Genomic DNA, 68,310 nt, shown 5'->3' on the forward strand with positions numbered 1-68,310 from the left:
CTCATCCCCAGGTCTCTATTCCTGCCCTCTGAGCACATGATTCCCTCAGGGTTCCCAGGGTGGGGGCAGCTGCACCCTGCTCTTCAGGAGAATGGTTACAGGAGCACCTCTGTGCTCTGCCTGTCCACATGCGCCTGGGAGGTGGCTTCTGTTGTCATTCCACCTTACAGATGAGGAAACTGAGGGTCAAAGAGGCAAGGGAATTTAGCCAAAGATACACAGCTCTCCTGGACCTCCACCCAGGCCTATTGGACGCCAGGCTCTAAAGCCTGCCACACAGGGACAGGGCCTGTCACAGGCAGGCCTGTGGGAGAGGATGCTGTCATCAGCTGGGGTCCAGGACATGCAGTTACACATGCTTAGGCCAGCCAGTAGAAACACGCCAGCTCCTAGCACTTGCCCTGAGCAGGCAGTAGTAGTATTCCTATTTAAAACAAGATAACAGGCATAGAGAGGGTAAGGAAGTGCCCCGGTTGCACAGCCAGCAGTGAGAAGGCGAGCACCCCTGCAGCCCCCTTCACAGGCAGACGCTCCTGTGAGGTGAGCACCGTTGTCATCAGTCTCCTAATTCCACAGGTGGGGAAATGTGCAGGCTCACACTCCCAATGCGGGGAAGCTGGGGTTCTAATCCACACAGGAGGACTTGGAAACGAAAGCCCATCCTGAGACAGCTGGGCTGAGCTGAGAGGGGTCCCCACGAGCTTGAAGGTGAAGTCAAGAGGGAGCGTTACTGCCTCTTCCATCTTCTCACTGCTGGCCTCACCACCCACTGACCCCAGGTACAGAAAGCTGTAGGGTCAGCCCACTGAGCCAAGCCTGCCTCCACCCCACCTGATTTAGCTCTTGACTCATGGAAGTCACTCACTCCAGAACTGTTTACAACCAACCCTTCCTTGCTGAGGACTAGGCCTGAGGTGGTGTGGGGAGACGCATGTTCAAAGCTGCCTGTTCAGGGAGGTCACCACTCAGGCTGGGCCTGAGGCCGCATCCCTCACGGTGTCACGTGGCCGCTGTCTTGTGGAGCACAGAGTAGAAAGCAGCTCCAGGCTGAGACTCCCCAAGTTTCCCTTCACAGGCAAGGCAAGGAGCCTGCATAAATTGGTCACACCACTTGACCAGGGGTGACACAACATCTATTTAACAACAAGCCTGCCCCTCAACAATCAGAATGGACAGGAGTGGGGTGTCCTGGAGGTCCCGCCTGTGCTGTGCTGAGCATAACCCTTTAGTAGCTGGATTGTGGAAGGGGCTGTTCTAGGGAACTCTCCAGGGGGGTGGGGGGAGCGGGACATGTGGGGGCCTTGAGACAGCCGGTATGTGCCATTCAGTGTGAAGTGCTTCAAGATCCTAGTGACCAGTACAGGCTGACAGACCAGCCACGCACACATGTACACACACGCTCCCTCCCTCTCTCTCTCTCTCCCCTCAACTCCCAACCTAAGTGAGGAACACTCAGACTTATGAGGGGGAGGGCTGGGGTGGAGCTCAGGGGTCAGAGGAGAGGGATCCCAGAGGCCATGACCCACCCTGTCCCTGCCTCCTCTTCTCAGTCCTTGCCAGTGGCCTTCCTCATCTGAACTCTGCAACCACAGACCAGAATGCAAATCCATATCCTACCTGGGCCAGTTACTTTCCGAGTTCTAGTTTACTTACCTGTAAAAGGGGGAACACCTATAGTACCTCCCAGCAGTGCCTGGCCTGGCTCCACAGTGAGAGCCATCCCCACACCCGAGGTTGCCCCCTCTTCTCTCTGTCACCGTGGGAGGGACCTTCACGCCACAACATCTTGCTCTTGCATTTGGACCTCTGCAGTGAAGGGGTCTCAACCCTGCCTGCACATTTTAATCCCCTGGAGAGCTTTTAAGAAATATCAATGTCGGACCCCACCTCGGAATTTCTATGGGTCGGTCCTTCATCTTTTTTGCAAAACTCTCCCTAGGAGGTTAGGACGCACAGTAAGTCACGGTGGCGAGCCTCCGCCTTACACCACGGATTCCCATACTAGATGTACGGGAGAATCACCTGGGGCGTGTTAATGACAATAAAAAGCAAACTCCCAGGACGGTCCTTTAAGATTCAGTTCCAGTCTATCCTGGGCAGGCGGTCGTCCAGAAATCCGCGGTTCTGGGGAGCTCCTCGGTTTGGATGCGCTCACTTCTAATAAGGAAGGACCCGTCCTGCCTGCAGCCGCTGGGGCAGGCTGAAAGCAGTCCAGGGTCCCTTGAGGCCCCCCCAGGTCTCAGTTGTCACCTGCGCGCTGCCACCCGGGACGCCTCGCAGCAGCGCACCCACCTGCGCGCACCCCTCCTCACGCGGCCCCACCTGCGTGTCCCTCCCGCCCCACGGCGCGCACTCGGAGAACAAGGTCTGAGCCCGCTGTGGGTGGCTCGGAGCCTGCGCAGGCCGCGCCGCGTCCCAGCTCATCCTCAGTCGCCAGCACGCCTCCAGAAGACCGGGAGACACCCTCCGCGAGGAGGCGCCCAACTCGCGCGAGAACTCGCCCCGACGAGCCCTCACCTTCTCTGACGCGACTGGTGACAGGAAGTTCCGGAAAGCCACAGCGCGCAGACGCGACACGCCAGACTCGCGCCAGCGCGCCGTAAGTGCGCAGGCGCGCCGGCCGTCTCTTTGCTGCTCTTCCTTCTCCTGTCTCCAGACGTCAGTGGCCGTTGGGCCCTATGTCGCGCCGGGCCCTCCGGAGGCTGCGGGGGGAACAGCGCGGCCAGGAGCCCCTCGGGCCGGGCGCCCTGCAGTTTGCCCTCCGTGATGACGATGATGTGGAAGAAGAAGGCCCAAAGCGGGAGCCCGGTGGCCAGCGCCCCCGGGGCGCAGGGAAGGAGGGCGTCCGAGTTAACAACCGGTTCGAGCTGGTGAGGAGCAGGGCTGCTGGGGTAGGGGCGGCGGGGGGTCGGTGTGCGGGGCGGGGCTTCGCGGGGCGGGACCGTGACGTCACGAGGCGGGGCGAGCGCAGTGGGCGGTGGCATGAGGCGGGGGCGGGGTCAGGTTGGGTTGGGGCCCGCGGTGAGGAGGGCGGGGCCATACGTCCAGGGGCGGGGCGGGGCGGGGCGGGGAGGGGGTACAGGCTGCAACAGAGTGGGCGTGGTCGTGCCGTTGAGGGGCGGGCCCGCAGCGCGGTGGGCGGGGCTTCACTCCCAGGGTCTGGGGGGACCCTTCTCTTGGTTTCAGGGTTGAGCATTCAGGGCCTTGGCAAACATTCCCGTTTACTCCTCACAGCCCAGGAGTTAGTGTCCCCCCATGCAGGTATCTGGCGCAGAGAAATAACAGTAGATGCAAATTGAAGGAATAAATGCCCACTGGGCCTCAGTCTGCAATTTTGCATGCGCGTGCCTTATCTTATGCTCCCTTCTATGACCTCCCTGTGCAGGCAGGTAACGTGTCTGTTTTGCTCATCTTGTGTCCCCAGCACCGTATACCCGACGCATAGTAGGGACTCAGTGGCTGTGTGCCAAATGGTTGAAAGAATAGTAGTAGGACTGAAGATCAGGGAGAAACCAGCCACGCTTTGTAAGCCTTCTCTTGATCCCGCAGTTGCTCCCAACTTTATATGAAGTTGGCAAGTGAAGGAGCCTATTATAGGACGGTGGGGAGTGTGGGCCGCCAGCCTGGGAGTTTGTTTAGAGACTGTTGACCTTCCCTGGTGAGGTAAGAGACAGCCAGCATCACTGTGGTCTCTGGTGGGGATGGGACCCACGTTCATTCTTGGAATTCTCCATACTCTCCGCCGCCTCCTCTGATCCTCAGACAGAAAGTAACCCCCTTTCCTCTACTCCGTTTATTATCATTTATTTCTTTTTAACCTTTTTTATTAAGGAAAATGTCAAACATATACAAAAATAGAGAGAGTAGTGTGGGGGATGTGCCTGTCACCCAATTCCCACAATTACCCACATGCAGCCAGTGGTGTCTCCCCAATTCTTCGGCCACGTCTTTCTTTCTTTCTTTCTTTCTTTTTGAGGAAGATTAGCCCTGAGCTAACTACTGCCAATCCTCCTCTTTTTTGCTGAGGAAGACTAGCCCTGAGCTAATATCCATGCCCATCTCCCTCTACTTTATATGTGGGACGCCTACCACGGCATGGCTTGCCAAGCGGTGCCGTGTCCACACCCAGGATCTGAACCTGCGAACCCTGGGCCGCTGAGAAGCAGAACATGCGAACTTAACCACTGCGCCACCAGACCAGCCCCCTGCCACATCTTTTATCCTTAGATTTGCCAGTCGTTTTTCTCACTTCTCTCAAAACACCCAAGTCTTCTTTCCAATCCTCCTTGTTAACAGTCTGAAATCAGTTTGTGCTGAAATGGGCCATTTTCCTGGACTTTTTATCAGGTAGTGCTTTCTCCACCTTCCCACATCTCCCAGGTTTAGTCTTGAACGACAGGAACTGTTATTTGGAGGACATGTACACATTCTGGATACTGCTGCCATGTCAGGTGATTCTCACAGTCTGGGAAGGAGGTCCTATTGTGCCCTTTGTACAAATGAGCTAGTACATGACACCTACACTGTGAGTCGTGGCTTTCTGACTTAAAACATGTACTCTTAACCCTGCCATGATACTTGTCTCTGAGGCGAACTTGATGTTTCTGCTGAGGAAGATGGGAGGATAGTGGACAGGGGCAGGGTGTTTGGGAGGGATGGAAAAATGGCAGGTGCTTGTGTGTGTGGATGGAGAACAAGGGTGCTGCTGTGAGCCTCTCCGTGACGTCAGTCAGGTCAGAGGGCCCCGAGGGCTGCAGGGCCCAGAGCGTTGCTGTCGGTGTATTCCTTCTGCTTTCTGACAGGATGTTGATATCGCCAGCTCAGACCTCCTTCCTGCTCTCTGGTTCATACCGCCAGCTCAGCGTCTGTCTCCCCTTAGATGTCTCACAGACATCTCGAACTCAGTGTGTCCAAACATTAACTGCCCTTCCGCTCCTTCAGCCTTCCTTGTCTCTGCTGAGGGCTCTCCATCCTTCCCGCAGCCTGGAAGGCGTCTCCGATTTTCTCTCACACACCACGTGCAAACCATTGGGAAGGCCGGTGGTGGCTCCAGGTGCAGCCCCTTGAGCGTGACCGTTGCCTTTGGTCTGGATAGTCACCGTCCTCCTACCCAGTCCCACTTTTGCCCCAGTTGCTCTGCAGTCTGTCTGAGCTCAGGGGCTGCAGTGGTCCTGTTAGGCACACGTCTGATCTCAGCCCTGCTTGCCTCACCACCCCCAGTCAGCCCTGTCAGCTCCCCCACCTCATCTCTTTCTCGTCTTGCTCTCTCTGCTTCAGCCACACTGATCTCCCTGTGCCATCCCCTCTGCCTGGAACACCTTGTATTCAGATGTCACGTGGTTCCCTCTCCTCCCTCAGGCTTTGCTCGTGTGTCACCTTCTCAGTCTTGCCTACACTTCTCACTTGATTTAAAATTACAGTCACTCTTGTATTCCCATCCCCTTTCTTCTGCTCTTTCTCCTTTTCCCTAGTAATTATCACAAAAGATACCGTACACATTACCTGTGTGTTCCTTTTGTTTTGTGTTGCTTGTCTCCTACTGTTGGAGTGTAAGTTTTGTGAGGACAGAGACTTTGCTGTTCCCTGACGTGTGCTCATCACCCAGAGCAAGTCTGGCATGCAGTAGGTATGCAGAACAGTGACTGCAGGAGTCAGCATTTCCTCTAAGACCGGCAGTTACTGTCTCCAGCCAGAGTGTGTGTCCACAGGCTTTGGAGTCAGAATGACCTGGGTTTGAATCCTGGCTCCACTTCTTTGTAGCTGTGAGAACCTGGACAAGATACCTAACATAAACTTCAGTTTCCCTGTTTCTTGGGGATGATCCTATTTACCTCATGGAGTTGTCATGAGGAGTAAATGAACTAACTTGTGCAACCTTTAGTCCATGCTGAGCACATGATCCGCACCCAGTAAACGTCGATGTTAACAATGTTGAAAACCAAGGGAAGGGTGCAGTGGCACTTACGTGGAGACACGTCACCCTAAGCGGTTTAGTTAGAAAGGTTGCTGGGGCCAGCGATGCTCTCCTGGGAAGGGGGAAGCCGAGCAAGAAGACACCCTCCTCTGTCACTCTGTGGCTTTGGCTGTCCTTGTTGCTGGCTCTTGGGTGAGTTTCTTTGGCCTTAGATTAGAAAACATCATTCCTCTTTCATTCAGAGTGGATTTAAAAATCAACTTTATGGAAGTATAATTTGCGTATAAATGCACCTGTTATAAGTATATAGTCTGAGTTTTGCAGCATAACATACTGCGCAGCCATTAAAGATGATGTTGTAGAGTAGAACTTCTTAGTATTTCTTGGGCCAAAGACCACTTTGACAATCTGATAAAAATCACATAAACACACTTTTAAAAGCTATCAGGATTTATTCTATAGCATTAAAAAGTTTTGCCTCTGAGTAAGGAAGATCAGTCTTTTACAGAGAATTATGTGTGTATGTCTCTCTGCTTTTATGTACAGTATAGTGGCCATTCCCTGAAAGTAACTGAAATAAATCTAAATTGTGCAATCAAATAAAAAACAAACTTCTTCCAAAATAAGTTTCAGTGATGAGGCTGCTGTTGTTTGACTGAAATAAGGACTTGAAATTGTTCAGTGATCTTTGACTTGCCAACACATGTGTCATCATTATCTTTGATATCCCGTTGATTTTGATCCTTAGTTTTAATGACAGCAAGAGCAAAACCCCAGATTCACATTCACAAACACGTTTAATAACAGATGGTATTAGAACTATGTATTTTGTTTACTGGTCAAGGATTACCATAATTTTCTAAAATTCTTCAGGTCAAAAATCAAATTACAGGGGCCTGGCCCAGTGGCACAGCGGTTAAGTTCACACGTCTGCTTCTCGGTGGCCCGGAGTTCACTGGTTCAGATCCTGGGTGCAGACATTGCACCGCTTGGCAACAGGCATGCTATGTAGGTGTCCCATGTATAAAGTAGAGGAAGATGGGCATGGATGTTAGCTCAGGGCCAGTCTTCCTCAACAAAAAGAGGAGGATTGGCAGTAGTTAGCTCAGGGCTAATTTTCCTCAAAAAAAAAAAAAAATTCACATTGCTTCATTTCTTTTGTCCTCAAGTCTGTGAGATTATCTTCAGCAAAGTTGCCATCATTAATGCTTCTTTGATCAAGGAAAGAATTATAAATCCATATTCTAATTGTGATGTTAAATGAACAGTGAAAAAAAAAAGTCTGCTGTGTTTCCAGACATCTGCCGGTTTCTGCTTACAAATAGGTGAAGTTTTGTCATTCTTGACTGCAGACTGGAGAAGCACTTCCTTCAGTGATGTGAAGTTTTAATGGCTTCCCTCTTTCAATGGGAAAAATAACTCCTTTTTTCTCCTTTTTTCAGCAGCACTTTTAGTGGTGCCCATGGGGCCCTAAACTGAAAAGCTTATTTTTGGAGAGCTAAAAACAATCTCTAAATAAACCAAGCAGTGGATGAATAAAAGCAAAAGTAAGATTTCTACTTCTAGCCATGGTAGAATAATTGGTACTAGAATAGCCTTCTGGCCATGAACAATATAAAACTGAGCTAGAGATATAAAGTAACAGTTTTCAGATATTAGGCAAGAGGTGCTGAGGTCTGTGACCCTGAGGGAAGAGGAACATGGTGAGCCCGCTGACCTGGCCTTCTCCCTGGAGGCACTTTTCAGAGAGCAGCACAGGGAGGACAGCACAAGAGAACATGGTGGTGGCACTGAACTGAGGAGGCAGATTCGACTTTGGGTCCACTGAGGAGCTGGAGTTCCCGGGCTGGGGTGCTGCGGAGAACGAGTTCCAGAAATCTGCTTCCAGTCTTCAGCTCAGTACTCAGCTGTGTTGGGCAAAAAACAACCAGAGGGGAAAGGACAGCTCCCAAGACCATGAGATTAACTGGGACGGGAGCTCACAGGGTCTGGGAGACTCCTGACCAGCCAGAATGAAAGGGCCTCACTGGGAAGCCTGGGGTCCAGTAGAGGCTCCAGAAAGGCCGCTCCTTAGGAGAGGACGAAAGTCACTCTGCAATAAAGAATGCTCTAGACCTGTATTAAGAAAGCTTAGAAATAAAGTTTGAAGGGATGGTGCTAATATGTAAATAAATTGACTGCCTGCCTGAATGAATTTTAGCATTCTATTAAGGAAAGGGACACAGTCCAGTCACTCAGCAGTGTAGCACACGGTGAGAAATCACCAGGCACTCGAAGGACCAGGAAAATGTGACTCATAACCACCTGGAAATGACAGATGGTAAATTAGATGCAAACCTAAGATAGCATATAGATATATTCAAGGACTTAAAGAAAATTGTGAACGTAATGAGGGAAAACAAGGAATTCCAATAGAGAAATGGAAGCTATAAAAAGAGCAAATTCTGGAACTAAAAAATACAATATCTGAAATGAATAATTGACTTGATTGTCTTAATAGCAGATTAGACACTAGAGAAGAAAAGATCAGTGGTCTTGAAGTTAGGGCAAAGAAACGATCACAACTAACCAGAAACGGGAAAAGATTGTCTCAGTACCTGTAGGACAGTATCAAACAGTCTAATGCGTCTGTAATTGGAGTAGCAGAACAAGAGAAGAGAGACAGGGGCTGGCCCCGTGGCCGAGTGGTTAAGTTCACATGCTCCACTGCAGGCGGCCCAGTGTTTCGTTGCTTCAAATCCTGGGCGCGGACATGGCACTGCTCATCAAACCACGCTGAGGCAGCATCCCACATGCCACAACTAGAAGGACCCACAACGAAGAATATATAACTGTGTACCAGGGGGCTTTGGGGAGAAAAAAGGAAAAAATAAAATCTTTAAAAAAAAAAAGAGAGAAGAGAGACAAGTGAAGAAGAAATAATTGATGAAATGGTAGAAAAATTCCCAAACATCATATAAAATAAAACCCCAAGGATTCAAGAAGTTTAATAAACCCCAAGCAGGATAAACATAAAGGAAACCATGACAAAGTAAATCATAAATTGCTGAAAACCAGTGGTGAAGAAAAATTATAAAAGTAGCTGGAGAAAAGAGGCACATTATCTACAGGAAAACAGTAAGAATAGTTGCTGACTTCTCATCAGATACAGGGCAAGGCAGAAGACAGAGCAGCATCTTTAAAGTGCTAGAAGGAAAACTTAATTTGGCATTCTATATCCAGTGAAACATTTTCCAAAAACTGAATCAAGAAGAAATAGAGGGGCTGGCCCCATGGCCAAGTGGTTAAGTTCGTGCACTCCACTGTGGCGGCCCAGGGTTTCGCTAGTTTGGATCCTGGGCGCGGACATGGCATTGCTTGTCAGGCCACGTTAAGGCAGCATCACACATGCCACAACTAGAAGGACCTGTAACTAAGATATACAACTATGTACTGGGGGGATTTGGGGAAATAAAGCAGAAAAAAAAAAAAAAAAGAAGAAATAGAGAATCTGAATAGACCATTCACCAGTAAAGAGATTGAAACAGTAATCAAAAACCTCCCAAAAAACAAAATTTCAGGATCAAGTGGCTTCTCTGGAGAATTCTACCGAACATTCAAAGAAGATTTGATATGTATGCTTCCCAAACTATTCCAAAAAGCTGAAGAAGACAAAATGCTTCCAAACTCATTCTATGAGGCCAACATTATCTTGATACCAAAACCAGACGTGGACAACACAAAGAAGGAAAATTATAGGTCAATATCGCTGATGAACATAGATGCAAAAATCCTCAACAAAATATTGGCAAATCAAATACAGCAATACATTAAAAAGATCATACGCCATGATCAAGTGGGATTTATACCAGGGATGCAGGGCGTGGTTCAACATCCACAAATCAATTAATGTGATACACCACGTTAACAAAATGAGGAATAAAAATGTCATGATCATCTCAATAGATGCAGAGAAAGCATCTGACAAGAGCCAACATCCATTTTTATGATAAAAATTCTCAATTGAATGGGTATAGAAGGAAAGTACCTCAACATAAAAAGGCCATATATGACACACCCACAGCCAGCATCATACTTAAGGGTGAAAAACTGAAAGCCATCCCTCTGAGAGGAGGAAGAAGACAAGGGTGCCCACTCTTGCCACTCTTATTCAAAATAGTACTGGTATTTTTTTATTTCTCCTTTGATATCTTCATTGATCCAATGGTTGTCCAGTAGCATGTTGTTTGGTCTCCACATATATGTGACTTTCCCAGCCTTTTTCTTGTAGTTGATTTCTAGTTTCATAGCATTGTGATCTGAAAAGATCCTTGATATGATTTCAGTCATCATAAATTTATTGAGGCTTACCTTGTTTCTCAGCATATGATCTATCTTTGCAAATGTTCCATGTGCACTTGAGAAGAATGTGTATTCTGCTGTTTTTGGATGGAATGTTCTATATGTTAAGTCCATCTGGTCTAGTATGTCACTTAAGGCCACTGTTTCCTTGTACTTTGTGTCTGGATGATCTATCCATTGATGTGAGTCGGGTGTTAAGGTCCCCTACTATTCTTGTGTTGCTGTCACTTTCTTCCTTTAGGTATGTTAATAGTTGCTTTATATCCTCTGGTGCTCCTGTGTTAGGTGCATATATACTCATAAGTGTTATGTCCTCTTGGTGGAATGTCCCTTTTATCATTATATACTGCTCCTCTTTGTCTCTGATTGTCTTTTTTCTCTTGAAGTCTGCTTTGTCTGATGTAAGTATGACAACACCTGCTTTTGTTTGTTTGCCTTTTGCTTGGAGTATCATCTTCCATCTCTTCCCTCTGATCTTCTGTTTGTCTTTAGAACTGAGATGTGTTTCCTGGAGGCAGCATATTGTTTAGTCTTGTTTTTTAATCTATCCAGCCACTATTTGTCTTTTGATTGGAGAATTCCGTCTGTTTACATTTAGAGTGATTATTGACAGATGGGAGCTTAATGTTTCCATTTTATATTTTGTTTTCCAGTTGTTCTGTGTTTCCATTGTTTCTTCTCCTTTGTATTTTTTTTTTTTTTTTTGGAAGATTAGCCTGAGCTAACATCTGCCACCAATGCTCATCTTTGGGCTGAGGAAGACTGGCCCTGAGCTAACATCCGTGCCCATCTTCCTCCACTTTATATGTGGGACGCCTGCTACAGCATGGCTTGCCAAGCAGTGCCATGTCTGCACCCAGGATCTGAACTGGCAAACCCCGGGCTGCCGAAGCGGAATGTGCGCACTTAACCACTGCGCCACTGGGCCGGCCCCCTCCCTTGTATTTCTGACTGCCATTTCAGTTTGCTGGTTTTCTGTCAGGGTTTTCTCAGTTTTCTCTTTATTTAGGATTTGTGACTCTGCTCTGATTTTTTTTTTTTAAGATTGGCACCTGAGCTAACAAGGGTTGTCATTTTTTTTTTCCTGCTTTTTCCTCTCCAAATGCCCCCAGTACGTAGTCGTATATTTCAGTTGTGGGTCCTTCTCGTTGTAGCATGTGGGATGCCACCTCAGTGTGGCCTGATGAGCAGGGCCATGTCTGCACCCAGGATCCGAACCAGCGAAACCCCGCACTGCTGAAATGGAGCGTGTGAACTTAACCACTTGGCCACCGGGCCAGCTCCCTCTGACTTTTTGTTTAGTGGTTAACATGAAGTATGTATAAAAGATCTCATGGGGTTGGTCTGGTGGTGTAGTGGTCAAGTTCACTTGATCAGCTGCAGTGGTCCAGGGTTTGCAGGTTCAGATCCCAGCCACTGACCTATACACCACTCATCAGGCCATGCTGTGGCCGTGTTCCACATATAAAATGGAGGAAGATTGGCATGGATGTTAGCTCAGGGCCAATATTCTTCAGCAAAAAGAGGAAGATTGGCAACAGATGTTAGCTCAAGGCCAGTCTTCCTCATACACACACAAAAAACTCTCAAAGATGAGATAGTTCATTTTCTGATAGCCTCTTATCTCTCTTAGCCTAAGCAGGTTCCATCCCATTCCTCTTCCCTTTCTGAGTTATCATTGTTACAGATTGTTCTTTTCTGTGTTGTGAGTTTGTGACTAAATTAACGTGTTTATAGTTATTTTTGATGCTTTCCCTCCCTTTGTCTTTTATGTTATAAATAAGTGTTTACTAACCTATTCTGATATAAAGCTGCAATTTTCTGATTCTACTTATTTCATTGCTAAAGGTTTTTTAAACCTTTGCTTTTTAGATTCAGATGGGAGGGCTCCTTTCAATGTTTCTTGTAAGGCAGACCTAGTGGTGATGAAGTCCCTCAGCTTTTGTTTATCTGAGAAAGCTTTTACTTCCCCGTCATATCTGAAGTATAGTTCCCCTTGATAGAGTATTCTTGGCTGAAAGTTTCGGTCTTTCAGTATTTTGAATATATCATTCTGCTCTCTTCTAGCCTGCAAGGTTTCTGCTGAGAAATCTGCTGCAAGCCTGATGGGGGTTCCCCTGTAGGTTATTATCTTCTGCCTTGCTGCCTTTAATATCTGTCATTGACTTTTGGCAGTTTTAATGGTATACGCCTTGGAGAAGGTCTTTTTGCATTGATGTAATTAGGGGTTCTACTGGCCCCTGTACTTGTAAGTCCAGTTCCTTCCCCAGTTTGGGAAGTTCTCAGCTATTATTTGTTTGAACAAGCTCTCTGCTCCTTTCTCCCTTTCTTCTCCCTCTGGAAAACTTATAATCCTTATGTTGCTTTTCCTAAGTAAGTCGAATATTTCTGGAAGAATTTCTTCATTTTTTAAAAATCTTAGTTCTCCTTCATTCTCCACCTGAAGCATTTCTATATTTCTTTCCTCTAAATCACTAATTCTATCCTGCATAACATCAGGTCTATATTTCATGGATTCTAGATTGCTTTTTATCTCATTAATTGTGTTCTTCATCTCCACCATTTGTTTTTTTTTAGAGTTTCAATCTCTTTGGTGAAGAATTCCTTCTGCTAATTAATTTTACTCCTGAGCTCATTGAACTGTCTTTCTGAGTCTTCTTGTAACTCGCTGAGTTTCTTTATGGCAAGTACTTTGAATTCTCTGTCATTTACACTGTGAATTTCTGTGATGTCAGGATTGGTTTCTGGAGACTTGTCATTTTCCTTCTGCTCTGAAGTGTTAATACAGTTCTTCATGGTGTTTGGTTAAAGTGATCCTTTGCTGGGGCATTTCTGGTAGTGTTAGGTCACATATTCCACCTGCCACTGCTCGGGGGGCAGGAGCTGTTTTCTGATCCTGTCCCGTCTGCTGGAAGTTGTGCTGGTAGGCATTCTCTGTGTTTGTGCACTGGCCACAGCTGCTTAGCAGGTCATGCACACACATGCAGGTGGGGCCTCTGTGCTCTGCCACTGGGTCACTCTGGTGCGGGACCAGTGCACTCAGCAGGAGACCAGCTGAGCTAGTGCACTAGGTGGGCGGGTGGGGGGGGTGCTTTCTGTCATGCATGGGCCAGCTCTGTGCTTGAGGGAGGCTCAGCAGAGCTGCTGTGCTTGGTGGGGGCAGCTTCATGGGGCTGAGCCGCACCACTCGGTGGGGAGCGTTCCCATGGCCAGGGCTGCTGCAACACTGAGTGCTCTTGCAGGCTGGGCTACAACTCCAAAAGTGTTCAAGTGGGCCGGGCTGCCCCCACCTCCTCTTATAGTCCCACTGGCCGCTGTTTGAGGACTCAGGACCTAGATCATTATCACTGGGGAAGGGGAGGGGTGCACTCACCTAGTTTCACTGAGTCTTGGGGATCCAGCCCACCTATCTTCAGATGCACGGCTGCAAGGATCTCTTGGACGTCCTGTTGTGCTGTGCATCGAATCCTCTGCTGGTTAATGAATGGTCCATGCAGTTGTAACTTAGAGGGGAGAGACAAGGGAACAATTTACTCTGCCAAGATGCCTATGTCTGACCATGTAGCTTTGTTTATTTATTTTTGGAAGTCTATTTGTTTACTTATTTTGGATCTTTATTTATTTTTGTACCATGTTGGGTCCATCAAGTCTGGTTTATGAAGCATGGTTGTTATTGTTCCATGTTGGTCTCTTTTATTTGTTTATGCACTTATGAGCTGAAGGGCCAGCTGGTACCCACCTCTGCTCCTCCCTACCCCCCTGCCCCCATGTCTCCTCCAGGTGTGAGCATGTGCAAGTCTGTGTTTAGTGTGTATGAGCATCTTTAGTGTGTGAATGAGCATGTACAAGTCTGTGAGTGTTTAGTGTGAGTTTAGTGTGTGAGTCTTCTGGGACTCTCCCTTCAGCACTGTGTTCCTAAGATTCATCTGTGTTGTGTGTATGAATGTGGTTCATTCCTTTTCACTACTATATAAGGTTCCGTTGTGTGGGTTATTTTTATTATTACCTTTATTATGAGGAACCTGTTTGTAGATAGGTTTGTTCTCAGGTGCCTTCTTTTCCTCCAGTTTCTTCTCCTGTCTGCTACCATAGAGCTGAGCCAGAGTCCACAGTAGGGGGAAAGAACATTAATGCACTGGCTGAACATGTGTGTTTACAAATCTTTTCCCTAAGGGGGTACTCGGTAACTGGGGATAAGTTGTAGTGTTCGGAGATTCTTCATTATGTCGCTCAAAGACAGAGATGCCATATGGCCACATGGCGCCCATCACCCTCTGAAGTGCATTGACTGAAGTCGCCCTGAAGATGAGCACTGTGACACTGCTAGCACCACAGACCTTTGTGCTCCTTCCCTCTGTGACCTCGGAGTGACCTTGAGCATGCCCATCGCCTCCATTCTGCTCTCCATTCTCACACGCATTTCGGTGTTGCCACTTAATCAGTGACTAGGATGCACATGAATGACCCTGTGCTCTCCCATCTGTTTTTCCAGATCAACATCGAGGACCTCGAGGAGGGACCTGTGGTGAACGGGGAGAGGTCTGATTGTCTGCTCACAGACGCTGTGGTGTCGAGGAACAAAAGGAGGTCCCCGAGTGGAAGCACAGAAACCAAGAGAGATGGAGAAGCAGCTGACAGAGCAGCGCTCCCCGAGCAGGTGTGGGGCTGTGTGGTGACAAGGAGGGGCCAAGCCACACACACTCTCTCCTGTCATTTTCTGGGTTCCATTTTGCCAGTTGCCCAGTTTCTCCCAAATTTTCTTGGAGGCCCACATCAGATTTGCATGAAATCCTCAAGACTCACGGTGGCCATGGAGGGAGCCACATTCGGGGTCCCCCAGACAAGCTTCCCTGGCTCGAGAGGTGGTTCCCAAGTCTTGAGAGAGTCTGCTCTGGCTCAGCGGGGTGTGTGTTCCCTGTGATGGTGCATCTGAGCTCGGGTGGGTGGACCGAGGCCCTGGGGGACAAGCTTCCAGGAAACATATGGGTCAGGTTGGTGTTGGGGTGTGGCCGCAGTGCACCACGGCACAGGAGAGGGCCCCTCAGGACTCACTTATTCAACAAGTCCTTATTGTGAGCCTCCTGGGCTCTGGAGACGAGTCTTCGCCCTCCAGGGATCTCTGGTCGAGGGGGTGACACAGGCGTGGAGACCTGACTGGGCTTGGGGTGGTGGGGGCTTCCCTGAGGAGCCTCCACACTGATGGAAGGAGGTGGCCTGGTAAAGGCACGAGAGGGGTGAAGGCAGAGGGCCTGCAGGGGCGGGGGACTGTGGTGCAGAGCCCTGTCTGTGGGGTGGCTGTGTGGCGGGGAGGGTGATTGCTGAGGTGGAGGATGAAAGCAGAGGGCAGACGGGCAAGTGGTCAGAACCCTGGGAGCCATGTCGTGAGGTCGGGGGAGCCCTGAGGTAGTCAGGAGGGGGTGAGAGAGGCTGCCTGGACAGCAGACCTGAGCACGACAGGGCGGAGCAGAGGGGAGGAGCCGCAGGAGGGGCATGTTGTTGGAGAGAAGTGGGTGCATTCACAGGAGGTCCAGAAAGGGAAGACGGACGCCAGGCCACGTCCTCATGCCCGTCTGCAGCTTGCTGCTCTAGTTCTCAGGGTTTCAGAGTGTATCATCTCTTTCCATTGATTAAAATGTGCTTCTTTTGTTAGTCTAATATAAGTGGCAAACTCCGAAAGAAGAAAAAGAAACAGAAAAGTAAGAAAAACGCTACGGGAGAAACTTCGGTACGTGGGTCTGGCTGATTTCCTCTCAGTTCTCTTCCGGCTGTTTTTCGAAGGCAGTTCATTTTTATTTGATATCTTGATTCCTTCCCTTAGGAGGATAACTAACTCAGGGGTCAGGGAAAACAAAAACGAAAAATTACTAAACCAAATTTTGCCCCTGTGTCTGTTCCCTTCTTCCTGGAGGGTCAGAGCCCCTCTGGGCTTGCCGTTTCCCAGCAAACTGTCGGAAATGACGCTCTTTGGACGGCGCGGTCCCTCCTCGTTCCGCTGCCCCTGTGCGCTGACCTTTTAGTGCTGACGGCCTCATTTGGGAGTGAGATGTAAAGCTCTCTCAGGTGCAGCCTGTCATCAGAAAACATACTTCCATTATTGCCCCGGTCCTCTGCAGGAGAGTCTCTTCTCCTGAAAAGAGGTTGTAACTTGGTTGCCGTTCACATTTCGCAGCTCAGTTACCTGAGGAGGCGAGCACACCTGTAAGATGAGGTGTGTGGGCTTGTGATTCAGTAGTTCAAGGGTCCCTCTGGCTCTGTGATTCTGTCTGTTGTAGCCTTCCTCTATGAAGCATCTTCCTTTTTACTAATGGTAGGTGCAGTCCACGGTGTTTGGATTATACTGTCTTTCAGGAACTAAACATAATATAATACTTGTTCATCGTAAAAATAATCCATTTGTTATTTTTATAACATTTAAAATAAAGTCAGTGTGGTGATTAATGTGTTGTTTTTGGGCTTTTAGGAGAATGGGCTGGAAGATATCGACCGGATCTTAGAGAGGATTGAGGACAGCAGTGGTTTGAACCGCCCGGGCCCGCCTCCCCTGAGCTCGAAGAAGCACGTCCTGTATGTGGAGCACAGGTACCTCTGTCCCCGCCTGCCTGTCACTGCGGAGACTCCGTGGCAAGGGAGAACGTTATTATAAAGAAGAAGAAGAAAGAAACGCACTATCTTTATTTAAAAGTGCCAGGAATTTCTTATCAAACATATAGGAAATAGAAGAGAGGAGAAAGAAAGCAGGGAAATTCCTCCCTATTTCTAGGACCTTACGCTAAGCTTTATATATCTGGGAATGCTCTTAAACTGTGTTAAAGTAAGATGCCGTCCGAGGATAAACTCCATCTCTTGTTCTTGTAGATGCTTAATGAAACCCTGTCCCTACCACAGAGATTGTTGCCAGCATTAAGAAAGAAAAGGCCCTCTTTTTCCTAAGTCAGTGAAGACGTCTTGATCTAGTCTCTGGCCTTTGGCTGCTCAGCCTCAGCCTGGAGAGCGTTGGCGCCTCAGCCCCGGGTCGGGGGGTTTGAAAGAAAGCAGGCCTGCAAGCTGTCTTTCAGGCCACCATAGCTGTTCTCCCTGCTGGGTTTTTATGTCACTTTCTAACATTTCCAGAATCTTTGGAAAAGAACTCAATTTCATTTTTCCTTGTAAAATTTTCACTTCTCTAGACACTTGAATCCAGACACAGAACTGAAAAGGTATTTTGGTGCTCGAGCTGTCCTGGGGGAACAGAGGTAAGGTCAACTCCAGCTTTTCTCAGTTGAAGGGGGCGGGGCGTTCTCCGAGTCAGCTGAGAGCCCTGGGGAGGACACAGGAGACGCTGAGGAGGCCGGTTCTGAGGGCTCCGGAAGGGGCCCCGGGGACAAGTGGCTGATTAACCTTGTCCCTGGCCATCGGGCTCCGTCCCTTACACTGCCTTCCCTAGTATGTGTGTCGTAGTTTTACTAAGATTCTGAAAGCCCTTGAATTTTTAGTTTTTAGCCCTGAAATCTTAATTTTTGCTCCTCAGTCAGCAGCAAGACTAACATGGAGTTTAGGTTCTGAGAGAAGTTTGATCTCTGTTAATTAATAGTCCCTAGTGCTTGGCACCTGCTAGACATGATGGGAAATGCTGAGTGTGAGGGTCTGTTTCTGGGACTTTCTGTGGGAGCTTTCGCACCAGCCAAAGATTTGTCTTTTCAAGTACATGTTCGTTGTGATTACAGAACTAAATGCTTATACAATTCCGACAGTTCAGAACTGTCTCCTTTGGCCCCCAAAGAGGATGTTACAGGCAGTTTGCTGTGTCTGCCCAGGGCCTCTGCGCACACGTCCTGTGTGCTGGTCTCACGGCCTGGTTTGCACAGCTGAGTTCTGAGCAGTGTTTTCCACAGCCTGGTGTCCCGGGGAGGGCCCTCCCTGGAGCCAGTGTAGCTTGTGTGTGGGCTGCAGTCCTCTGCCTCTGCACAGGCATTTCTAGTGAAATCTCCCAGGAATGGGTGTTCCCATGATGAGTTAGTGGTGTTCACTACCTTACACCCACCCACCGTCGCCGCCCTTCTTCCTCCTGTGAGCTACACAAGGTATGGGAGGTTTGAAAGTCGGTCATGATGTGTAGATGGGAAGTCCTGATGCTTGACCCCTGTCTGATTGTGAAGAAGGCTGGGGAAATTTCACCAGTTATTGGCTCACTTCCCTTGTATTTCTTGTTTGCTCTTATTTTGCTTTTATTTTTGTGTTTTGCCAATTCTTGATATTTTTGCCTGTTCTTATTTCTGTGCAAATTATGGTTATTAATAGTAATTAGTTAATAGTAATTACATTTATTGTTTTTATGGTGCTGCTGTACTGATGTGTTTCTTTAAAAGTTTGTCTTACCAAAGGGCCTCCTTGAGCAGCTGTGGTTCCCTCCCTCCTCATTCTGCTCCTCGGAGACTGACTCACCTGCCTCTGATTGTCATCTTCTCTGGTCTCAGAATCTCCAGATCACACGTGCACTACTCTTTCTTGGGTTCTCACATCTGGACCCTCTCTGCTAGCATCCTCCTCTGACGGGCCTGGCTTGCTCACCTCCCTCTGTCCCACTTCCACTGCTCTGCTGGTGTCTGCTCAGCCCTCGGTGCTGGCCCCCCTGGGCAGTTCAGGCACCTCAGTCCAGTCTGTTCTGTACGGACAGCACACTGCAGGGCTGGGCCAGGGGATGCCATAGACAGGGACGGTTCCAAGCATCCAATGACTTCTCCTTTTTCGCTCTACCAATTGACCAGAATCACCCCACATTTTAGTTTCCTTCAGATTTTGACTGTGCTCTCCTTATACAGTTGGTTTTTCTCCTGCAGTTTTGACTTTCTTTTTTTAAAGATTGTATTTTTCCTTTTTCTACCCAAAGCCCCCCAGTAGTTGTATATATTTGTTTTAGTTGTGGGTCCTTCTAGTTGTGGCATGTGGGATGCCACCTCAGCATGGCTTGATGAGCGGTGCCATGTCTGTGCCCAGGATCTGAACCAGTGAAACCCTGGGCCGCCAAAGCAGAGCACGTGAACGTAACCAGTCGGCCATGGGCCTGGCCCCAGTTTTGACTTTCTTTTTGGGAGAGAAACATGCTTTTTATCCTGTTATGACACAATCCAGTTTCTTGCTCTTTTTTTTTCTTAATGAAATAGTTCGGATTATGGAGAAATTATAGAGAGTAATATACACAGCTCTACATGCCCATCACTCACGTAGGAAGCAGAGTGTCACTGATAGAGCAGGACCCTCCGTATGACCACGACTTGGGGTGGGCCTGGCTCCTGCAGCAGTGACCCCCAGACAGCAGAGCCTTGGGCCCGGGGTGGGGGTGCATCCATGCCGCTGTCTGCAGGGACCCAGGCTCCCTCCCCTGCCTGCTTGTGCCCCTCTGTCCAGCTGCCCTTCTTCCAGCAGTGTGTCGACGTTGGTGCACTGAGGCCCTCCCCCAGTTCTCTCCATTGTCACCACTTTTCCCTTTTCACACCCTGTTGATGTGTTGGTGCAGCCTCAGGAGAGGGGAGGAGGTGAGAACCCACCTCAAGGCAGAGACGGCCCCTGTCCTCTGTGCTCAGCCGGTGCTGTGTGGTCCAGCCTGGGCCCCCACAGGAAGCCTGCTTGTTTGCTCTCATTCTTGTCTTTATTTTAGGTTTTCAACTTGTTTCTTTTACCTTTCCTGCCACTTTGCTGGACTGTGAGCATGCTGGCTTCCTTTTCTCTTTCTCTGGTTTTTCGGTTGTCTGGATTACAGTTTGCGGTTCTGTCTGGCAGTGCCTACGTTCCATTGTTAGCACTGCGTTCTGTCCTTGTCATGCCTGTGGACGTGCTGCTGCTCGACCCCTCTCCCTGCGCCGCGGTTTTGCTTCCACAGGCCTTGCAGAGGTCAGGCAGCGAAGGTAAAGCTGTGCCCGTGTCCTGTTCTCCCCAGGCCGCGGCAGAGACAACGTGTGTATCCCAAGTGTACGTGGCTGACGACCCCTAAGAGCACCTGGCCCCGGTACAGCAAGCCAGGTGAGGGGCTGCTGGGGCTGAAGGGGTTTGCGTGGTGGCCAAGGCCGGGCACTGTTGGGGTCCGTGTGTGTCAGGCCTGGCGCTTCTCTGTCTGTGCGAAGCGAGTGTGCAGGGCTGTGATTGAGTGCGCTGGCATGGGGCTGGCGGAGAGACCCAGGTCTGGGCACACACCGCCAACACCAGCTCATGTTTCCGACCACTGTGTTTTAATGCTGTGGGTACTGTACCATTGGAACCAATCAAGTTCGTTTTTAAAGTGTGATATTTTATACTTTGTTGCAAACTGGTAAGTACACATAATTTAAAGAAAAACATTAACATTGCAGAAAGGCCTGGGGTGTGGAGTCAATGTCCTGTTGGGGTGATTGGCAGCATGGCGTGGAGGAGCATCTGAGAGCCCTCGGATCTGGGGCCCAGGGGTCCTGGGGGGCAGAGGGTGGGGGCAGGGATACTCACTGTGAGAGGCGCCATGAGCCCTTAGCCTCTGCCCACCACTGTGCCTGTGGGTTCTGCAGGAGCCTCGTGTACTCAGTAAGGACACAGAGGGCAAGCTCTGGTTCCTGGTGGGCATCTTTTGTCCCCGTTTTCCTTTGCCCACCTTCCTAGCAGAAGGCCCTGAGCACGAGCAGAGATGGGGGCTCACTGGCCGTGTGGTCCTGCGGGGCTTGGCTCTGGCGGGCCATCCGGAGGGTGAGTCAGGGCTGCCCAGCACACATACCTGTTTCACGAAGGCACTGCAGGGAGGCGAGTTTGTGAGGTCATCAGAAGAAACTGGACTCCATACACCCAAAGTCAGGCATGAGGAGCAGAGAGACGGTGCCTAGTCATGGGTTATAAGTCACTGTCACCTCGGAGGCCTGGCTGTGGCTCCTGCGCTGTCTCCATGCCCACCTAGATAAGCTAGCAGGGGGCTGTGCCTGTCCTCGTCTCTGTTGTCCTGGGGCATCTGTGCTCCATCCACGCTCCTCGGGTGAGAAACATCTATAAAGGACAAGACTAGACAGGATGCAGTGCCGGTGCAGACTGAGCCATGGGCAGTCAGCCCGGGGTGTCCTGGGACCACTCTCCAAGGGCTGGAGCAAAGGCTCTGACGTGGTGACTCGAGTTACGTGTGCACAGAGGGTCCTCGCCAAGAACGCTGCGAGCTAGGGCCTGACAGGCACTCCCCCTAGGTCTGTCGATGCGGCTGCTGGAGTCCAGGAAAGGCCTCTCCTCCTTTGCATTTGAGCACAGCGAGGAGTACCAGCAGACACAGCACAAGTTCCTGGCTGCTGTGGAGTCCATGGAGCCCAACAACATCGTGGTGCGTGTGTCCCCACGGGAGGGGCTCGCCCAGCCTGCGTCCTCTTTACTAGCCGGGCTCCCCAGGCCTGGGTCCCAACCTTTGCTCACTCTGGCCAAAAGCAGCTTATCCTCTTGGCTCCTCTGACCCCCAGTGTACACTGGGTCACAAGGGTCATGGTCCAGGGCAAGGTGATTCTGAGTGCTCCCCATTGTCTTCCGTGTGGGGAACGGGGTTTGTTTCCTGGGTGAGAGTGCGAGTCAAGGTGGAGATGCCTGGGCATGCAGAGTCCCGAGCTCCACTTCACATCAGGCCAGCACCCTGTGAGCTGGGGGTGTCGTGAATGTTACCTCTAGTGGTAGTTTCCCCACCCGAGGTTTGAATGCCTGAAGGGGATGCCCAGGGCCTGCCGCCTTCCCTGATGTGTCCCAGGGAGGTCCTGCCGACAGCCCTCTCGGCTCTCTTCCTCACCTGTAGGTTCTGCTCCAGACGAGCCCCTATCATGTCGATTCGCTCCTGCAGCTCAGTGACGCTTGCCGGTTTCAGGAGGACCAGGAGATGGCTCGAGACCTTGTAGGTAAGAGACTGAGAGACACCCTGCCCTGCTGTTTCCACAAGCCAGTTGTCCCTTCAGTCAAAGAGCATCTCAGAAGCTGACATCACAGGTGCTGTTTTATAAGGTAACAGGGCTGCAAATGGGTTTGCCAGGATATTTTTTCAATAACAGCTTTATTGAGATATAATTTACATACCATAAAATTCTCCTGTTTAAAGTGTACAATTCATTGAGTTTTAGTATGTGCCAGACTTCTACAGCCTCCTCACCCCTGATTCTAGATCATCACTTACGAAAGAAACCCTGACCCCATCAGCTGTCATCTCCCTACCCCAAACCCTGGCAACCGCCAGTCTGCCTCTCTCTCTGGATGCTTCTGTTCTGGACATTTCCTGTAACTGGAGTCATGTACACCTGTCTCTGGCTTCTTCCATTTACCATAATGTCTTCAAGGTCCCATGTGTGACAAGGATGTCATCACTTCATTCATTTAACAGTTGTGTGAATGGACCACGTTCTCTTCATCCACCGGCATTTGAGGGACGCTTGGGTTCTTTCCATGTTTCTGCTTTTGTGAATTAACTGCTGTTGGCGTGCGCATTTGGGTTTTGTGAGGACGTGTGTTTGCATTTCTTTGGCTCAGACCCTGGTGTTGCCAGGTTGTATCTCTGTGGTTGAAGTAAGCGCACAGTGGTGCCACTGATCCCAAGGTCACGTCCGTGCCCTGCCACTTTCCAAAAATCCTAGTTCCATGACTCCTTCCTTCCAGAGCTTCCCTTGTTGCGAGGCGCGGGGGCAGGGCTGCCGTCACTGCGCAGTGGTGACACCTGCCCTGGTGTCTGCCGCAGAGAGAGCACTGTACAGCATGGAGTGCGCATTCCACCCCTTGTTCAGCCTCACCAGTGGGACCTGCCGGCTGGACTACCGCAGACCCGAGAACAGGTGAGCCAACAGCCCCGGGGGTTCACGGACACTCATACTCACTGCTCTTTCTCTTGTAAGTCTGCCGAAGCTGTCATGAGTGACATGAGTGCTAGTGGGTGCAGTGGGGGCAAGTGGCACGGGATGTCCACAAGGGGTCCCACTGGCAGCTCGGACCATAGTGTCTTGCTTTGTTGAAAGCTTGAATGCAGGAATGCTGGGCTGAAGGACAGATGGACAGATTGGGCTGGTCTGGTGTTGGCGCGTCCACGTCAGACGTGAGCCTGATAGGCCACGTCACCATGGTGGGGTCTAACAGTGTGTTTCCTGACCCTCTTCACCTGCACTGAGCAGGTGTACATGTGACACGCTCTTCTCGCAGATCTTCTTCCACCTTGAAGCCCCTGCTCTGGCCTTGGCCCTCATCAGCTCAGGCCTGCACGGCGCAGCAGCCTCCCTGCTGACGGCACCCACTGGCCTCCTGCCCTTGATGTGGTCTTTAGGGCCCTGGTGGGGTGGCTGTGCCCTCTGTCCCAGCTACCCTGTGTCCTCCTGTGTCTCCAGCTGTCCTAGGTCTTCTCCACTGTGGGATATTTCCCCTGCCCTGGAGGCCATCCTGGGTCCCAGGGCACGCCAGCCCCCACTGCCCAGTGTCCTGGGTCTGCACAGTGTCCTGGGTCTGCACTGTGTCATGGGTCTGCACAGTGTCCTGGGTCTGCACTGTGTCATGGGTCTGAATTTTCTCTACTGGTTGTGTTTGTGTTAGTTTTGTCTCCCTAATTCTTAGTTCTTGAGACGGGTTATAAAATATTACTGTTTCCAGGCATTAATAGGGCAGTTGGCTGTTGATAAAAATAACAGTCCACCAGGACGATTTAAGTCACAAGACTTTATGCATCCAGCCACAGTGCTGCTGGCAGCTGTTGAAATTTGTGGATAAAGAGAGATCATAATTACAGCAAGTGATTTTAACTCTTTTTGCTTAAATGGTAAATAGTAAAAAACAAGAAGATAAAGGTTTCAATTAACAAATTAGGTTGGTTTTCTATACGTGGACACACATGTAACTGCAAACAACAAGCAGAGCGTCGCCTTCTCTGCAGACACAGGCACATTCACAGTGATTGGAGGGTGGACACCATGCTGGATGGGCTCCCGGGCGGCGTGGCCTTACCGCCGTGCTGTTGCTCTGACTCATGAGGAACTGTCTTGGATCTAGGAGCTTCTACCTGGCCCTCTACAAGCAGATGAGCTTCCTGGAGAAGCGCGGCTGCCCACGCACCGCGCTGGAGTACTGCAAGCTCATCCTGAGGTGAGTGTCCTGGCCACTGCACCGCTCACTCAGGGGCTGCGGCCTGCGGACATCTGCCCCGGCCCACTCTGGGTTTTTTCTCCCTCTGCCCTCCTTGGTCACCATGCTGCCTCTGGAAGCCTTGAACCCGACGAGGACCCCCTGTGCATGCTGCTGCTCATCGACCACCTGGCCCTGCGGGCACGGAACTACGAGTACCTGATCCGCCTCTTCCAGGAGTGGGAGGTAGGTCTGGGCGTGGGCTGTCCCACAGGGGCCACGTCTCTCCTGCCTGTCTTTGTCCAGAGTCCCTCCCATGCACTGCAGGGATGGCTCTGCGATACCATGGCGAGGGCCAGGGCAGACTGTAAGTGCCCTCTTTTGTCTCCCTTCCCCTCTGCGTACACATGCGTGGAAAGACTACTGTGAGGTGGGGGGGCCCTGTGGGGCTCGCACAGACTGTCCCGTTGGAAGGCCGATGATGCTAGAGAGCACGTGTTGGGTTCACGTGTAAATGTGCGCTGGAGTCCCAGAGCCACTCCCCATCAGGGCCCGACACCAGGACGCTTTGGTTCCCCTGCCACAGGTGCTCATCGGGCCTGAGACTGGGCACGAGAAGGGGCGTCGGTGGTCTCATTGGTGACTCTCAGAGTGATTATGTGTAGAAGTGGTGCCTTGTTAGGGATGCTGGGTGAAATGCAATGTATCAGCATCTGTTTCACCTGTCTGTAATGCGGCTGTCAGAGCTGTGAGCTGACAGGCGCACTCTCATCGTGTGCCTGTTGGACGGCGCCGTCTCGGAGGACACACAGACCCTGCTCGGGCCACTCTCACAGGGGGCAGGTGGCGGAAAAGCAGGTGACAACATTTTATTTTATTTTTTCCTTCTTCTTCTCCCCAAAGCCACCTAGTACGTAGTTGTGTATTCTAGCTGTCCGTCCTTCTGGTTGTGCTCTGTGGCACGTCACCTCAGTGTGGCCTGATGAACGGTGCCATGTCCATGCCCAGGATCTGAACCAGCGAAACCCTGGGCCTCTGAAGTGGAACGCATGAACTTAACCACTCGGCTGCAGGGCCAGCCCCTTTTTTCTTTATTTCTATGCTTGAATTTTTTCACAGCACATGTTTGTGAATAATTGAAAAATAACTATGTAAACCTTTGACTTCTATATCATTTGGCATGGCTGCCCAAGGAGTCCCGCCTCTGGGGTCTAGTTTACAGAAGTTCCTGGAGCTCACAAAGACGCAGCTGCAGGGAGCCCCCACAGCCCTGCAGGCTGCAGAGGAATGTTTGTGACAGTTTCTAAGCTTCCAAAACTCTATGGAGACTGTGATGGGTTGACTAGAGAAAGTGTTGTTCTTCATGTGTGTCTGTATGTACACATGTGTGTACACTTGTAGAGAAAGGCAAGAGAACGCAGGGCAGTGTGAGCAGACTTCCCTGGGCGGTGGAGTCGAGGCTACGCTCCTCGGTGTGGGTGGATTCATACCCTCTGCGCTCCGCGCACAGAGGGAGTGCTGCCTGCCTGCTTCTAAAGCTGAGCCATCAATGGGGGTCCGTCTGTCCCTCACATTTCGCATCCACTGCCTGTTTCTCCCTCCGCCACCTCCCAGGTCCCTTTGCTAGCTGCTGCAGCTTCACTCAGCCAGCTAGGCTGGTCCCCACACCTTCGAGTCCTGCTGTTTGTTTTTTCTACACAGAGAAAAGCTCCCCGGATGTAAAATTGAGTGATCTTTAAACTGTGTAAGAGATGCCTGCAAAACACTGTGCTTGTCAGGGGTTCATCGAGCGACATCAGAGCGTCTGAGCTTCACATCATTTCCTCTGCCACCTTGAAGCCCCAGCCTTTGTTTCTCACCCATTGTAGGCTCATCGGAACCTGTCCCAGCTCCCCAATTTTGCCTTCTCGGTGCCATTGGCGTATTTCCTGCTGAGTCAGCAAGCGGACCTTCCTGAGCAGGAGCTCAGCTCTGCGAGGGAAAAGGCCTCTCTCCTGATCCGACAGGCGCTCACCATGTTCCCCGGAGGTGGGTGTGTCCTGCCAGCCCCCCAGCACACGCGCACACGTGTGTGCATGCGCATGGGTCCCAGCACACGCCCTTCACTTCCAGAAAGGCGCGTCCTCCAGCAGGGCCTTCAACCAGCTGCGCTTACAGTTTGAAAGCTGAAGTGAGTCAGAACTGACTTTGGTCTCAAACTAGCTTGGGCTTTTAGGCTGTCTTTTTTTTTTTTCTTTGAGGAAGATTAGCCCTGAGCTAACATCTGCCGCCAGTCTTCCTCTTTTTGCTGAGGAAGACTGGCCCTGAGCAAACATCCATGCCCATCTTCCTCTACTTTATATGTGGGATGCCTGCCACAGCATGGTGGTAGGTCCACGCCCAGGATCTGAACTGATGAACCCCGGGCCGCTGAAGCAGAACCTGTAAATTTAACCGCTGCACCACCAGCCCAGCCCTAGGATAAGTCTTTTGATATTGACAATTTGTTTAAGAAAGACTTACAGTCTGAAGAAAATGAGGCATTTTCTAGAGGAGAGGGAAGTGAGCCAGCAGATGTCAGAGGAAACAGGGGCAGGAGGGCCCCAGTCAGCAAACTAGGCTTTATATTCTTCTCTTCAAATCCTTCTCACTGGTTTGAAGAACTCAGAGATGAGGTTGTCCTGAGGCCTTGCAGTGGGCCTCCCAGCGCCCTCCGCTCCCTGAAGCTGCACGTCGGTCGGTGTGCAGAGAGGCCTGCAGCTCATCTGCCACAGCCAGCGACTTGAAGCACATTCTCAAAGGTGTCTGTGACCCGAGGACAGAGCCCACCGCCCCCGTCAGGGTCCTTCCACCATGTACAGCTTCACAGAGGGCTGTGTGCTGGGGATGGTTCGTGTAGAGGAGCAGCTTGGCCCTCGATGCCCCCCACCTTAGTGAGCCTCCTGCTGGCCAGGCCAGGCGGGAGGAGGCAGCCATAATTCCCCTCCTGGGAATTTACATCCTAGGGCAGGGGAATGTGGCGGGTGAGGTGGTGCTATGTGCTAGAGAGAAGGAAGCAGCCAGAGGAGGGCTGAGCCATGTTGCTTGGGGTTCCCAGCAGGCTCCAAGCGCTCCTTGTGTGTCTTCCACCTCCATCTGCACACACACAGGGCTGCCTGGAGGTGTGAGGGAAACTGACCCTTCCCCAGCAAGGTGCATGACGTTAGAGACAAGGGCCGTGAGGGGCGCTGGCCGTCTGTGCCAGGGAGGGATTGTTTGTAGCTGCGTGACGCCTGCCCTGTGGAGTCTGCACACAGCTGGTGTGTTAGTCCCGGACTCAGCATCACTTCCTCAGTCCTCAGGTTCTGGAGTGTGGGTCGGGGGCACCCCTTGCACAGCAGAACCGTGGGGCCTGCCTGTTGACCCAGAGGGGTCCATCTGCTTTTCTAAGAAGCCACATGTGTGGGGTCACAGGGCTGGGGGCCCCGTGCTGTGTCTCAGTGGGAGCCCGGCTGTAGCTGTAGCCCATCCCTGGGACGTCACTTGGAAGACGATTCTCCTGACAGTCATGGCTGTGGGGGGAAGCTCTAGCTGCTCAGAGGGGGAGCTGCCACAGGGGGCTGGGGTGGGCTCTGCCTGCACCCCACTAGCTGGCTCCCCTGAGCCTGTGGGTGAGGTGTGTGGTCTTGATGACTAGAACATCCAGGGCATGTGCTTGGGGGCATCCTGGGGAGTCCTCTCAGATGCAGATGGGGCCACTGGGAGGCAGCAGCACAAATAACCCCCTCCAGGATGGCAGAGGCCCCTCGGGCTCGTGTGGAAGACCCAGGCTCACCTTGGGTGTCCAGCCTCCTCCCTCGTGTCAGCCTGTCAGTGACTGCGGGAGTGACCGGGGCTTGCCCCATGCGCCGGGGCCTCTGCTTCCTCTGCAGTCCTCATGTCCTTGCTCGAGTACTGCAGCGTGCGGCCTGACGCCGCTGTTGCCAATCACCGCTTCTTTGGACCCGACGCTGAGATAAGGTAAAGACTGGAAGACGCCCCGAGGGGACGAATGCCATGGGTGCATCGTGGGGGTACCCTGTGGGACAGAGGCTGGGAGCCACTTGAACTCAGACGTGAAGTCCACAATGCTGCTGTCACTGCTGTCTCTTGCTGCTAGGAGGGTCCTGGCAGGTGCCCTCCGCAGGAGACCTCAGCGGCAGGATTGTCCCCACTGTGGGAGGGCTGGCTTCCCTCGCCTGGGAGGCACAGAGCCGACAGGGGTGTGTGCAGCTGCCACCTGAAGCACGAGGCTTCCTGGTGAGGTGCAGGGTGGCGCTTGGGGCCACCATGCTAGTATCTACCAGGCGAGTTTATCATTGCTACAGTCTTCAGTGTGGTCCCCATGTCTGTATTGGCATGCATAGCCTTTTTCAGATTTCTCTTAAAAAATAGAGAAAAATGCATGATGCGGGAGCCAGCCACCTCAACCCATGTTAGTAGACCAGCGTGCTCCTCCACTGTCTGTGTGCGCACAGATCTACATGCTCTTGTTCTATTCCACATTTCTGTTAAGAAACTCGTACTTACTAGAGAGCATACAACATTTAGAAGTGAACGCCTGTGCCCCCATCCCAGCGATCACACGCTCCCAGCTGGCAGCCTCCTCTCGCTCAAGGCTGCGGGCACACCCTGGGCCCCCGTGGGTGCCAGCGGGCGCATGGAGGCCTGGACCCAGGAGGGTCTGCTTACAGGCCCTGCTCCCCATAGTCAGCCCCCTGCCCTGAGCCAGCTGGTGAGCCTGTACCTTGGGAGGTCACACTTCCTCTGGAAGGAGCCTGCCACCATGAGCTGGCTGGAGGAGAACGTCCGCGAGGTTCTGCAAGCAGTGGATGCTGGGGACCCCGCTGTGGAAGTGTGTGAGAGCAGGTGAGCCTGGGAGCCAGGGGCCCGTGAGGAGAACAAGGCCTGTCGGCTCGGGGTTGCTGTCAGAAACATGGGAGCGGATCCAGCGGGCTCCCTCCACATGCTGTCCCTTGTTTCCCCTGGGCCCTAGGCGGAAGGTGCTCTACCAGCGCGCCCCCAGAAACATCCACCGCCATGTGGTCCTCTCTGAGATCAAAGAAGCTGTTGCGGCCCTGCCTCCGGTAAGGAAGGGGGATGAGAAGGGAGCCTTGTTTGAGCTGGTCACATGTGTGGCCATCCTGCTGGCCGCTCAGCCCCCGGGGGGTTGGGGTCATGTGCAGAGGTTCCTCCCCTCGCAGCCTGGGTTTGGTACTTGGCATTTTGAGAGGCGGAGCTGTGCCTGTGCTGTCCGTGAACTTGTGGAGGCTCAGAGCAGTGACCCAGTGGCTCAGGGCCCTGCAGCCCTGAGGTGGTGGGCGCTGCTGCTATTTGGGGCGAAGATCACGGCAGGTGTGAGCAGGGCTCTGTGTCTCTGTGACTCCCCACCACATGCACACTTTTCCTGCGGGTGTCGTCCTGATGCTCTGAGCAGGCAGAGTGAGTGTCCTGGTGGAGGAAAGGCCATCCTACCCCCTGCCCCAAAGTTCTGAGGATGTAAACACAGCCTCGTAGCAAAGGACCATTTCTGTCTGACTGACCGGCTCCAGCAAGGGCCACTCCAGCTGGAACCAGCTGAAAGGCGGCTCGAGGAGGGCAGAGGCTCAGCAGCAGCGCTCTGTTGCATCTCCGCTCTGTGTCCCTTTCTGAAGGATGTGACCACACAGTCTGTGATGGGCTTTGACCCTCTGCCACCTTTGGACACCATCTACTCCTACGTCAGACCAGAGAGGTACCTCTCCGCCCCCGCTTTGCTCCTTTGCTTGTACAGCTCTGAGGTCAGTGCTCTGGGGCTCCCTGGGACTCACTGCCCCTCCAGACACAGGCCCTCAGAGCAAAGTGTGATCTGGGGCCCTGTGCTTTCACTTACTTGTCTAACGCAGCAGCATTTCTGTCAGGTTCTGTAGCAGGTGCTGGAGATGCTGTGGGAAGCAGAAGTACGATACCACCTCTGCCCTTGGGGAGCGTACAGGGTAGTGCGGAAAGCAGATGTTACCTAAGAATCTAGAAGTAGGTATAAAAAGGAAACTGCAATAAGGAACTGCTCGGAAAGAGTGGTGGATAAGACTCTGAGATGAAGAAGCGGTTACACTGAAACGTGAAGGAAGAATGTGCCTTAGCCACGTAAGGAGAGTGGAAAAGTTGCTGGCATTCCAGCAGGAGAGTCAGCACGAGCAGAGGCGCTGTGCAGGGAACAGCACCTTCAGAGAATGGAAGGAAAGTCCATGTGGCCAGGCCAGGAGGATGGGGCCATGGGGCAGCAAAGCCTGAGTCTGCAGGCGGCCAATGAGCGTGTGGATGGCTTTCAGAACTGGGTCATGGAAAGCCTTCTCTTTCCTCGTTCTGGTCTTCACAGCTGAGTAGTTGCCTTACTAGAGCCCATCACCACAGTCCCAGATCTGGAAGAGGCGCAGACAGACTTCCCCATTTAAGGGAGCACGTGCTTTCTAGACCTCAGTAGAACACAGTTTGTAGAATGAAGGCCTCTTTTTTCCCCTCTGTTTTCAAACATTAATTTATTTTCATTGAAGTATAGTTGACGTACAGTGTTAGTTTTGGGTGTATAACATAGCGATTCAACATTTAATACATTATGAAATGGTGACCACAGCAGGTCTAGGACCTGTCTGTCACCGTGCAGGTTTATTACGACACTGTTGCCCGTGCCCCCGTGCTGCACATTACATCCCTGTGACTGACTGGCTTTATCCCTGGAGCTTGTCCCTCTGAGTCCCCTTCACCTGTTTGGCCCAGCCTCACTCCACCCCCCTCTGACAACCGCCAGTTTGTTCTTTGTATCTATGAGTTTATTTCTGTTTTGTTTGTTCATTTGTTACGGTATTTGTTTTTTTCTGTTTTTCTTGCTAAATTATATAAGTTGGATTGCATGTTTATAGGGAAGTAGTTCCCAGTTAAATTCTCCAGTAGGTTAAGATGAAAATTATTATGTGTCAGTGCATTCAAAGAAAGCTGACACATGGGACACGGTGGCCCTGAGGGTAGGTGTCAGACTGTGACTAAGCTCGTCCCCTCTGCTCTGCAGACTGGCAGCCCTCGCCCCCAGAAGGTCTGCTAGAGCTGGGCTGCAGTACCACATCTCACCAGGAGGGGTCTTAACATGCCCTGGAATCTTCTCTGTATATGACCAGTTTATATTCCCTCCACTGCTAAGTGCTGAACACCACTTTGAAACTACAGCCCTTCTTTTTTTTAAAGATTTTATTTTTTTTCCTTTTTCTCCCCAAAGCCCCCCAGTACATAGTTGTATATTCTTCATTGTGGGTCCTTCTAGTTGTGGCATGTGGGACGCTGCCTCAGCGTGGCTTGATGAGCAGTGCCATGTCCACGCCCAGGATTCGAACCAACGAAACACTGGGCCGCCTGCAGCGGAGCACGTGAACTTAAGCACTCGGCCACGGGGCCAGCCTCTACAGCCCTTCTTAAAGCAAGGCACCTGTCCAGTGGCAGATATGTGGCTTGGCCCTGGTGGGCCCTACTTTCCACGTGGCTCACCAAGCCAAATCTGAAGGGCCTGCCCCCCACTGTTAGGGCCTGAGCAGTCTCCCTGGGTCCTCTGGTGTCCACAGCCCATCCCAAGCTGATCAGAGTCTTGGCTGCTTACCCATCTGTGGGAGCCCAGGGCCCCAGCTCAACACCCCCGTCTTCCCAGCTGCTGCTTGGGACTGCCTTCCTCTCCCTACCAAGGCAGGGAGGGGACACGGAAATGTCAGCTCAGCTTCATTTTCTGACCTTTCTTGACTTTCTTTTTCAGGCTAAGTCCCGTCAGCCACGGAAACACAATCGCTCTCTTCTTTAGGTCGTTATTGCCAAATTACACCATGGAGGTATGTTGAGCACATCTTGACTACCCCTGCTGAATGGCTTCAGGCGGGTCTATCTTGGTGTGAACGTCCAGGGTCTACTGAGGCCAGCACTGCAGCAGTGTGGGGGCAGCCAGGGACATGCCTGCCGAGGCTGTAGCTGCCAGCTTGAGCTGAAGCCCCTTAAGTCAGTCCGGCTGCTTGCTCCCACTCTGGGCCTAGCCTTGTCAGATGTTGTGTGTTCGGTTTTTGGGAGCTTCTTTCCTTGACAAGGTCGTGGGAAAGCTGGGGTGGGAGCGCTGGGCCCTGGGGCCCAGGACAGCCCCTGCCCAGATGTGTCTCACTGCTGCAGGGAGAGAGGCCGGAAGATGGAGGGGCTGGGGGTCTGAACCACAACCAAGGCTTGAACAGGCTGATGCTGGCCGTGCGAGACATGATGGCCAACTTCCACTTCCACGACCTGGAGGCGCCGCACGAGGACAACCCCGAGGGAGACGGGGAGTGGGACTGAGGAGTGGGACTGGCCGGCGCCGCTGCCCCCAACGCTGTACAATTATGTTCCTGATTTCTGTTCTGGTCTGAATTGGCCAGTTCCCTGAAGTAGAAATGCTGATGTGTCGTCCACCTGCCTCTTCTTTTTCTCCTATAAACATGATGGGTTACATTCTGCGTGGCGTGAGCTCTTCCTTCCCAGGGCTGGGGTCAGTGCCCAGTGCAAGGCAGGTGGGTCCTGGATCTGCACAGCCCCCCAAGGTTTCCCAGGTGAGAACATGACCCACGATCACACCCCGAGCCTGAGCTCTGGCAAGTGCTCCCTGCCGCTGCTCTGCCCTCCAGAACTCAGGGCACAAGCGTGGGGAAAGGGTCCCACAGCCTCCAGTGCAGCATCTCTGCTGCACGCCAGCATGTGCTTCCAGTTGGCACCTGGAACAGCCTGGCCTGGGGCAGGAGGGGCTGGCACTGGGTCCTTGGACTGGACACCGCAGACAGTCCGTCCTGTCTGACCCAGTTGTCTCAGTGGAACACTTCAGGGCAGCACCAAGTTGGAGGGGAAGCCTGAGAGGTAGGTTCTGGAAAGGATGTCCTGGCAGCTCGGGGATGTACATGGCAGAGATTAGGGGGCATTTGATCTGGGGGTGAATGGAGCATGCAGGGAGGGCTTGTTGCCTGGGTGGGTCCTGGTGCACTTGGTTGACAGCTCAGAACTACTTGGGACTGCCCATGACCGAGGAACCTGTTTGATTCTGGAAAGATCCAGGACACCAAGGTTGTGAGCTGCCCCAGGGATCCTGTCCACGAGGCGCCCTCCTGGTCCCGACCTCCTCCCCAGAGGTGGCAGACATGGGTTGGGAGGAGGTGCTGTCCCTATGTTTCGGGGTAGAATTGGCCCCAGGCCAGTCATCTGTCAACATCCGTACGAGTCCTGGTCCATCAGCCTGTCTCCTAGGAAGTCCCCAATGGCGTCCTTGTCATTGATGTGGAGTCACCTACCGGGGACACCTGTGAAGTCATCCTTTCAGCAGATCCCAACATGGGGGCTCCCAGTGTTTGGGGATCAACAGAAGCCTCTTGTTTTAAACACCCGTGGCAAGGACAGCACTGCAGACGTGGTGAGGTTTTCCGTCTTTCTCACGCACACCTCAGTCTGTGCCGCCACAATGAATTGGTGGGTCTACCCCAGCTCCCAGGATCGAATGTGACTGAGATAATCCACGTCTGTCTCAGATCCACTGCCCTACTTGGGTGGCCTGTGATGCGCTTCAGCCAGTGAGACAGGAGTCTGCTGGGGGTCTTCTGGGAACGGGTTTGTTCTCTGAACACAACGGGAGCAAGGAGAGCTTGACACTCTGCTTCTTCCGGCCTTAAGTACATCCAGGTGGGGCGTGACGTCTGGAGTTGCAACAGCCACGCAAACAGGCAGGAGTCGGCGAACTTTAAAATGAAGAGCCAGTGTGGTCAGGATGGTGACATGGAGAGGCTGGGCCCACTGCTCGCCCCCCGCCGGCTGTCCCAGAAAAATGTGAGGCTCAGTGCTCAGCCGTGCTGCTTGCATGCAGGTCCTGTTTCTGGTGGAGATGAGAAGACAGCAGGTCCTTCTGGTGGACACCAGCTCTAAAGGCTTGGCCTGCCACCCAGTGTCCAGGCAGAGTGAACCGGCTCCTCCAGGCCCGTGCCACCCATGGGCAGGATGGCTAATGGGTTGTTGGGCCCCACCTCAGGGTCTGCGGCCCACAACGTGGGCACACAAGCCACCGCCTCCCCGAGTTCAAAGGCAACTAGCTGGCCCTCAAACCAAGACAGGATGACTCAGCTCTGGGCCAGGCCTTCCTGAGACCCACTGCGACGAGGGTCAGGAGGGGCATGTACAGTCCGCATGGCTACCCATGGGGCTGTGTGCCTTCGGGCTGGCCCTTGGGGGCCTCCATGAAGGAAGTGGGGCCAGGGGCCAGAGGCGGTGACCCCCACCTCCCTGGTGTGGCTGTGGCTGTGGCTGGACGCAGGCACCCTCCCCGACTTCAGGGAGAGCTTGTCATGCCCCAACCCCCCAGAGCTCACTTACACTGTGAACGCTTGTGTGTTGCAGGCTCACTCTGTGCCTGCACTGTTCTTGGTGCTGGTGACACAAGTGCACGAGACTGCGGGGTCCAGCACGTCACCTCATGGTGGCACCTGCGCTGAGGGGACAGTGTGTCCACGGCCTGTCTCCTGGCCATTCCTCACTCAATCTCTCCCAGGGGCACTGGAGATCGAGTTGACATAATAGGCCTCTGGAATCTGATTTCATTTAGACGCTGCCCCTATGACCGTAACTCATCACAAAGTTGACTTTCTCCAGCTCAGTGGTACCTGCTGTCCTCGCTGTCCCCTCATGGAGTCCCCAACAGGCACCTGCAGTGAGAGCCAGATGAGGAGTCGTGAGGCCTCCCCAGGAAGAGGGCTGTGGTCGCCTGCCAAAGGCTGCCCAGTTCTCACGCCCTTTGAAGTCAGACTGGGCAGGGGGGCTGGGGTCAGGCACGTCCATCTCAAAGGCTTCATTTATGGAGCTGGAATACTAACGTCCCTGAAATGTGGCCACACAGAAGCTGGGGGCAGGGCACTGCTCGCCCAGCAGACTCTCAGTCAGTGCCCCAGAGGTGGGAGGTGGTCTGGAAGGTGATCCTCGGCAATGGAGTGGGATGCAGTGGGAGTCCCAGGACTTGTGTGGCAGGCACAGCCGAAGCCACCTTGCCCTGCCATGGCTCTGCCTCCTGATCATGGCCTGGGACCTCCTGCTTCCTGTGGGCTCCACCAGGAGGAGAGAGTGGGGGGCAGACAGCTGGGGGAGGTGTGCGGTGCGGGCCCATCCTGGGCCTGTTCCTGTTGGAGCTGTGGCGGGGCTGTCCTTTTACCCCTGATGTGGGGAGTGGGGGGCTCACGCACTGCCAGAAACAGGCAGAATCTGCCACAGCGGAAGATGTGCCTCCGACCACCCACTGCCACTCCTGGTGTCACCCAATGGAAACACGCGCCTGTGTCCACCAAACACGGGCGAGGATGCCCAGCAGCACTGTTGGCAACAGGGAGACGGAGCACCGAACTTGATGGGTGTCCGTTCCTCACCAGCCACCACACAGCCTGAGGACAGGGTCCCGCTGCATGTGACTGCAAGGGTCTTGGAGCTGAGCAGGGAGACCAACAAGCTGAGCCCCGTGTAGGAATTTCCCAGAGGAAAACTAGCCCACACTCAGTCGGGGGCTCCCTGGGGCAGGAGGAGAGGTTCGGGTGCAGTTTACGCTTTTTTGACTCATCTGGGTGCTGCTCTCCTGGCTGTGTTCAGCGTGGAGCATCACCAACCTGCACATTTATAATTTATGCCCTTTACGTATTGACATACTTCAATAAAAAGCACAAACGAGGCAAGGGAAGGAAGAGCTTTGTAGGGTGTGCAGACCTGAGGAATGACTCACAAGTGCGTGTAACACATGTGGGCATGTGGGCACTGCCCATCAGAGGCCATCTGACAGTCATGGGTGAGGGACCGACTTCAACAGGCAGATCACAGGTGCGGACACTTCCCAGACACTGAGACCTCCCTCAGAGCTCCCTCCCGGCTCCACCTCCACCTGGCTTGTGTCTGACTTTGAACAAGCCATTGCCTTTCTTGCTGCCTCGTCTTCCCCACCTGTCAAGGGAGGAAGAGTTCCATCCCCCCACCTCCGCCTTCAAAGGAGGGTTTGTCCTCTGTCTGAGTGAGAAAGTGCTGGGAGTGAGGCCAGCTTGGTGCCCGGGGCGGTTCCCCACCGCTGCTTGGCTCGCACAGTGCCCCACGTGGCTGGAGACAGAGATCTGCCCTTGAAGTGGTTCCTGCCTCTGCCGGTGGTGTGCTCCCGCAGAGGAAATGGGGCCGTCAGGGAAGGACCGCAGCTCTGTCCCCATCCCTCCCCCAGGAGGAGTGTGAGCACAGTCTCTTTCAGCTGTTGTGCCAGGATGCCCTCCAGCAGCACTCAGCGAAAGGGGTGGAGGTCTCTGGGGGCTGGGGTTGCCCTCAGTGAGCACCTAACATTGGGTGGGGGGTTAAGGCTGAGGGCTGAGAGTGGACAGTCAACAGCCAGTGACTGTTCCTGAGGTAGAGCGGAGTCAGGCAGGCTAGGGGATCAGGGGTGGCTTTAAGGAGGAGGTGGTGTTTGAGATGTGCCTGGAGGAGGGTTAGAAGTCTGGGGCAGGTCCAGAGGAGGCCACACCTGGAGCAGAGGCCCAGCTGGGAGTGCTGGTTGGCTGAGTACAGGGAGGCTGGGAGTGCAAAGGGGAGATGTCCTGCTGTGTCCAGGAGTCTGGGGACCCGGGGAGCCCAGACGGTCGTGGGTGCCATTTGCGCCACTTGGTGGCAGGAGGGTGTGTGGGCGCTCTGATGGTGCCTTCCCGGGCACCCGCCCATCATGTGACTGCCCTCAGGAGGAGGGGCTCCATGGAAGCCTTTAAAGATGCTGAGAAAGGCTCCATTCTTCCCAGTTTCCCCAACCCACCCCTGCTCTGGGGAGGCAGGAGGCCTGGCAGGCCAGGAGGCAGCAAGAGCTAGAGATGTGCGGACCTGAGCAACAGCACCTCCAGGGAGAGGCCGGGAGGTGGGCTGAGAACCCAATGAGACGCCAGAGCCCAGAGGGTTGGTGCCACAGAGCTTGGGTCTTGGCTGGGAAGTGACCAGACTCTGGTGGAGAGGCCAGGTTCTCTGGCTGGGCCACGGTTGGGCCAACATTTTTCCAGCCAGGGAGAGCGTGAGTGTGAGGGCGGCCCTGCGGGTGGCACCATGAGCTGAGTGGGACGCCTGGAGAGTGAGGACCCCTTCCTGCTTCCTAGAGGGACTATGCCTCTGCAGGGGCCCCAGAGGAGGCTGCTGGGCTCCCTCAACTCCACCCTCCCAGCCACCCCCTACCTCGGGCTGACCACCAACCAGACGGAGCCCCCGTGCCTGGAGGTGTCCATTCCTGATGGGCTCTTCCTCAGCCTGGGGCTGGTGAGCCTAGTGGAAAATGTACTGGTGGTGACTGCCATCGCCAAGAACCGCAACCTGCACTCACCCATGTACTACTTCATCTGCTGCCTGGCCGTGTCCGACCTGCTGGTGAGCATGAGCAACGTGCTGGAGATGGCAATCTTGCTGCTGCTAGAGGCCGGAGTCCTGGCCACCCGGGCCTCGGTGTTGCAGCAGCTGGACAACGTCATTGATGTGCTCATCTGCGGCTCCATGGTGTCCAGCCTCTGCTTCCTGGGCGGCATTGCCGTAGACCGCTACATCTCCATCTTCTATGCGCTGCGGTACCACAGCATCATGATGCTGCCCCGTGTGTGGCGTGCCATCGCGGCCATCTGGGTGGTTAGTGTCCTCTCTAGCACCCTCTTCATCGCTTACTACAACCACACGGCTGTCCTGCTCTGTCTCATCACCTTCTTTGTGGCCATGCTGGTGCTCATGGCAGTGCTGTACGTGCACATGCTCGCCAGGGCGTGCCAGCACGCCCGGGGCATCGCCCGGCTCCACAAGAGGCAGCACCCCATCCACCAGGGCTTTGGCCTCAAGGGTGCCGCCACCCTCACCATCCTGCTGGGCGTTTTCTTCCTCTGCTGGGGCCCCTTTTTCCTGCACCTCTCACTCCTTATCCTCTGCCCTCAACACCCCACCTGCGGCTGTGTCTTCAAGAACTTCAAGCTCTTCCTCACCCTCATCCTGTGCAGCGCCATCGTCGACCCCCTCATCTATGCCTTCCGCAGCCAGGAACTTCGAAAGACGCTCCAGGAGGTGCTGCTGTGCTCCTGGTGAGGGGAGGGGAGCCTGCGGGCCAAGGCAGAGGGCTGGGCAGAGGGAGGTGGTGACATCAGGGGGCTCGGTTCCTGTGTGACCGGGGCAGTCACTTGCCAAAGAGGGTGGCCTAGATGATCTCTGAAGGTGTGGGTGCACGGAGCCTCTGGGGCCAGAGGAGGAACAGCATGAATGTCCAGGAGCAACTGTGGGAAATGGAGGTGGCTAGGGAGATAGTGAGGCCACGGCCACCAGGGGCAGGCCCCAGGCTCCTGGACAGAACTTCTGCCCACCCCTGAGAGCCTCAGCTCCACCCAGAGGCCAGGCAAGGACCCGCCCGCTCCCACACCCACCTTTGCTGCTGACTCTCAAGACTTGTGCCCCCGCCCACCCACTGGGATGTGAAGTGTCTGTGTTGGCAGAGCAGCAAGAGCCAATCAGAACTGTTGTTCCCAGTGAGGGCCTCAGGAGAAGCAGCTGTGTGACCAGCAAGACCCAGGCTCCAGGGCTGCTTCAGGAAGAAGTGGGCTCCTTCTTGGGTAGAGGGACCATGTTAGCTGGCGCCACGGGTGGCAGGGGAGGGGGGTGTTGATCTCTTCTGAGACTCAGTAGTGACTGGAGAGCTGGGGGCTCAGCCTGCCTGTCTACATGCCCAGCAGACAGCGCTGGTCAGTGCCTGCTCAGGCTGAAGCAGAGGCCATCAGCTGGAATCAGTGACCAGTAGGTAGGGTATTGGGGCTGGGAAGCAGTCTGGTAATAAATGCTGTGCTTGGCGCAGCCTCATCTCGATCTGTCTCAGCTCATTCCAGAAGATGCTTGAAGCTTGAGAGTGGAGGAGTGGGGGAAGGACAGGAGCATGGCTGGGAGTGATGGGGGTGGGGGTAAGTCCCACAAACCAGCCAGAAAGCACAACTGGCCTGTCCAGGTGAGAACGCACCTGAGGGGAGAGACTGGAGACCTCGATCGCCCCTACTCTGACCCTGCATCCTTGCTTCCTCTCTGTGGTGCAAACCCCAGCCCGGAGCAACTGCCATAAGGAGCAGCAGCTGCCCTTCCCCAGTCTCTCCATGGTGACAAGACTCAGACGCTGTCCAGGCTGCCTTCAGCTGCAGCAGAAGCAGGACCACTATGACCTATGTGTGACCTTGGCCAGAGCATGACCCTCCTCTGTGTCTGCTCTGAGGTGTCCCCAGGGGTCCACAGAGCTGGGGGGACCAGGGGCTGAAGTCTACTCTCCCCCGGCGCTACCCCTCTGGGAGGGGGTCAGTGTTCAGCCAGCCCCCGGAGGTATTTGAAGCAAGGCCTCCCAGAATGGGGTGAGGCTGTCCAGAGGCTGCAGGGGGTATCCAGACCCAGGTCCCGGGAGAGTGGGCATCTGGGTGGACTATGCTGCCTGGGAGGCTGCTGGGAGCCCTGGGGTCTCACTGAGGAGCCACCTGGTTTCCTCCACAGTCACTGAGCACACAGTCGACCTCTTCCCTGGCACAGGCTCAGTGGAGGCAAAAGCGGTGATGTCAGCCAACTCCGAGGCAGGTCTAGTAATGCCTGCAGCCCCCTGCAGCCAGCCCCAGCTCTGCCTCAGCCAGGCCCCACTCCACCCATGCTGGCAGCTCCAGCCCTGACTGCTGGCATCTGGGCCGGGAGCTGGTTCCCGGCAGGGCCAGCCTTTGCTGGGAGACAGGACGGTGAGTCAGCCTTGAGCCCAGCACCAGAGCCCTCTGGGGATGAAGGGGGCCTGGCCCCGTGCCATCCCGCAGGGAGGCAGGCTGGTGATGGGTCCTGGCTGACAAGATGCTGCAAAGCTTCTTTGCTCAGACAGGAAGGTGCAGCCAGATCCAGGGAAGAGCCAAATGCTCACTAAGGACCCCCTGAATGGGGACAGGGAGGGGCCCCAGGTGGCCAGAAGCCAGCCACAGAAAGCCACATCATGGACACATTGTGGGGGAGGGGCATCTCTTGAGAACAAAAGACCCATTTCTAGACTTGCCAAACTGGGGAGCTCCGGGGGGAGCGGGGAGAGGGGCACAAACACAGTCACACCACACCAACAGGCTCCTGAGCACACAGACTGGACACAGGCACGCCCATGGGCTTGTTCAGCTGACTGCTTGTCTAACGTCCATATACTGTGGCTGAGACCCTTCATGGAAGATTTTGTTACTGAATTATCAGAAAGACCTTATTATAAGGTGGTTTCACATTAACGTCTAACGCCAGGAGAATATTAAGCCAGTGGTATATGTGCATGTGGCACAATGTCTGTACTGCAGGTCCACTTCACTCCATCCCCTCTCTCTTTCCCAGTTTTTCCTCAAGAACCCCTGCCTTAGGTGCACACCATCTCCCTACTACATAGAAACCCCCACACCGCGTTGTGTTGGCCTCATGTGGACCAAGAATCCAGAGGTACCGATGTCAGAGAGTGAGTCAGACAGAAACCACTGCCCACCATCCCCCACCCCCTCGGCCCCTGGCCTCCCTTGTGTCCTTATGACAATTCCTGACACAATATTCATTGAGCAGTGGCTACAGGCCAGGTGCTGTGCCTGGCAGGGTACAAAGCATCCCCACATGCATGGTCCAGGTGGAGCCTCACTGCAGCTCCCTGGGGAAGGAGGGGCAGGTGGCACCCCCACTGCAGAGCACAGCGAGACTCAGAGCTGCCACAGTCATCTCCGCTGCCCTCCTGTGCCCACAGCCCTTCTGACTCAGACGTTTCTGCGCCCTGCCTCATACTTGCTTTCTCCTGGGGGTTCACTGGCTGCTGCAGCCTCTTTCCGCCTCCCCCACCCCTAAGGGATCCAGGAAAGCTTAGAGTACCTTATCTGTCCGTTCATGCTACAGACAGGGAGCTGGGAGGAGTCCATCTTGGCCTTTCAGGGTGGGAGATGGGGTTGGCCCCTAAACCGGTGTGGGGAAGAAAGACCCTCCTTGCAAAGCCGCGGGGTGGGGCTGCCGCAGGGGCGGGACCCCAGAGGGCAGCCGGGGCCGGGTTCGAGGGCCAAGGGGGCTACTATTGTCCTCCCTGGAGCCCGCTAGCCCCTCCTTTCGGGTGCGTGGGGCCCCCAGACCCCGCCCGCGGGGCCCTCAAGACCGGGTGGCGGCGGGAGGTGGCGGCGGGAGGAGGCGCCGCATCGCGCTGCCGGGCGGGGATGCGCGGTGCTGATGCTGCAGGGCCGGTGCCGCATTCTGCGGCGGCGACCCCCGATTGGCCGCGCGCGGTGACGCCAGGCCGGCGGCGGGCGGGGCCCGGCCTATAAGAGCCGGCGGCTGGGGCAGCCGACCCTCCGCAGCCAGCCTCGGCCCGTCCGCGCGCTACCCGCAGCCGCCAGCCACCCGCACCGAGCATGAGGGAGATCGTGCACATCCAGGCCGGCCAGTGCGGCAACCAGATCGGGGCCAAGGTGAGGCTGCGCGCCGCCCCCACGCGCCGGGCCCTGCACCCCGCGTGTCCATCCCGAGCCAGCCCCAGAGGGAGGGAAAGCAGGGAGGCGCCGTGCGCCCCGAGCCGCGCTTGCGGCAGAGAAGCTGAGAACAAAGGAACAAGCCGGCCCCGCGCCGGGCAGCCGGGACGGCGGGGACCCCGCCCTGCCTCTCCCGCGCCGCCTTTCCTCTGCCCTACCGGGGTTACCTCGGGTCTGCGGAGCGCAGCGCAAGTCAGCGGTTTAGCTCCATCCGCAGCTGAGCCCTCCTCCACCGGCCAAAGCAGGTGCAGGTGGGGGCGCTGCCTGGGCGTGGCCCTCTTCTTTGGGGCTGCAACTTAGCCTTGAGCAAGATGGGTGGGGTGGGCAGGTTTGGGTGGGGCTCCCCCCTCAAAGCCATAATAATTCTCTCTGCCCTCCCTCTCCCACCCTCCGAACAGGATGTCCTCCAATGCCCCAGACCCGCCCTCATGCCCCCAACCTCGTTTTGACAACCCTCGGCTTCCTGGCCCCACCCTATTCCTTTGTTGGGGGAGGGGTTGGGCCCGGACTCGGGGTGACCTTGGTCCAGCACTGGACCCTCCTTCAGCACAGCCCCGCCTGGGCAAACCCCCTGCGGGGTTGGACCGCGCCCACCCCTGGACCGCCGCGTCTGGGGGTTGGACGTGGGAACAAAGCCTGGCACCGGGGGTGGATCGCCGCTCGGCCCCTCCCCTCCATTGTTAGCCCACCTCACAGATGTTGGGACTCAGGCGGGAAAGGGAGGGGGTGTAAAGCCCACCCGAACCCAGGAAGCGAATGTCACGTACCCAAGTCCGGGTGGCTGTCCCTTGCCCAAGGTCACAAGCAAGCGCGAATCTGAGCCGCGCTGCGCTGGCTCGGTCCCTGCGGTCGCCCCGCGCGGGGCTCCGACTGGGTGGGGCCTGCTGCCCATAACAATGCATGGAGGGGGTGGCTTTGTCAGGACCAAGGCCAGGCACCCGGCGCAGGACGGTGTCTAGCTGGCGCTCCGAAGGAGGCGGTGGGAGGAGACAGGTCCTGGAGGGGAAGGGGCCGAGGAATGGCTTCCTCTGGAGGCTGTTGCCATGGAAACCAGGCAAGAACAAAAAGCTAATTACAACGGGGCTGGGGCAGCCACGTGGCTGACATGTAAATTGCACCTTCACTGTAGGGTGGAGGCGCCTGGATGGGAGGGAGTGTGGGAGGGAAGCGGGGAAAACTCCCTAATCACCCGAGGAGACAGCTGTGCCTGCCCGAGGCCGGGGCCTGGGGGAGGGGTAGGCCTGGTGGAGGATGGTCTCAAATCAAATCAAGGCTCCTGGGGCAATTGCTCACAGCTGCCCTGGCCAGGCACGAGGGGCCAAGGGCTCGTTAATGTGGCCACAGGGGCCAGCCCTGCCCTGAGCATCTGCTCCTCGGAGGGTCAGGGGTCACTGTGGGGAGGGGGGCAGCCCTGATTCCTGCCTGGGCCTGGGGGAGTGATGATCCAATCGTGTCCCTCCTCCTATGGCTGGGCCTAGCACACATGGGCAAAGGCAGGTCCACACCCGCCTCGGTGGGCGGGGACAGGGCCGGGTGCTGGACAGTGTCCTCTGCAGAGATTTTTTGCTGCTTCTCAGTGCTGTGGCCCTTGGGTTTGCTCATTACTTTTTATTCCTTTTTGGTTAATTTTCTTGATTTATGTTTGTTTTTTAAAATTAATATCTGATTCTTTTTAACAATTGAAACAAGAAAGAGGTGGATTTTGGGGGGAAGATCTTCCTTTCCCACTGCCACCCTCTGTGGTGACCAATGGAAGTGTTAGACGGTTTCCTTTGGGCCTCCCTGCCCTGGAAAGTCTCCAGGGACCAAACTGGAAGAAAGTGCTTAAGGCCTCCAGGCCAGGCCCCAGGTTGGGTGTGGGGTGTAGGGGGATTTGCCTGCCCAGGAGCTCAGCATCCTTCCTGTGGACTGGCAGTTCCTTGGCCATTTTCGTTTCCTGTTCCCATTATGCTTGTGGGCTCCCTGGTGGGGGGAAAGCAAACTTCTCCTGCCCATCACAGCGCGGCTGACTGGGGTGGGCAATGAGGTGCTCTCCTGCCTGCGGGTCCTTGAATGGTGCCTCTGGCTCAGCATGACTAGCTGCTGCCTGCCCTGGGGTGGGGCCTGGCTTGGGGGAAGGAGGGAGGTCAGGGCGATCCGGGGCTCTCCTGAGAGGTAGCATGATGTCATTTCGTGATGAGTCATTTCGTGATGACTACCCTGTATGGGTCTCTGAGCCGGGTGCACTGCCTCGAAGGAATGCGGTGATACGAATATTGCCCTTCCCCCAAGGATGAGAAAACTCGATGCCCGGGGAAGTTGAGGCCCCTGCCTGGGAGGGACAGAGCAGGAGTTTATGGATACATCAGGATGGACGGGACCCTCCCCCCGCCTCACCTCCCAACAATGGGGTGGATGAGTCCAGGGACCCCACCCTCCTCCCTTAGGGGGCAGGGCCTCCCTGGAGCCTTTGTCTGTGCCCCTTCCTCTCAGCTGCTGGGTGGGGCCTTGGAGGGCGGGACACTGTACCCACAGCCAATGGGAAGAGGGATTTCCTGGTTTTTCTAGCACCGCCCCCTCCCCAGCCCTTCCTAAATGGGTCACGGTGAGCCCTGTGCAGAATGCGGAAAGGCCTGGCGTCCTGGAGGGTCCTAACGCCCATGAGTCGGACAGCCCCATCTCTGGAGGGCCCCGCCCGCACCCCGCTTGCCTCGTGCCCGCCCACCGCCTCCCGGGCCCTGAGTGCGTCAGGCAACGGGTCAGCACCACGGACAGGGCCACGGGTGCAGGGCCTGAGGCGCCCCGCAAACCCAGCCCACACCAGGGCCTGCGAGGGGAGATGGGGCCTGAACCCTGGGGCGCACGCACCATCTGGCAGTGTTCTCATCTGTAGTGATGACCAGAATTATTTCTTATTTAATTTGAGAAGTTGTATTTTATTATTTGTTAAATGTTACATAATATACTTTACTAAGATATTTATTTTTTTATTGTATTTTTTTTAAAGATTGGCACCTGCGCCAACATCTGTTGCCAATCTCTTTTGTTTTTTTTCTTCTCCCCAAAGACCCCAGTACATAGTTGTGTATTCTAGTTGTAGGTCCTTCTAGTTGTGGCATGTGGGACGCCGAGTCAGCATGGTCTGATGAGTGGTCCCATGTCTGTGCCCAGGATCCAAACCTGCGAAACCCTGGGCCACTGAAGCAGAGTGCAAGAACTTAACTACTAGGCGCTGGGGCTGGCCCGATACTTATTATTTTAAATTACAACTTTTATTAGTTTTAACTACAAAAGTGATTATTAATATACTCTCAGTCTAAAAAATTGGAACATTACCAATAAAGGCTAAAGTGTCTATTTAAGAGGCTCACCCCCGGCAGCCCCTCTCCTGTCAGGAGAGCTTCATTTTCCATTCTTTCCAAGCTTTCTGTCCATGTGCAGCATCCGTTGTGAGGTCGCCTTCTTCACACTGTCTGGCGCCTTGTGCCCTGCCCTCAAGGAGTTGTCTTGAAGATCTACTCAGACAAGTGATGTTCTTTTACTGTGCCACAGTATTCCGAAGTATATTGATTTTTAAAGTTATCTTTTGTGGCATAATGGTTAAGTTCGGTGCACTCCTCTTCAGTGTCCCGGATCCACAGGTTTGGACCCCGGGGAAGGGACCTACACTCATCAGCCGTGCTGTGGCAGCGACCCACATATGAAATAGAGGAAGGCTGGCACAGATGTTAGCCCAGGGCAAATCTTCGTCAGCAAGAACAAAAAGTCACCTTGTATTTTTATTTGTTATCCATGCACATGGCTTTACAAACTTAAATAGGATCTGCTCGTGCTTTTATGTGTTGGGCTACTTCATGTGGGGACCATTATCATGTCTGCTTTACAGATGAGAACACTGAGGTCTGGGAGGTGGAGTCACTGTGCACACTGGCTAGTGCTGGCATCTGCACCCTCTCTGGTCTGCACCCACTCCTGGAAGACCACACTTTCCATAGATGCATTCCAGAGAACTTTCCATAGACGTGTTGATGGTACTCACTCTCTCCTGGCCCCTCAGTTGCTGTCTCGAGCTCACTCCTCCTCTCCAGGGGCTTGGGTATCTCTGAAGCCAGAGGTTTGGAGTGTCCCAGGGCTGTGGGGACCAAGACAGCCTCGGGGCAGAGGAGGGCTGAGGGAGCCCCAAATGCCTCAGTGACATTCCTGTGTGTTTATTTTTTCTATTTACAAAATAAAGACACACTAATGCAAAAAGAAGAAAACTTAGCAATGACAAAAATGCACAAGAGAGGGGAGTCCAGTCACCCCCTCCCTGAGAGGTGACCCTGACGACAGTCTCTGGATGAGCTGCTGGACTCTGCTAGGGGTTTTATGGTAATGACGCTGTCCATACTTTTCAGCTTTTAAAATATGTTTTTAACTAACTTTTTGTGAGAAGTTGACGTGTATGTGACAAAGAATTCCAAAAGAACCAAAGGGTCCTCAGTGAGAAGAAGTCTCTCCCAGACCCAGACACATTCCCGGCACAGCTGCCTGGAGCAGTTTTGTGTCAGAGGCATCGATACCTAGAAAAGTGTGTGCAAACTCTCTTCTAACTGCTTTTTTCACTGCGCAGCCTTTTGCCAGCACAGGACTCACATGTAGAAGCCCATTATTTCTTGAGGCCTCCGCACCCATTCATCTTCTGAAAGTCACCCCAACCCTGAGGAGCAAAGGGGAAGTGCCCTGGGAAGTCACCCAGTGTGTGACCAATGGCCTCCTGCCTGCGTGGGCCAACTGTGCTCCACGACAGCCCGGAGGTGCCTCTGGGGTGAGGGCAGCTCTGTGCAGCCTTCCCTTCACCCAAGGTGTGTGCTGATAATTCCACACCTCGCTCTGCAGGCTCCACACCCATTCTCATGCTTTGCACAGATTAACTTGCTTTATCACCATAATGACCTGTTATTGTTATGCCCATTGAACAGAGGAGGCACAGAGAATCTTCAGGACCTGCCCAAGGTCACACAGCTGGGAAGGGATGGTCTGGCTCCTGAGTCCAGGTCCTGCTCTGGCTCTCCAGCCTGGTGGCAGTCAATGGGGGCAGGCTTGAGAAGTTCTGGGCTTCCTACCTACTGGGGAGCAGGTTAGGTGGCAGCAGGCAGGGGGAGTGTGGGCCTAGGGCATGTGCATGGATAGGTTAGGTGACTCTGGCCCCTGTTGGCTGAGGCTGATGATGTGCTGGACTCTGTCACTGGACATCCTCTCCCCTCTGACACTGCGGCATGCATATCCTGGACTCTGTGTCTGTCACTTACTGTGTGCGGCTCAGTTTCCTGCAGCTCTGTGCCTCAGTTTCCTCTAAAAGGAATTCCTTCTAAAAGAAGGAATGATAAAAACCACTCCCAGAGGGTGTTTATTGCTAACCCCCTCATGGAGGAGTGGACTGTCCCAGGTCCCTGATCAGGAAGTGCGGAGCTGGGTCCAGGGGCCCAGGTCTGTGCCAGTTGAGTCCTGAACCACCCTGAGGGCTCCGTGGACGTGCATATTTATTATGACGGTTTTCTGACAGATGACAGAGTTTGGAGGGTTTTTGCAAAGTCACTCAAAGGGATTCGTGCAGGCTTTGTGTCCAAGCCCCTAATCGTACACACAATGTCATGAGGCCAAGACAGGGAAAGGGTCTGGGGGACAGTTACAGCTGCCTGCTGACCCCTCTTTCCTCCTGCAGTTCTGGGAGGTCATCAGCGATGAGCACGGCATAGACCCCAGTGGCAACTATGTGGGGGACTCGGACCTGCAGCTGGAGCGCATCAGCGTCTACTACAACGAGGCCTCTTGTGAGCCCCACCCGCCTGGCTCCCCCTGGGTGGTGGTAGGGGAGGACGGAGATGCTGGGACCGGGCTGGAGGGTGTAACTTGAGACTCACAGAATAAAGACAGGAGTTCCCAGTGAGAGACAAATGGCCATGAGACACCTGCACAGTCCAGGGGAATGGACAGGGTCCTGAAGGCCCCTCGGGAGGCCCATGGGAGGGTCCAGAGCAGGGTTACTTGGGAGGCATGGGCAGGGGCTATCTAGCAACTGTTGTCCATAGCAAACCTGCCTGCATGGACATGGGATTCGTTCCTGGCTGTCTGTGGTATCCACCATGCTCCCTATTTCACACAAGGTTCCAGCCCCTCTGACCCCACGGTCTGAGCTCTTAGAGTGAGCACATGAGGCGTGCAGGCTGGGACAGGATTTAGAGGGCAGGAGGAGCCCCTGAGTTTCTGTGACCCCATAACCCGCCCCTTTCCCCTCAGCTCACAAGTATGTGCCCCGGGCCATCCTGGTGGACCTGGAGCCTGGAACCATGGACAGCGTCCGGTCTGGGGCCTTTGGGCACCTCTTCAGGCCTGACAACTTCATCTTCGGTGAGTTTCCCACACACTGATGGTGGACCCCATTGCAGGCAAACCCAGGTCAACAGAAACAAAAGGGCACAGTCACCCACCGCCGTGATCTCACAGGGCAGGGCTGGTCTCCCTGCTTGCAGCTGGCAGTGGAGGCCCAGAGCATGGGCTCTGTGCAGCGAACAGGAAGCACCCATGTGTTTCGAGCAGAACAATGTGTAAAACAGAGATTGAAGCTTACAGGATCATCAGAGAGCTGATAGGACAGAAGCTGGGGCCTCCAGAGGTCCAGACACAGCATTGGTGTGGTGTCAGGTGATACTTATGCCTGTGACTCTGGTGGCAGGGCCCTGGGTGCTTGCACAGCAACAGGAAGAGGGTCCCACCCCAGTTCTGCCTTCTAGAGCTCAGCACTCAAGTGATGGGCACCGATCCACCTCCAGACCCTGAGCTGCAAGGGATTCTGGGGGTTATAGTTTCCACTTCCAGCACAGCCAGCCAGAGGGTGGGTGGGCCGGAGGGGAAGGCTGACAGACTCCCCCAGGACCCTCTTGGGTGGCATAGAAGGAGCTGTAATTCCAGGTTCTCAATTCCTGTTCAGAGCCCTTAACACAGGACACTCGGCAGCAGGGTCCCCAACACGCAGCGTGGCTGCTGTGGAGGACAGTGGAGGCAGTGAGGTGTGGGGGTCCCCACTAAATAGAGGATAGAGAGGAAACAGGCACAGGGCTTCCACAGTTGCCCTCTGGGATGGGATGTTCGGGTGGGCTCAGGAGATCTGGCCTCATCTATGTCGCCATCCTCTCCCCCTACACAGGTCAGAGTGGGGCCGGCAACAACTGGGCCAAGGGCCACTACACGGAGGGTGCCGAGCTGGTGGACTCGGTCCTGGACGTGGTGCGGAAGGAGTGTGAGAACTGCGACTGTCTGCAGGGCTTCCAGCTGACCCACTCTCTGGGCGGGGGCACGGGATCCGGGATGGGCACACTGCTCATCAGCAAGGTGCGCGAGGAGTACCCTGACCGCATCATGAACACCTTCAGTGTGGTGCCCTCACCCAAGGTGTCGGACACAGTGGTGGAGCCCTACAACGCCACGCTGTCCATCCACCAGCTGGTGGAGAACACAGACGAGACCTACTGCATCGACAACGAGGCCCTCTACGACATCTGCTTCCGCACGCTCAAGCTGGCCACGCCCACCTACGGGGACCTCAACCACCTGGTGTCGGCCACCATGAGCGGTGTCACCACTTCCCTCCGCTTCCCCGGCCAGCTCAATGCCGACCTCCGCAAGCTGGCCGTGAACATGGTGCCCTTCCCCCGCCTGCACTTCTTCATGCCCGGCTTCGCCCCACTCACTGCCCGGGGCAGCCAGCAGTACCGGGCCCTGACGGTGCCTGAGCTCACCCAGCAGATGTTTGATGCCAAGAACATGATGGCTGCCTGCGACCCCCGCCATGGCCGCTACCTGACCGTGGCCACCGTCTTCCGCGGCCGCATGTCCATGAAGGAGGTGGATGAGCAGATGCTGGCCATCCAGAGCAAGAACAGCAGCTACTTCGTGGAGTGGATCCCCAACAACGTGAAGGTGGCCGTGTGCGACATCCCGCCCCGTGGGCTCAAGATGTCCTCCACCTTCATCGGCAACAGCACGGCCATCCAGGAGCTGTTCAAGCGCATCTCGGAGCAGTTCACGGCCATGTTCCGGCGCAAGGCCTTCCTGCACTGGTACACGGGCGAGGGCATGGACGAGATGGAGTTCACCGAGGCCGAGAGCAACATGAACGACCTGGTGTCCGAGTACCAGCAGTACCAGGACGCCACGGCTGAGGAGGAGGGCGAGATGTACGAAGATGACGAAGAGGAATCCGAGGCCCAGGGCCCCAAGTGAAGCAGCTGGAGGGGTGTGGCCAGGGCCAAGAGGTCTGTCCCCCAGAGCCATGTAGCCACTGACACCGCCCCCCACCTTGCCCCCACCAGCTCCAGTCACATCAGTCTGGGCTCCCGAGTGTTTGTTCTCTGGTGGTTAGGGCATCCCCACCCGACATGAGTCTACCCAGCTCTGTCTTCCTATCATAGGTCATCTCTGTTTTTGTGTCTCTCATTTGTCTCTCTGCTTTATCGTCCATTCCAGGCCTGATGTTTTGTGGTTTGTTTTGTTTTTTTACTCGTTTGTGTTTATATTTTGGGGGGATACTTAATAAATTTATTGCTGTCAGATACCCCTGCTTGGTGCTGGAGATTTCTTTTTATTCTGAAAAGAGGGTCCAGAGGGGTGAGGAGGGGCAGAGAGAGAGGTCCCCATGGGGGCAGGGCAAAGGGTCATTGTCTCCCAGGCTGGTGGCTGAGACGGGCTCCTGGAGGTGGAGACTTGAGAAGGAATGAGCCATACCTGGATGAATCCTCGCTCTAGAACCCCAGGCAAGCTCTCTCGTGACTTGGGAACAATCTCTCGTCCCCTACGGGATGACTTGCTCCAGAGCTTTCTTTTGGCTGATCTGTGTGCTGAGCATTTGAGGCAGGCAGCCTGGGACCCAAATGGGAAGCAGGCCCTGGAAAAATGAGGTGTGTGGGAGGGTTGGGGCTTGGTCCCTGGGAAGGGGCCAGTGGGGGTCAGAGTGGTGCTCAGGCACAGCCAGGGCAGTGAGCCACGTGCTGGCCTCATGCGCCCCCTGGTGGCTCCTTTCTGTGGCTACAGGGCCCCTGCTATCCAGTGGCTTGGGCACCTGGAAGGTGCTAAGCTGGCCGCCTGCCTCCTACAGGGAAAGAAGTGGAAGCCCAGGGAGGCGCTGCCTGCCCAGGGGCCCATGGTTAGCGTGTCTGGAGCCAGATGGACCCAGACCCCTCTCCACTCAGCCTCCCCACTCCCCGCTCCTCAAAGCCAGGGGGTCTCCTCAGTCTGACTCCCCCAGGGACATAAAAAGTGGCTTCAGTGCAGGTGGCGCCAGGCACCCCACCCTTCTATGTGGATATCTGCAGAGAAGGGAGGCCAAGGGGACTGCTGGCCCCGATCTGGACTTGGGAACCTGAGCCCCAAAAAGGCCCTAGTCCTGGCCTCTGGCCCTCGTGCACGCTGGGCTCGGGGTGCCCTGAGCAGCAGAGAAGTGCCTTCTAGGAGCTGATGCTCCTGGGCACCTGCTCCCCACCCCACACAAGAGGCGGCTGGGTCACAGCACAACTGTCCGGGCCACGTGGCAAATGGGGATTTGAGCCCTGCCCCAAGTCCCAGCCGCTGGGTCCTCACAACCGTGTAGTGAAGGAGGCTGGACATCCACCAGGGCTTCACAGGGCTGCCGGCCTCCACACAGTTGGAGGCAGTGGGTGTCCAAAAGGGTTTGGTGACCCAAAAAGAGACACCTGCCCAGTGTTGACAAAGGTCCTCCCGGCTCCTAACACCCACAGGTGCTCATGCTGGGCCCCAGGTCCACGGTCTTCCCGGGCCATCTCCTGGGGGCTCAACCCATAGACCTCATTTAACCTCCACAGTGAAGCTACGAGGTACATCATTATTATCCACGTCTCACAGGCAAAGAAACGGAGAGGTAAGGGCATTTGCCAGCCAGCAAGCGGCAGAGCCGGGAGTCTGGCCCAAGGCTGGGTACCTCTCTACTTTGCTTAAAACGGCCAAACATCGTCCTTCCCCCCTCAGCACCCACACCCATGAGAACTGCATCTCTGCTCACGTTGCCCAGATGGGCCTGGCCTCCTTGGGCCACCCTTCCTTCGTGGAGCTGGTTTCCTTCCTTCTCCCCCGAGACCTACAGCCAGACTCCCGCACTGACATGCAGTGCAGACTGCTGGTGGGATGGGGGAAGCAGGAGCAGGAGCGGCCCTCCCGGCCGCTGGGACCCCTCTGCTGCTCCGCAGAGTTCCTCTCCTGTGGGAGCGGCTGCTCCTTCTTTCTGCCACCTTCCCTGCTCCTTCAGCTAGTCCTCCCGGAGCTCCAGCTCCCCTTTCTTATGAGGAGTAATTTAGTTCTCTCCTGTTCTCACCCTCCCATCACAGAAACTGGAGCAGAGGCAAGCCAGCCCTGCGTTCTACATGAATTCCTGACCCATAACATCCCTGAGCACGATGAGGTGGCTGCTGCCTTGTGCCAGGGGACTCCAGAGCTGTTACGCAGCGATGTAAAATAGGAATGCCATGGAAAGTGGCTAGAACAGCGAGTGTCCCATAATAGGGGCCGTGAGTGTGGCTCTTAAATGTATCTGTTATTATTAGGAGGGGTTTGTTTGCAAGGACATGTGGGCATGAGGGTGCAGGAGAAGCCAGCTCAACAGAACCTCCTGGAAGGGCTCTCACTGGCCTGACACCATCTAGTGTGAGTGCCCCTACTGGATGGCGTTTTGGGCCAGCCATCTCATTGGCTGCTTTGTCCTCAGGTCCACTTGTCCATTTTGGCCTGGGTGAAGGGCCGGGCATGTCAGACCTGGGCCCCCTCCTGGTCCTGATGGAGGAGGAGCCCCAACCCTCCTGCACCCTCTGCCTGGCTGGTGGGCAGGATGTGCTTAGGGCTGGGAGGGGACCTCACACCAGGGGTGGCGCTGCCAGAGCAAACACAGGATGCCCAGGTAAGTGACATTTCAGATAAACAAGTAACATTCCACTTGGGGCATGTCTATACAAGCAACTATTTCTTAGTTGCTAAATCCAGGAGACCTACAAAGCTGGGCCTATGCCAGGGGCCAGGCAATCTTGACCTCCTCACTCCGTCCACTTATTTGCTCCTCACAACAACCCTGTGAGGCAGATGCTGACAGATGAAGAAACTGAGGCACGGGACAGGAGAAACTGCCCAAGGAGGCCCAGCTGCAAGTGGTAGGGCCAGTTTGAACAGAGGAGATCGAGGGCCGCGTCATCGCCATTCCTACCTCCCCTGGGGACAGCGGCAGCCTGAGAAAGGGTTGGTGAGAGAGGGTTGAATGGAGATGACCCTCAACTCTGCCCCTCTCTGTGTGGCCAGGTCACTTCCCACCTCGAGGGCACTTTCCCCAGCTGCAGAGAACAAGCCCTCCGTGCATTTTAGAAGTTGGAATTCCATATATATTCACTTGAGAGAAAAGACTTCTGCCCTTAAAATTCTTTGAAAATCGGGGCTGGCCCTGTGGCCAAGTGGTTAAGTTCACGCGCTCCGCTGCAGGCGGCCCAGTGTTTCGTTAGTTCGAATCCTGGGCGCGGACATGGCACTGCTCATCAGACCACATTGAGGCAGCGTCCTACATGCCACAACTAGAAGAACCCACAACGAAGAATACACAACTATGTACCGGGGGGCTTTGGGGAGAAAAAGGAAAAAATAAAATCTTTAAAAAAGAAGGAAACCAAGCACTAGAGGCTTTGCTTTAAAAAAAAAACTTCTTTGAAAATTACTTGCTTAAATAATAAGAACTGCGAGTACACAAATTGGATGGTGATGAAACCCAGCCCTTAGAGACCACCAGATGCAGCTGCCGCTGCCACCAGAAGTGTGGGTGGGTGGGTAGGTCCCCCCAGAGGAGGAGCCAGGGCCATGTGGGCTGTGGAGGAAACGTGTGGAATTAGGCAACACCGAAATGGAGTCAGTCACCAAGGGCTGCATGTGAGGATGTCCACTTCGGACCAGGACTCAGGAGCTGACCAGGGCCCCGTTTCCTAGGGAATGACAAGTGAAAGCAGATGTGAGGTATTGGTGCAGAGCCCCCAACCTGAAGCTTACACCTAGGCCCCTCTGGGTCAAGTGGCCACATGGCTTAGACGCTCCAGGCAGGATCCTGCCGCTTGCTGCCCTAGTATGATTGCAGACGACATTCCTCACAGACTGCAAGCTTCAAACACAGGGTTTCTCCACCTTGCACCTGCTATGGAGCGCATGTTTGTGTTTCCCCCAAAATTCATGTTCGACATCCTAATCCCTAACGTGATGGCATTAGGAGGTGAGGCATTGGGGAGGTGATTAGGTCATGAGGGTGGAGCCTCGAGAGTGAGATTAGCACCCTTATAAAAGAGGCTCCACAGCTCCCTCACCCTCTGTCCACTGTGTGAGGAGACAAGGAGATGACCCTCAGCGGCACCGGACCAGACTGGCACCCTGACCTCGCTTTTCTGCCTCCAGCACTGTGAAAACCAAATTTCTGTTGTTTGTAAGTCACCAGTCTATGATCCTTCATCGCTGCACCCTGAAAGGACTGAGAGAGAAGCCTCAGTGCTAAGGTACAAAAGCCGTCTTTACAGTCTCCCCCACTTGGTCTGCGAGAAGCACTCAACCGAGATGACGCTGTTTACCATTCCCGGCAGCTCACTCAGAAGCGGCTGGTCCAGACCTGCTCTCCATCTGAGCAAACGGAGGCTCGCAGGGCTCACCAGCCAGCAAACTCGTCACAGGGGCCCCTAGGGCGGTGGGCATCGCACAGCGGGCTCTGCCGGCAGCGTTCGAAGATCCAGCATGGCAAGGCTGCTCCCGCCGCACTGAGGCCAAACATGAGTGGTCAGCCATGCAGCAGGACTTCTGGCCCTGGAGCCAATATGGAAGCTTCCGTGCATTTTTCTATCTCCTTCTCTGAGGGTGTTTGAGGACTGGATTCTCATCCAGCAGGAATGATTTGTAAGATCAGTTAAAGCCTAGCTCCAGGATTCCTCCACTTTCCAGAGTTGGTCATACATCTGACATCCTTCCAGTGGCCCTGGGGATACTTCAGTTTTCCAGGATGGCGTGCTTGTCACAGGAAAATCCGAGAACAAAGATTAACAAAAAGAGAAAACACCAGAGTCACTCGTGGTTATGTGAACATTGGGAACCGGGCAGTGTGCCCAGGGAGATGGGCATCCAGGCCCCTGCAGCCCTGCCCTGGCCTCCAGCTTTGCCCTGACTGTGGGGGTGAGGGGTAGGGCTTTTCATGTATGGCACTTATTATGTTGAACTAATTTCCATCTATTCCTAGTTTGTTGAGTTTTTAACATGCTGGGGTGTTGAATCTTATCAAACACTTTTTCTGCATCTATTGAGAGGACCTGTGATTTTTATCTTCAACAAATGGTGCTGGGAAAACTGGATATCCATATGCAAAAGATTAAAATTGGACCCTTATCTTTCACCATTCACAAAAAAATCAACAAAAAATGGATTGAAGACTTAAATGTGAGACCTGAAACTATAGAACTCCTAGAAGAAAACAGGGGAAAAGCTTCGTGACATTGGCCTTGGCAATGATTTCGTGGACATGACACCAAAAGCACAGGCAATAAAAGCAAGGAGTAACAAGTTTTCATCAAACTGAAAAGCTTTTGCACAGCAAAGGATATAATCAACAGAGTGGAAAGTCAACCTATGGAATGAAATAAAATATTTTCAAACCATCTATTAGATTTCCAAAATATATAAGAAACTCCTACAACTCAAAGGCAAAAAACAACTTGCTTACAGAACGGGCAAAGGACTTGAATAGATATTTCTCCAAAGGAGACATACAGATGGCCAACAGGTACATGAAAATGTGCTCAACATCACTAGTCATCAGGGAAATGCAAATCAAAATCACAACGAGCTATCACCTCACACCTGTTAGGATGGCTTTTACCAAAATGCAAAGGGCAACAAGTGTTGGCAAAGATGTGGAGAAATTAGAACCCTTATGCTGTTGGTGAGAATGCAAAATGGTGCAGCCACTATGGGAAACATTATGGAGAGTACTCAAAAAATTAAAAATAGAGCTATCGTATGATCCAGCAAACCAACTTCTGGGTATTTATCCAAAAGAATTGACATCAGGATCTCAAAGAGATATTAGCACAGCCATGGTCATTGCAGCACTATTCACAGTAGTCGAGATATGGAAACAAACCCAATGTCCATTGACAGATGAATGGATAAAGAAAATTTGGTATATACATACAATGGAATGCTATTCAGCCTTAAAAAAGAAGAAAACCCCACAATATGCAATGACATTGATGAACCCTAAGGACATTACGCTAAGTGCAATAAGTCAGACTCAGAAAGACAAATACTGCATGATTCCACTCACAGGAGGCACCTGAAACAGTCAAACTCATAGAAGCAGAGAGCAGAACGGTGGGTGCCAGGCCAGGGGAGGGCAGAGCTGCTAGTCAACGGGTATAAAGTCTTAGTAATGCAAGGTGAGTAAGTTCTGGAGATCTGCTGTACAAAATTGGGCCTACAGTTAACAAGGCTGTATTGTACACTTAAAAATCTGTTGTGAGGGTAGATCTCATCTTAAGTGTTCTTACCACAATAAAATAAAATTTAAAATGAAAAAAATTCATGCTGCTTCTCTGCTCAAAATCCTCCATGGAGAGACTGACTGAGGACATCAAATGTTGGTGTGGATCCAGAGATGGAATTGGAATCTCAGGAATGCTCAGACCAATGGAAATGTGAAAGGGCACAACCACCGCAGGAAAAGTTTGACAGACCCCCAGAAATTTAAACACACACCTAACATATGATCCAGCCATTCCAAGCCTGAGTATTTACCCAGGAGAAGTAAAAGCAGACCCCACACAGACTTGTACACGAATGTTTGCAGCAGCTTTATTAGTAACAGCAAACCCTGAACACAGCCCAGATGTTCACCCACAGGTGAATGCATAAAGCAGCTGTGGTCTGTCCACACCATGGAAACCTACTTGGCAACAAGAAGAAACTACTGACACCTGTTTTGACATGATGCGTCTCAGAATAATCAACCTGAGTGAAAGAAGCCAGACAAAAAAAGAGTCCCTGTGATAAGATTTCATCTCTACAAAATCCGAGGAAATGCAGCGTAGCAACAGAAAGCAGATCAGTGGTCTCCTGGGGACAGAGGTGGGGACCAGGAGGGAGACGGTGGAAGGGCACGAGCATGATGGACAGGTTTACCATGTCAGCGCGGTCGCAGTTTCTCAGGTGCGTGTGCCTGTCAAAGCTCATCGGACTGTACACGTGATGTCAATTATACCTCAGTAAAGCTGTTAAGAAAAAATGAACTTCCACTGGCTCCCATCTCACCAAAAATCAGAGCCAGCGTGTTTATAAACGGCCCCCACCCTCTCTCGTCTCCAAATCTCCCCTGTCACTTCTCCTTTCACCAAACTCTGGCCACACAGACCTGCTCTCTCTCTGCAGGGACACTGGGCTCTTTTGGTTCCTCAGGCCCTTTGCACTTGTGGTTTCCTTCTGGATGTTTTTTTCCCAGCTCTTCTGTGGTTCTCTCCTTCTTACACTTTGGGTCTTGGCTTGAGGATGATGTCCTCCTCCCCTGACCTTGGTCACTACCCTGTGACCCTGTTTATTTCCTTTTCAGTGCTCATCACATCTCCTATTAATTTGCATCTTTGCTTATTGTCCATCTGGCTCCTTCAGGGCTGGGACCTTGTCCGTCTTCTCACCACTGCGGCCCAGCCTCAGCCAAGGCCTGGTGCAGCAGACACTGATTCAGCTTGACAACTGGCACTAACACAGGTTAATGGAGTGGGCCATCTGCCAGGTGGAAACTTCGTCCTCCCAGGGCCAGCCTCACTCGGGGACCCATCCCTTCGTCAGTCGGTGTAACTAAGCACCCACCATGTCCAGGCACTGTGTCCAGGCCCTGAGGCAGTGAAGAAAGCAAACCAAACCCTTGCCTGCAGCACTCAGTTTCCGTGGGGGGAGGGGGGCAGTGGAGACAGACAAGAAGTAAAAACGCACAAGACACGGGACATCAGGCAGGCACGAAAGTAATAGGACAGAGCAGCAACGTGGAACTGCAAAGCAGCTACTGCAGATGCCGGCTTCTCCAACGCTCGACCCCAGCCTCCACTGAGCAGCCCCCTAACCTCCCATGCCTCAGTTTCCTCCTCCATAAGATGGGGTAGAACGACAGCGTTTCGTCCCTCGCCAGTTGTGAAGGTCACGCAGCGGTGAGCGAGCACAAGCAGCTGCTACTTGCAACCTGATTCCCTCTTCCTTTTTTTTTTTTGCTCTCCACCACTTTTTTTTTTTGTAAATTAACTAAGACCAATTTCTTGTTTAAGAGTTGTGGTTTCGATTCGAACCAGGACTTTTGTGATTCCGGAAAATCTGGGAAATGCAACCCCACGCCAAACCGTCTTGAACAGGCGGAGGAGGCGTCACCCCTTCCCAGGGCGCGGGGGCGGCTGCCATGAGCCTCCGGGCCGCGGGCGGCAGCAGCGGGCGGCGGCGGCCGACACTGGAGCGAGCGCGGCGGGGACGATGCAGCGGGCGCGGCGGCGGCAGGTGAGCGGCGGGCGGCCCGCGGGCCGGGGAGCGGGGTTCGGGGGGGCTGGTGCTCGGGGCCGCTTGGCCGCCACGCCCCGAGCTCGGGGGCCCCTTTCCCGCCGCGAACGCCAAGGGCGCAGGGGCCGAGGGACCCGCCGGAGGCGGGATTCAGACCGCCGGCTGGGACCCCGGCTGCCCGGTCCTCAAATGGGTGCAGGGGTTGTTGGTGACCTCAGCTGCCCCCCACCCGACTCGGGCAAGGTTTAGCACCCCAGATGAGAGTGGCCTCCCCAGGAGACACTGTCACCGCCTCGGGCTGTCAACCCTGCGCTGTCTGTGGGACCCATAAGGCCTGCGTGGACCCCTATGGCTTTCCCACCCTCCACGGATGCTGGGCCTCTCTGAGCCTCAGTCTCCTCATCTAGGAGACGGGCAGGCGTGGTGGGAGAGACCTGCCCCTAACCACATCCCCAGAGAGTATGCCTGTTGTTGTGGGTGAAGGTGGGGGAGCTATGTTTTGGAGTGGCCACTCTGCCGAGGCCTCAGGGGCAAGCAAGCCTTAACGGACAGTAACGCTGCCCCTGCTCCTGGAGGCCTCCTTCCAGGTGTGAGCAGATGGGATAAACCTTCTCCCCTGCCCCCTCCAGGGCGAATTCTTGTGGCCTCGGTGGCGGCTTGGGTGGTAACAGGACCTCTTGGTGGCCATGCCACAGGCAGGACATGGCGGGCTGGTTTGGTGCATCGGGAGCACATCTGAGCTTCAGGCCAGCACCCCTCCGTGCCCGCAACACCCTGGGCTTTATTCTGAGGTTTCCTTTAATTGCCAAGTCGTAGAATCCTCTCACCCATGAGAGGGGCGGTCTCTGGAGGAGGGCAGTGGGTGGAATAGCGAGTTTCCTTCCTTCTTGGTTTCCACCTTCCTGCCTGTTCCTCTCTGTGGTCAAGCCTGAGTTCTGGGTGCAGAGTTCTCTGTGAGGTGAACCTGGAGGGCTGCTGGGGTGGCTGTGTCCCTGGGCCCGTGTGTTTGGACATCAGGTGTCTGCCCTCGGCAGCCCCAAGGGAAATATAATTCTCCAACCTGGTAGGAGAGAAACTGAGGGGGAGAGAGGTCAAGTGAGCCCACTCGTTCATTCCTCCGTGGCCTCTGTGTCAGGCCTGGGGCTGGCAGCCCATAGAGAAGTGCATGAAGATGCTTCTTCCCGGGAGCTTGCAGACTGTAGGGGACCTGCTGCAAAGAGTGGCTCCTCTGGCCAGATTTTACAACGCTGGAAAGTTTCCAGGGAGAGACCCCTGGGAGTGGCTCCTGCGGTCCCTCAGCGCTGGGCCGGTTGTCAGGCAATGACAATGACAGTTGGGTCTGCAGCAGCTCTGGGCTTCACTGCCATATACAAGCACTTCCTTCCACCCACCCTGAGAGGGAGGCGTTCTCCCCTAGGTATCGGCGAGAAATAGGGAGCTCATCGCTGGGAGAGCCAGAATTTAAATCAATCATAATTGATTCTTAATTATGATAGTAACAATGAAAATAATAAGTTGTAGCTGATATTTATTGGAGGCTTACTTTGTGCTGGCCAGGGTACTCAGAACTTCATGTGAACTAATCTTCACAATAACCCTACACAGTGGGTACTGTTATCATCCCCATTTGAAACACCAGAAATCGAAAGCAAAGAGAAGGTTAGGCCTTTGCCCAAGGTCACACAGCGAGGAGCTGACAGAGCTGGAATTTGAATAGGTCCAGTTCGTCTCACTACAAGGCTGTTGGGGTGTTCAGTCAGGATCTGTTTTGGCTGCAAGAGACAGAAATCCCTCACCCAATGACAGTTGTTTCAGCAGAAGTTTATTTCTGTCTCATTTGAATGAAGCATAGGGGTGTGCAGCTCAGGGCTCCGAGGTCACAACCGGAGGTGGCTGGTCCAGCTCCACCCATTATATCTGCATTCCAAGAGGCAGGAAGGGCTGCAAAGGGGCAGTCCCTCCTTTTTAAGAGCAGTTCCCAGAAGTCTCATGAGATCTTTCTGTTCACATCCCATTGGGCAGAATATAGTCATATGACCACATCTAGCTTCAAGGAGGTGGGAAATTATGTGATAAGCCAAAAATCAGAGTTCCACACTGTCAAAATAAAAACAGACCTGGACAGTCATTAAAACAGTAAAAACAGGTTTCATTCAGGACTACTGCAGTAGGGGAAAAGAGACCTCAGTGTAGAACTGAGCTCAGCTCCAAACACAGCACATGGGCAAGTGGGTGTTTATGCCAAGGTGCAGGGTGGGGTTGGGGGGTGGAAAATTGCTAGGAGGAAACATCGGGGGGAGGGGGATTCTGGCTAAATGGACTTAACAGGCTGCTTACTGAAGGCAGGCCAGGTGGGCAGACATCCCCTGGGGGATGGTGGGGGGTGAGGAACCCCATCAGATATGAGGGTGACCAGATAGCAGGGTGGGGGTCTCTTGCTAAACCGACGTAGCAGGGTTCTTGCTAAAACTGGATTTTACAAGGACGGACACAGAAGGGCCTCAGAGGAGGTTCAGGACCTGGCTGCAGTCTGGTTGAGCAAAGAATCTCTGTCACTACTTGCGAAGAAGGGGTGAGTGAGTCCTGGAACTGCTGGATCTGCACTCTGCGTGCGTCCTGGGACACTGGCACCTGCCATCTGGGGAGGGGAGGCGCTGGGCAGCAGGGACTGAGCACCCTGGTGAGCTGCCCAGAGCCATCAGGTCAGGAGAGAGAGGGGGACTGGAGCCCATGGCACCTGTGTCCTCCTGTTTTGACCCAGAGGCAGCCAGTCATTGGGTGCTGGGCTCTGCCAGACTGGAACTCCCAGCCCACATGCGCACCACAAAAGCCAAACAGGCAGGACAGCTCCCACTGGGGGTGTGGGAGTTCCTGACCCAGGGTGGAGGTGGGGTGACCCTGGGCAGGGCTGCCCCGTCTGGGCTCAGTTCTCTTTCTTTTGCATGAGGGGTGCCGATAGGAGTCACAGGGTTGTCTTCTAGAATTACAAATTATTTCAGGCTGTAAACAGGTATAGAGAAAGCATGATCAACACCCAGGCTTACCACAGAGCTTTAAAAAAAAATCTCTGACTTCCTGTGAACTCATCTCCTCTGCCCTGGAGGCAGAGAAGCTGAGGAACGTGGCCCAGCTGGTCAAGTAGGGGGACCTGGGATGTTAACCCTCCTGTCAGGAGGCATCGGCCCAGTGTATTCTGCAGTTTGCTGACCCCCCCAGGGAGGGGAAAGGAGGCGCTTCCTGCCTGGATCCAGGGATCCCGAGGTGTGGGGCCTGCGCACTGACTCCTGAGGCACTGACTCACATGGGGCATTGGTGGGAACCCAGGCAGTGGGGTGCCGGCCTGGCCTACGTGATGATTAAATAGCATTCGTGGATGCTTCTGGCAGGGATCTGGAGCTCCATGGGGCTCCAGGAAGAGGGCCCTGCCCAGGGCCACACTGTAGGCCTGGGCCCTGCCCAGGGCCACACTGTAGGCCTGGGCCCTGGCATCAGATCGAGTGTTCAGCACTGTGCCCTCTGATGGTCGTCACTGATGTTCTGCTCAGGGGCTGTGGTTTTGGGGTGCTCTCACGGGAAAGGAGCCCTCAGGTCAGGGTCCTGGGTGGTGTGTCTCATGGGAGCAAGGGAGCTGTTCCTCCTCAGTGGACAGTGAGGGTGTGGCTGGAATGGTGCCAAGGGACCCAGTGCTGGGAGGAGGGGGGTCCTTTCCCCAAGAACAAGTCCCTCTCCTAGTCCTGCTTGTGTCATCTGCACGACGGGGGTGGGTTGGATGTCACTGCTGTCACTGAGGGGACACTACCAGTGGGGGCCTGGGCGAGGGGGCTGAGCTGGTTTGGCAGGGTGAGGATGGAGGCTGTGGTGTGGCAGTGTTCCACCCAGCACCTCCCAGGGAGGTGAAAGAGGCCGGGTGTCACCTCTGCAACCCCTGGAACTCAGCAAGCCTGGGGGCTGGATGCTCATCTCTGCCCCTGCCCTCCCGCAGGTGGGATGCTATGGAATATGATGAGAAGCTGGCCCGGTTCCGGCAGGCCCACCTCAACCCCTTCAACAAGCAGCTTGGGCCGAGGCAGCATGAGCAGGGGGCTGGCGAGGAGGCCCTGGACGTCGCTTCTGAAGGTGGGCGCTGGGGGTAGGCCTGCGTGGGCAGCCCACCCCCTCCCATGCACCCCCCCAAACCCCCCTCCCTGGCTCCTCCAGTGGAGCATGTTGGCCGCCCCCTCCCACAGCTGCCCTCTCCCAGCTCCTCCAGTGGAGCGTGGTGGCTGCTTCCTTTTCTCCACAGCACAGACCCGTTTCCACCTGTTCTATAGTTTGCTTCTGTTCCTGCATTAGAGTGGACACTGCTGAGAGCAGGGATTTGTGACCATGTCATTGCTGCTGTGTCACGGGCCCAGCACACACCAGTGCTCACCCACCTTTGGGGGGGGTGCTCAGAGCTGATTGTGGTGGGTGAGGGGTTAGCTGATGGCCTGTATGAAGGCCAGCTCCTCTGGGGGTTAGGGGGTATGAGCTCCAAGACAGCAGAGTCCACAGGGGTACTCGGGCCCGGGGGCTGTGCAGGGCGGGCTTGGAGTCCACACAGGGCTTAGGAGTTCTGGTGTGTAGCCTCTGGGGGCCTTTCTTGAAGCCATATTCTCATACACGAGGTGTGTGCCTTAGAAGCAGGTGTTTCTGTAGTGCTGGTCTGTGGACCTCTTCTCGCACCGTCGGGGTCCTTCCTCCTCATCCTTTTGAATGGCTCTCTCCTGTCTGCACAAGGATATGGGTCCCTCTGCAGATGCAAACAGGGGAGATGCCAGGGCAGGGCCAGGCTCCCCGCTCCCCGGGAGCCCTTCCACTCCTGGCCGCCCCAGCTCCTCTTCTCTCTCTGCCCTCCACACCGGCGCCCTCCAGAGGCCCCGCCGCAGCTGCGCCCTGGGGAGCCGGAGTTCCGCTGCACTGAGCGCGTGATGGATCTCGGTCTGTCTGAGGACCACTTCTCCCGCCCCGTGGTAAGATTTGAGGTCTGGGGGAAGGGACTGGGTGAACCACCAAGGCGTGAGGAGCCAGCCATCTCCTTGTCAGCCCACCCTCGGGCAGCGGGGCCACGTGGACCTCAGCTGGGGCTCCTGGGCCTGAACTCTGAGGCCACAGGACACCTGACTCCCACCCCCAAAACCTGTTTGGGGGCCGTGGAGACAGGCTAGACGTGGGGTCAGGGACCCTGGGCTGCTGTTCTCGTGTAGGCCGTTCCTCTCCACTGCGCTCCACACGCCTGTGAAGCAAATGTGAGGGCTGAGTCCATCTGGGGTCCTAGGGAATCCTGCAGACAAGCCGCAGGTGAGGGCAAGGGAGGGCGAGAGGGGAGCCCCCACCCACCTCCCACCACCCTCTCAGCTCGGTGACCACTCCTGTCTGTTCCATATTTCGTTCCACAGAAAACTTTTGTTTTTTTAAATAAAAGAGCTCTAATGATTTTTTTTAAAAAGTTTGGAAATCTTTTAGTTTTATCCAAACCATCCCCAACTTTTATTTGAGAGGAACATTATAGTAACATTCAAATGTAACTAAAAAAAGGTTCACCCAGAAGCCCCCGTTCTAATTTATTTTCATTTTGTATGTGGCCTTTAAGCTTTGCTGGTACAGATAGCTATTTCATTTATGAATCTTTATTACGACACTTTGAGCCCCTCCTATGGCCCATGCACTGAGCCCCAAGAGGGTTGTCGCCTGCTCTTTGCCTGGTCTCCCGGAGCCTGGTGTGTCACAGGGGAGGGTGGCCCCAAGGGCTCCCAGCCGAGACCTGAGCCTGTCTTCCTTCCCCAGCGCGGCAGTGTCCTGAGTCCAGGGGCCTTCCCAGCCTGGCCCGGGTCACTGTGAGGTGCTGGGGCTGGGGTAGGTAGGTGCCTGCGGCATCTCTGGGCTTGGTGATTAAGCTGGAGGCCACTTCCTCTTCTTCACAACAGGCCTTCATGACAGTGTCATTTCCCCAGTTTTCATCCCAAAGGAAGTTCTGCAGAAGTAAGCAAATAGCATAGTCAGAAAAGCGATAGGACTTCTCAAAGAAGGAAGTTGTGTTTTGAAAAACATCCTGAATTAGGTCTTCCGAGGCCTGTGGTAGACACGTCCAGCCGAGGGCCGGGCAGTGGGGGGGCTCCTACCGTGCTGCTCACTCTCCTGGGCCTCCAGCAAGTTCTCAGCCCCCTCAGGCTTCAGTTTCCCTCTCTGGGCAAGTGAAGAGGGGGAGTGCTCCTCTGGGTGTCTGTGAGGATGGGCCTGGCCTCCACTGGGAGAGCATCTGACCATCGTCCGCGCCTTCCCCCCCGGGCAGGGTCTGTTCCTGGCCTCTGACCTCCAGCAGCTGCGGCAGGCGATTGAGGAGTGCAAGCAGGTGATCCTGGAGCTCCCCGAGCACTCCGAGAAGCAGAAGGACGCCGTGGTGAGGCTCATCCACCTCCGGCTGAAGCTGCAGGAGCTGAAGGTGGGTGCTGGGCCCAACATGGAGGCACTGGAGCTGAGCTGGAGGCCACGGCAGCTTCTGGCTCCTTCCCAGGGGCTCAGTCTGCCTCCAGGTGCTGAGGGGCTGAGATAGGAGGCCCCCCAGAAAGGCAGGGAGAGAGAGAGAGACGGGCCCTCACCACGTGCAGGGATTTCTCTATTAGTCTGATCTCGAGTGGGCACCCTGGGTCACGTGCCCTCCCACTGGAGCATGTGGGGGAGGTGAGTCCCACCTTGAACCACATGACCAGAGTTGGGGATGGTTTCCTGAAGGTGACAACAGAAGGGGTAATGGATCCTGGAGGCCAGACCCACAGGTGTCCACAATGCCATTCTTGAGTCTGTGCACTCTTTGGCTTGTCTGCACGGTGTCCCTACTCTGATTCAGGAGTCCCTGGGAATTTAGAATGTGGAATATTCATTAGGATCTAGCTAAGGCTGTGGTAGAAAAGACATCCCAAAACACAGTGGCTTAAAGGAATTATACGTACAATTTTACTCATGTAGAAATCCCACAGGTGGTCTCATACGGCAGCTAGTGGTGTTGGGGACCCAAGGTCTTCCTTTTTATTGCTCTGCCCGTCCCTGGGGGAGTCCTGGATGGTCCCACACCACATCTGGGTCTGTACTCAGCCAGCAGAAAACAGGTGGGAAGGGCAGACAAGGCCGGGTCATTCTTGCTCATGTGCCCTTGGCTCCAACTTAGTCCTAGGGGAGCCTGGGTACAAGGGATGCTGGGAAAGGGGGTCTGTAATCGGGTGGTCCGGGTGATCACTGGGGAGCTGCTAAAGGGAAAAGCAGGTGTGACATTGGCGGAAACTCACAATCTCTGCTACAAATGGTGCCTGGAAGAAAAGCTACAGGGCTTGAGTGTAGTCGGCTCCCTGAGACCCTTCCCTGGGCCTCTCTCCAGGACCCCAGCGATGAGGAGCCCAACATCCGAGTCCTCCTCGAGCACCGCTTCTACAAGGAGAAGAGCAAGAGCGTCAAGCAGGCCTGTGACAAATGTAACACCATCATCTGGGGGCTCATCCAGACCTGGTATACCTGCACAGGTGGGCCGAGACCCAGACCTGCTCCTGCTGGGCGGGCACTCCGGGTCTGCAGGGCAGGGCTGAGGCTTCGCAGCCCAGGGCTGTGTCAGGTGACTTCATTCTCTCCAGAGTACTCACTGTTTACTGAGCCCTGCGGCACGCTGGGACACATGGACGTAAGACCCAAACTCCTGCCTTGACCCTGCTTGTGTCCACATCTGCCCCTTCCGTATGGCAGCCACTAGCCACACATGGCTATTGAAACTTAACTTTAAATTAATTAAGGTAAATAACTATTTAGTTCCTCAGTTGTACTAGCCATATTACAAGTGCTCATTAGTCACCTGAGGCTGGTGGCTACCATATTGGACAGTGCAGAGAGAACATCTCCATCAGTGCCCAAAATTCCATTGGGTGGTGCTGTTCTGGATGAAAAATCAAATAAGTGACTGACAGGGTATGTTAGACAATATAGTACAGTGAAGAAAGATAAGGAAAGGGGACCAGCATGTGTTAAGGAGTGGGATGGGTGCAACTTTAGGGTGGAATGAAAAGGCATCCTGTGACATTTAAGCAAAAACTTGGAGGTCAGGGAGCAAGCCAGGAGTATATCTGGGGAGGAATGTTTCTGTGGGGCAGCTGTCCCTGCAAAGTTCCTGTGGTCGGCGTGTGTCCAGTGTGTTCAAGGAGGAGCAGAGTGTGGCTGGAGCACCATGTCTGAGAGGAGGCATGGTAGGGTGGGCTCAGGGTGGCCAGGGGATTTTCTCTAAGCACACTGGCAGCCATGGGTGGTGCTGGCGTACTCAGGTCTTAGCGGGATCACTCTGGCTGCTGAGCTGAGCATGGACTGAAGGAGGAGGATGGCAGCAGACTGATCAGGGTGGGGCGGTTGAGCATGAGAAGTGGCCACGGGCAGCACTAGCTGAACGGCTGGAAACAGGGTGTAAGAGAGAGGAGTCGGGGCGCCTCACCATTTTAGTCTTTAGCAGGTGGAAAGGGGGAGTCGCTGAAATCCCAGATGGGAAGACTGTGCATGGGGGTGGGTTTGGTAAAGGAAGAGCTGGGGTTCCATTTAGACAGCTTGGGTTTGATGCCTCTTAGGCGTCAAGGTCGGAATGGCAGGTGGTGGCCCCTGGATTTGAGTCTGGAGTTGAGGGGCAAGGTCTCAAGGCTCCAGGGATGGAGACTGAGGGGATCTTTGAATTCTGGGACCTGCAGTGATACCTGGAGAAGCCGTGGGATTGATCTGGGCACAAAGTAGAGCCCCCTTGGCGATCCTGGCAGCTGAAGGTAGGCCTCCGCTGCAGGATACCCCCACTTCTAAGAGGCTCATTGTTGCCCCGTGCCCCCAGGGTGCTATTACCGCTGTCACAGCAAGTGCTTGAACCTCATCTCCAAGCCCTGTGTGCGCTCCAAAGTCAGCCACCAAGCCGAGTACGAGCTGAACATCTGCCCCGAGACGGGGCTGGACAGCCAGGATTACCGCTGCGCGGAGTGTCGGGCGCCCATCTCACTGCGTGAGTGCGGCGGGAGGACAGGGTGCGGGGGCCCCGGGAGCTGTTCTGAGCAGTGTGGACAGCCAGTGGCCTGCTCTCCTCGGGAAGCGGCAAGGGGCCGCCACGGCACCTTGTCACTTCCCACCCAAGCAGCCTGAGGTTCCAGCCCAGGTCACCTGAAAGTACTGCAGTGCTGGGCCTGCACCCTGCCTTCTGTGTGTGGCCCCTTGTCACAGAAAGCCCATGTAGGCGGGGCTAAGAAAACTACACCGTGTCACGCACGTGCCCGTCAGGCCGTCTTCCTAGAGATTTACTAACGTTCATTTGTGGGGTCCCCTCAGCGGCCCCATGGCAGGGGTCCTGTTATTGTCCCATTTTACTGATGAGAAAACTGAGAGCAGCGAGAGGCCCTGGCCCGAGGTCTCGAGGCTGAGAAGAGGATGAGTCGGGTCTGGAGGGTGGTACCCCGCCCAGCTGGCTCTTTAAGTGAGAGCCTTGGGTGCGGCGGGGCAAGGGGCCACGCACCACGTGGTGCGGACCCTGAAGGCAGCCCCCACTTTGTAACGACCCGCCCCTCCGCAGGGGGCGTGCCCAGCGAGGCCCGGCAGTGCGACTACACCGGCCAGTACTACTGCAGCCACTGCCACTGGAACGACCTGGCCATCATCCCGGCGCGCGTGGTGCACAACTGGGACTTCGAGCCGCGCAAGGTGAAGGGGGCAGAGCTGTGCGCCGCCTGGGGGGCGGGGGGTGGATTGGGGTGGGAGGGGGTGTGGCCCGAGGAGGGAGACCCATGCGCAGGCTAGGCGGGATTGGGGAGGAAGGCATATGCGTGGCTCTCCTGGGGGGTGCAGTGCTGGAGGCGCTGCTCCGTCATGCCCCCC

The 68,310-nt window shown here is 54.4% G+C and overlaps 3 protein-coding genes across 6 annotated transcripts in view; all 3 read left to right on the forward strand.

Annotated features, from left to right (window-relative positions):
* The first annotated feature begins 2,553 nt into the window (after window positions 1-2,553).
* Window positions 2,554-32,790, forward strand: TCF25 (transcription factor 25). 3 transcript variants are annotated; one of them, XM_046683992.1, is made up of 18 exons: window positions 2,554-2,870; window positions 14,748-14,912; window positions 15,906-15,980; window positions 16,716-16,834; window positions 17,422-17,487; window positions 20,169-20,251; window positions 21,424-21,554; window positions 22,011-22,110; window positions 22,938-23,031; window positions 24,230-24,322; window positions 24,442-24,547; window positions 26,170-26,329; window positions 28,192-28,279; window positions 29,009-29,167; window positions 29,295-29,385; window positions 29,953-30,078; window positions 32,073-32,145; window positions 32,474-32,612. In XM_046683992.1, exons 1-17 carry the CDS (start codon window positions 2,679-2,681, stop codon window positions 32,115-32,117), a joined length of 1,893 nt encoding a protein of 630 aa, XP_046539948.1. In that variant the 5' UTR covers window positions 2,554-2,678; the 3' UTR covers window positions 32,118-32,145; window positions 32,474-32,612. The 3 variants fall into 3 exon arrangements, with proteins under 3 accessions (XP_046539948.1, XP_046539949.1, XP_046539947.1); XM_046683991.1 differs by having other exon boundaries at window positions 2,557-2,870; window positions 29,953-30,032; window positions 32,474-32,790; XM_046683993.1 differs by lacking the exon at window positions 29,953-30,078 and having other exon boundaries at window positions 2,555-2,870.
* A 4,046-nt stretch (window positions 32,791-36,836) lies between these two features.
* LOC124250236 (uncharacterized) lies at window positions 36,837-50,405 on the forward strand. Its single transcript, XM_046682065.1, has 7 exons — window positions 36,837-38,412; window positions 39,884-40,080; window positions 41,465-41,616; window positions 41,689-41,799; window positions 47,543-47,651; window positions 48,118-48,228; window positions 49,025-50,405. Exons 1-7 carry the CDS (start codon window positions 37,463-37,465, stop codon window positions 50,098-50,100), a joined length of 2,706 nt encoding a protein of 901 aa, XP_046538021.1. The 5' UTR covers window positions 36,837-37,462; the 3' UTR covers window positions 50,101-50,405.
* Window positions 50,406-58,309: 7,904 nt separating this feature from the next.
* Window positions 58,310-68,310, forward strand: part of DEF8 (differentially expressed in FDCP 8 homolog) — a 15,400-nt gene continuing 5,399 nt past the window's right edge. Inside the window, exons 1-7 of one of the 2 annotated variants that reach the window (XM_046680725.1) lie at window positions 58,310-58,419; window positions 62,402-62,535; window positions 63,313-63,410; window positions 64,730-64,879; window positions 65,810-65,951; window positions 67,283-67,447; window positions 68,009-68,136. In XM_046680725.1, coding sequence (XP_046536681.1) covers window positions 58,325-58,419; window positions 62,402-62,535; window positions 63,313-63,410; window positions 64,730-64,879; window positions 65,810-65,951; window positions 67,283-67,447; window positions 68,009-68,136 — 912 coding nt within the window. In that variant the 5' untranslated portion in view covers window positions 58,310-58,324. Of the gene's footprint in view, window positions 58,420-60,887; window positions 60,992-62,401; window positions 62,536-63,312; window positions 63,411-64,729; window positions 64,880-65,809; window positions 65,952-67,282; window positions 67,448-68,008; window positions 68,137-68,310 lie in introns of those variants that run through there. The other variant, XM_046680727.1, reaches the window with a different exon arrangement.

The sequence above is a fragment of the Equus quagga genome, chromosome 13 (assembly GCF_021613505.1).
Source record: "Equus quagga isolate Etosha38 chromosome 13, UCLA_HA_Equagga_1.0, whole genome shotgun sequence".
NCBI classification, from domain to species: domain Eukaryota; kingdom Metazoa; phylum Chordata; class Mammalia; order Perissodactyla; family Equidae; genus Equus; species Equus quagga.

Coding starts and splice junctions, on each gene's coding strand:
- TCF25 (XM_046683991.1), top strand. CDS start 2,679: ATGTCGCGCCGGGCCCTCCGGAGGCTGCGGGGGGAACAGCGCGGCCAG. Junction 24,548..26,169: donor GCCTCTTCCAGGAGTGGGAG/GTAGGTCTGGGC, acceptor CACCCATTGTAG/GCTCATCGGAACCTGTCCCA. Junction 32,146..32,473: donor TGCCAAATTACACCATGGAG/GTATGTTGAGCA, acceptor TCACTGCTGCAG/GGAGAGAGGCCGGAAGATGG.
- LOC124250236 (XM_046682065.1), top strand. CDS start 37,463: ATGCCTCTGCAGGGGCCCCAGAGGAGGCTGCTGGGCTCCCTCAACTCC. Junction 40,081..41,464: donor CTTTGCTGGGAGACAGGACG/GTGAGTCAGCCT, acceptor TGGGGCCCCCAG/ACCCCGCCCGCGGGGCCCTC. Junction 48,229..49,024: donor GCCTGACAACTTCATCTTCG/GTGAGTTTCCCA, acceptor CCCCCTACACAG/GTCAGAGTGGGGCCGGCAAC.